The sequence below is a fragment of the Cibotium barometz genome, chromosome 11 (assembly GCF_041138505.1).
Source record: "Cibotium barometz isolate CiBa-2024 chromosome 11, ASM4113850v1, whole genome shotgun sequence".
Lineage (NCBI taxonomy): Eukaryota > Viridiplantae > Streptophyta > Polypodiopsida > Cyatheales > Cibotiaceae > Cibotium > Cibotium barometz.
This window is the reverse complement of record NC_141056.1, coordinates 14,687,637-14,759,725: the sequence shown is the minus strand read 5'-3', so window position 1 is coordinate 14,759,725 and position 72,089 is coordinate 14,687,637. Positions and strand designations below refer to the sequence as shown.

The window sequence follows — 72,089 nt, the reverse complement described above, 5'->3', positions numbered from 1 at the left end:
CTTGTACTGGGACTAGACATTGGCCGTGAATCATTATCATGTGCAAAGACCTTCCCAACCTTCACACTACAAATTTGTATGAGATTAGACACTGCTAATAAAGCAAAATAAAAGCTTGTTAGTAAGACCTTCTCAGTATGGAGGAGCGTGTTGAAGTTGTTTCAAGATTTAATGGTGGTGATGATTTTTTTCACATGGCAAAGCAAGACCATGTACTTGCTTATGGGTAAGGGGCTTTGGCACCTTATTGAGGATGAAGAAGTGGAGGTTGAGCCACTTCAGAACAATAAAGCATTGGGCCTCATCGCTCAAAATCTTGATGATGATGTGATTAGTCACATTGCTGGCATCAGGATGCCAAGTTGGCATGGTAGGAACTTAACAAGATTTTCGGCATGCACCGACTCAAAGAGCTCAAAGATCAACCTTCTCATGCAATTTTAAAAGCTCGACAAGAAGGAGATCGAGACCATGGCACAACACATCAGTAAATTCAAAGGTATCAACAAACAACAACTTAGTGCATTAAAGAAAGTCATTGAGGAAGATGAATCTATTACTGTATTGCTAAAAAGTGTTGACAAAGAAGGGTGGGAGATTTCAAAGGACAAATCAATCAACATCTCAACTTCCAAGATGCTATCATTGTGGAAAACTTGGTCATACCAAGAATGAATGTCACAATAAAGATAAACCAAAGCTTGTTTGTGACTATTTTGGAAAAATTGGTCACTTAGAAGAAGATTGCTATCAAAAAAAGAAGCAGGCAAACTACATGGAGGCCAAAGTTGTCCTCCCAGAGTTGAAGACGTGCTCTTCTAGAGAAAGAACCATTGTACTTTTCACCCCTCTTGTCTCTACAAAAAGTGTGATGTAATCAACCTCTGAGGCCATATGATGTACTCAAGCTGAAATTCATAGCCAAAGTAGCTATAATGCCAAAGTAGCATAAAGGCCAAAGTAGCCTAGCACAAGGGGAGTGAGAGGAAGAGTGAAAGCCCAAAAATTATACCCAATCTAGCATCAAGGGGGGGTGTTGAAACGAGTGATGCTAGAGTGCCAAGTCACCTAGCCAAGTTATCCCACATGAGCTATCATAGCTTTGTTGTACTCTCCTTGTATAAAAGGAGGACATTTTAAGCATTGGAATACAAGCACAACATCTCAAGTCTTTTTATGAGTACAAGTTTCCATCTTGTAACCTAACTGAACTTGAGTCTAAACTTAATTAGCACACACTCATCACCATGAGTATTGTTCATTTTTATCCACCTTATATTAGTGTTGTCATTATATTAGGATTAGGATCTACTTAGATAGTTGATTATCATTAGAGAGCTTGATCCATGAATTTCAACAATGTGAACTGTATACCTTTTCACGGTGTGAACTATTTTACACTTCACAACGTGAAACACCCCCTGTTTCACAGCATGAACCATTGCTTACTACTTCATGATGTGAACTGTTTTATGTGATTTCACCGTGTGGTGAACTATCAGTAATGGGTCTAGTTCGCAAACCAAGGATAGTCAAATTTGAGTTAGGAAAGTGCTTTAAAATTTCTAAGTTGAGCCCAACCAACTCAGATCAAGGCACGTGGACCCAAAATTCGCAGTAACCATTGAACACGTGAAAGTGCAGAAAGTAGTTCATGATGTGAACCATGGGTAGTGATTTAGCCTATCAAATCATATTCACATGCACTTGAGGTCTGACAAACTCATCCCAGAGATGACCTTACTCCTCCCAATGATAGTGCATCGAACCACCTGGGATCTTCTTATCAAAAGAGTGTTGGTTCAGGCCACTCTGCGAGCACTCAATTGAGTGTTTCAGCTCTCAGAGAAATCTAACCACCATTGATACAAGTAGTGAAGAGTCCATGGAATAAGGGCTATTATTCCTTGGGATTGGAGAGGAAGAAAAACCATCTTCCCCCACAAGATCCAGTGGTATCTTTAACATAGCCAGGGGATTTTTTGGTCTCCAAACCAGCACAGAAGACGAAGCGCAATCTTTGGGTGCAGGCCCGTCAACTAGCGCGCTGGACAAGGTGTAAGACTAGAAGTACCAACCTAGCCTTCGAGTTCTAGGTTGTCTAACAATGGAACTCCAAGGATGAGGAGGGACATGGAAAGTGCGGCCAGGAACGGTCAAGTCTTTTTTCCAACCTCAGCGGAATTAGAGTTAGACTTAAAGAGGGTTGAAGAAGAGTGACGACTGCGAGCATTGAGATTAAGGAAACAAGAGCTCGATAGTCAATGACAAAGGGAAATGGAAAAGGTAGATCCATTTCAGTCACGTGGAAAGGAACTAGAAATGTTTAAGAATGCCACCGATAGTGTAGAAATGGGTAGGGCTGAGGGAGCTATCCCAAATTTAGAACCCATTAATGAAGAGCCAAGAGCAGAAGAGGGATTTGATACCCAAAATAAGGGGACAACCTACCTAGGGAAACTGTTGAAGTCGAGGACTGCCTGTACACAAAGAAAGACATAGAGCAAATGATCAATCATCCCATGTTCTTGTAGGACATGGAGCTCTTAACTCTACAAAGAGGGATGGAGGCTGCTAATAATGAGCTAAGCCAAAATGAGGTGGCCGGCCCTACCCATAGACCCGAAATGCCTAGAAGAGCCAATGTAGGAAGAGAACGAGGTCTAGGTAAGGGGGGAATAGCTCCTCAAAGACCAATGGTGGATCCAAATGTAGATCTTAATGTGGCCACAAGGATAAATTTGCTAAGTATGGCTACAAAAATGGACCGAGGAATGGTTAGGGAGCTAAACACTGCTCTAGAATCTAGACCATCCCAAATGAAGCCACACATCATTTCCAAGCTGATACAAAAGTTCTTAGGGGATGGGGACCCGATCCAACATGTTGAGATCTTTGAGTCCACATGCAAAACCTGTGGGGGCTAGTGAGTGATGTAACCATGATTCATGCCTTCTTATCACACTGACCCTAGAAGGAAAGGCTCATCAATGGTTTAGAACCCTAAAGCTAGAAGATAAGATCAATTTCACTCAGCTCAAGGATGTGTTCGTGCCAATCTTTGCCCGAAGTGGTGACAGATGGAGCCCTGTGGCACAGCTACATAATATCAAACAAAAAGAAAATAAGTCTATGCGAGACTATGTATCTCGGCTCAAGCACTTGAATTCAAGATGTTACTATGGGAGATGCTAACTGATGGATCAGTTATTGCCTTGCTTCCGGAGAGGAGTCCGAGATCACAAAATGCATGATTATCTAGTATTAGCCCACCGACCGGCTTCTCTGGATGCATGCTGTTGTAAGTTGGCAATCGAATATGAAGACAATATGCTTGAATTGCAACAACTTAAAGATATCAAGGCAACTTTAGCAAAGCAACAACTTCGCGAATCTCAAGTCACCAAAACACAGGAACTCGGAGCAAGCAAGTTGGGAACATGACTCTGGACAAACTCAGTAATGCCATACTAGACAAGCGAAAGGTTAAGGATGGAAGAGAAGTATCAGGTCATGGGCATGCTCATCTCTACCCTCAAAGAGATCTAGTATGGTGTTGTATGTGCAGAATGAATCACACCACTACACTGAATGCCCTCAATTAAGAGTAAGGCTATTACTCTATTATGCTCATTGCGTGAAATGAGGGAACCATGACACTTCCATGTGCAAGTATCCAAGATTCCAAACCATAGCACAATTGCCAGAACCCAGAGTGCCATTGGCCTTGCCAGCACCACCAGTGCAAATTATTGCGGGTTGGAGGTCAGATGGAGGTCAGACGAACCCATCCTATTTACCAAGAGAGATGTTCCAGGTACAGGATGCGTCACCTCTACCACCACCTGTTCTACCACCATAGGCTAAAATCAACCAAGTGTTGATTGAGGAGCCATCGAATGAGGGTGAAATGGTGCGCAGAGTATGATGAGGAATCCACGGAGATTGCGCGAGAATTTTATCTTACAAAATAACACGCCAGTACTAGTGTTCCAAACCACGGTACAGTGGAAAGGTAAGGACATAAACTCAAATATGAATAGAGTGCCACTACAATATTTTGGTTGCGGTGGACCTCATCGAATAGCAAACTGTCCTAACAAGAATGTGGTTCATGCACACATCAAACTCAGCCAATGGCAACATCGCCTAATGACATGCTAGTGCTTACTTGTACTAAGTGTGGGATTGATGATTTGATCAAAGTTTGCCCATATCACACAAGTGGTTTTGCTTCTACTTCTAACTAGGCCACTATCAGGACCCTAAGTGTGCAGCCTAGAAATATCACGCCACTAAATGTCCTGACATGATCCCAAGCCCACCAACCAGGGGACAAAGGGAAGAACCCAGCACGTGCCACCACTTCTAGAACTTGCAGGAGAAAGAGAGTGAAAAAAGTGGGTAAAGGTGACACCAAGGTCACAATCCATGATGGATCTGAAGAAGATACTATTGACACACCGATTTCACCCAATCAAAGGAAGAGAGTGATCAAGCGCCAAATTCAGAGACGAGCTTTCCCAAGAGGCATAAAGAGAAAACCAGCAACCCCTAAGGGGATTGTTGAATATCTAAATGCTGAAGAAAAGATAAGAAAGCTTGAAAAAGCTAAGGCCCTAGTGGAATAGTGCCAACGACTTCATGAAGCCAAATTAAGGGGCTAACTAGGCCAAGGATACAATGTATCCAAGAAACAAGCCGATAAGGGAAAGAGAATTGGATGTGCCTACTCCAATTTTAGAAGAGTCTGAAGGAGGATCTCAAGGAGACCTTATGGCAAGAATGTTTGAGGAGGCTAAGCAAGATATGTCCATTCATTCATTCCCTAGGAGTGAATATGAGACACACATGTGAAAGGAGCAAGATATGTCCATTCATTCCCTAGGAGTGAATATGAGACACACGTGTGAAAGGAGCCCTCACTTGCCAGAGAACCGAGGGACGTAGGTAGTCTCGTTGTTGTACTATCCACTCCCATCCAAATGCCATTGGGAGAATTGTTACGTAGTTCACCAACATTGTGGGTAGACATAAAAGAATGGGTGGAGGGAGGATTAAACCCAATGACCACTATAGAGGAGACCCAATGATCACTACAGAGGAGACCCAAACACCTCTAGTAGAAAGAAACTTAAAACACGCAGGGGAAAGAATGCCTAGATTTGTCAAGATATCGGTCAATCAATTGGGACGGTATTATGAAAGTGACAACACTAATGCTACAATCCCAACTCATCATAACGGGTACTAAGCATTGGCTATCTTGGATGGAGGAGTGGGAGTCAGCATCATCACAAAATGATGTTGGGAGAATTGGGGAAAACTAGATCTGGAAAGAGTGGATCTTATCAGTTAAAATGGCAAATGGAACATTATCAAGACCCATGGGGCTTTTAAAGAATATATGACTTAAACTCTTTACGTTCTGCTACCATCATACATTTGTGGTAATGGACTTTCTGTGCTAATCGCACTCGTATGACAATCTTGGGGATACACTTCATTAGGGAATCCAAATTGGTGCATGATTGGGCATTAGACCACGTGTATGTTCGAAGGGACTGACAAATCCTAAAGATAGATCTACAAACGTGGAAAGCACACCCAATGGAAGAACAATTGTTTGGTAATGACTCCGTCATCACTGAGCAAACCACATCCATACAATTATGCCAACCAACTATGGAATTTTCAAAGGAGAAAGAAGAAGCTAAAATGTACGCATCGCTTCCCCCTCTAGATTTCAGTGAAAACTGGATGCATCTGCTGACCACCATAGATGTTATGCAGCCCGGAGGAACCTAATACATTAAATCTGGGAAGGTTCCTACCCCCTCTGTCTCTATGGTCAATGTACAGCCAAAAGTGAAGAGGAGTTGGAGGAGGAAGCCTCCAGCACAAAAGGGACTGGGCCACAAGGCCGCACAGTGCCCAACGCCTTAGAAGATGGCGGAAGCAAAAAAGGTATATTGCTTGACGAAATGCCCTGCTTACAAAGTAAACCCACGGACACCCAGTGGCTGAGATCTCTTGAAGCTACTAAGGTGCATGAGGAGTTTTCTAAGAATTGGAGTGAGGAGTTGAGCAAGATATCCTTAGAGGGGAAACATAAGGAGGAGGTCCTCAATAGCAAATAAAAAGAGAGGATGAAGATAAACCAAACCCACTCTCAATGCCGGACCATTTCAAGACATACACGATTGACAAACAAAAAGTGGTCCAATTGACGACCAAAAGAGTTAAGGAAGATGGCTTGTCCACATCATACGATGGTCCAGCGAAAGTCAAGGAAATTGATATTGCAAAGCTAGGAGAGAAAACCAAACCTATCTATATCACTAAGGACTTGACTCCAACGGAGGAAAGGGAACTTATTACTCTCCTCAAGGAATTTAAGGATTATTTTGCTTGGAAATACAAAGAGATAAAGGGTGTACCTTGTGAAGTGGTACAACACACAATCCCAATCATGGAAGGGTCAAGACCTACCATGCAAAAGCCTTACCAGATAAATCCAAAATATGCAGCAATTGTAAAAAGGGAAAAATTGACAAACTCATTGATGCGGAGTTCTTCTATGAAATTAAGCACCCAATCTCATTGATACACCAATCGTGATAGTGCCAAAGAAGAATGGAAAACTTAGGGTTTGTGTTGATCTCAAAAAGATCAATGTAGCCTACGAGGGAAGGACCATTACCCACTGCCTTATATTGAACACATATTGGAACGGGTAGCTGGTGAAGAAGCTTACAGCTTCTTAGATGGATTTTCAAGTTACAATCAGGTGTCTATATGGCACATGAAGACCAACATAAAATGGCCTTCAATACAATGTGGGGAACATACGCTTACAAGGTTATGCCTTTTGGCCTCACTAATGCCCCTGCAACTTTTCAACGGTTGATGTGTACAACCTTCAAAGACTACTTGCAAAAGTGGTTAAAGGTATTCATTGATGATCTATGTGCACACTCACAATGGTCGGAACATCTAGCTTGTTTGAGAAAGGTGTTTGAGAAAGGTGTTTGAGCGATGTCGATTGTATTATCAAATATCTTTAAACCCTTTGAAATGCCAATTTTGGGTCAAACATGGTGTGATCTTGGGACACATTATCTCTAAAAACGGAATTTCCATGGACAAAAGTAAGGTCAAACTGATCTTGGAATTGCCCCCACCCACCAATTACAAAGGTGTACAGAGGTTTATGGGCCACATTGGGTATTATCATCCCTTTATAGTATTTTATGCTGAAATTGGCACACCATTATATAGACTACTCATTGTCTTTAAATGGACTGAAGAATGCCAAGAAGCATATGATAAATTGAAGCAAGCACAAGCCAGTGCACCAATTCTAAGACCACACCCAACTAGGATCTTATATTCCATGTGCATAATATCGATGCATCAAAATTTGCAATAGGATGTGTATTGGCATAGCCTGGTGAGTTCAAATTGGACTACCCAATCTGCTTTGCTAGTCGCCAACAATTGAATGATGTAGAGGTAAATTACACCACCACATAACGAGAGGGTTTGGCCATGGTTTATGATGCTATTAAGAAGTATTGACATTACCTATTGGGCCAACAAATTTATATTCTTTGTGGACCATTCGGCTTTGTTATACTTGGTGAATAAGCCTTGCATCATAGGAAGAATCACACGTTGGTTGTTATTACTATTGGAATTCGATTTCACGGCGGTCATGGCAGTAAAAAAGGGAACATAACATGTGTTGGCCGATCATATGTCGAGAATTCTGAATGGGGAACCAGTAATTGGTGTTGATGATGACCTCCCAAATGCTTGTTTGTTCAAACTAGACATGGTGCTGAAATGGAGTGAAGAAATATCAGACTATCTAGCTTATGATTTTTTGCAAGAACGACCTTTGAATAAAGATAAAATGTGTCGCCTTATTAAGCTGGCTTCACCTTATCAATTAATTGTTGGAGAATTATACAAGCTAGGTAAGGACAATGTCTTAACAAGATGTGTGTGAGAAGACGAATTTGTCATTATATTAGATGAAGCACACTCAAGAATAGCCGGAGGACACTTTGCTGAAGAGATCACAGCACGCAAGGTGCTTCAAGCAGGGCTATGGTGGCCTACATTATTTGGGGATGCCATAGAGTTTGTAAAAAGGTGTGAAGAGTGTCAAAGATTTGCTATTCCACAGCAAACAGACAGAATGTTGCTTACCCGTGTGATTGTAAGAAAACCTTTTGAGAACTGGGGTATTGATTTTGTTGGACCCATTAGTCCAACTGTGTGCATCTATCACAAGTCTGATATATGATCGTGGCCACAAAGTATTTCATGAAATGGGCAACGGCAAGAGTATCTAAGCGAGCTAATGCATGAACAACTGTTAAGTTCTTATATGAACAAATCATTTGGAGATTTGGCTGCCCATTGGAATTAGTCAGTGATCGGGGTTCACATTTTATTAATGAGGTGATTGAACACTTACTTACTGGATTCCTTGTAGTCCACCAAGAGTCATCACCTTATTATCCACAAGCAAATGGTCAAGTGGAGAGTACAAATAAGATTTTGTGTACTATCTTGACAAAAACATTAGAAGCAAGTCGCACAGATTGGGAACATAAGCTGACTACAGCTTTATGGGCATATCGACATTGTATAAGGTAGCAACAGGATATACTCCCTTTCATCTAGCTTATGGCATTGAGGCGGTAATGCCTATGGAGTACTTAGTTCCAAGCCTGCGAATTGTGGTGCAAGAGAGATTAACTAAAAATGCATTAGCCCCAGAAGGTTGGTTGATTTAGAGAAACTTGATGAAACCCGGCTAATGGCATCACATGGGCTTATGGTTGAGAAATTGCATAGAAAGCATTGGTTTAACCATAACCTGAAACAAAAAGAACTAGAAATGGGGGACCTTGTCCTCATGTATGGTGTTGGAAGCATTCAAAAAAAGAAACTCAAGTACAGAGGATTAGGTCCATTTCAAGTGTTCGAAATCACACCTCAAGGGTCGGTTCGAATCGAAACTATTGAGGGTGTGAAAATGGAGGGTTACATCAATCAAAGGCAAGCTTAAAAAGTATTATGGACCACTGACCCAGGAGATGCTTATGCAAGAGCATCTATTAAAACAAAAGAAAGAGTTAGCTAAGAAAAAAATCAAGCAAGCTCAAGAAGAAGCCAAGGCAAGGGAAGCCAAGTCCAAATAGAGACTCCAGGAAAGAATATTGCATGTGAACATGGCTTCATTAACCCTCTTTGAGGAGGATGACCTGGACATTGAGCCAGCACATCTCAGTGTGAAAGTCTCTACGATTAAAAGTCATGCAACAAGCATTGCATTAATCAAATATGAGATCAATTCATAACCTGATCTCTTATGAAACATGGAAAGCTCTAGACCAAACCTCACCTTGAGGCCACCAATGCACAAGTACGAAGTGTGTATTTGTCAACTACCAAAGCTATGGGATTTTTACGTGTTAATATTTCCATCAGAAATAATCCCTTGTTTGGAAAGGTGTTTGTTATGCCTGCAGGATCTATGGAGGAAGAAATGATATTTGGAAGATCCTGGATTTGTGCGCCAGTAATTGTAATATCTAGTGGAAAAAGAGGGCTACACACCTCGATGAGGGCTATCATGCCATTACGGAGCCCATTAAATAAGGGAATGCAGGCTATGATAGATGACATAGAAATGCCAATGCCAAAGCAAGTAACTATCGTAACCAGAGAAGGCATCAACATCATAGTCCCCATGCAAAAAACAATCAAAGTCTCCAGTAATTCGATAGTGGGTTCCTAAGAACCAACTTCGAGCCTAGAAATACTATGATACAAAAGGAGTAACTAGGGGATCAGGGTAAAAAGTTCAAGGTATAGATAAGGGACAGAGATGGCCATCCAGTATTAGCTAGCAGTATTCCAAACGAGGCCACCATCCACAAAGCACTCAAAAGCAATGGGTTCGAAAGGATTTGCTAGCTGCACAAGGTTATTACCAGGTGAATACGACAATATGGGTGCCAAAGTCTTACCCAAGGTTTAGTATTGTAAATACTTTCAAAAAAATAGGAAAGGACAATAAAAGAAAACAAGACCATTTTCCAGCTAAAGCAAATGTTAAGAAGGTACAAATTTTGGTTTGGAGAAAGAAGCCCATTCAACACAGAGAAGTGAAGATAGCACTACCGCCAACTGCACCCGCCAAGATAAAAGAGCTGGACAAAGTTAAGGAGAAAAGAAGAGAAAGCATGCAGCCACATGTAAAAAAGACAGAACCCAATCAACAAGATTCAGTGGAGGCACTCTTCAATTGGATGGAGGGAAAGATCAAGCACTCCCACACTGAACTTAAAAGTTTGCAACAACAAATTCCCACAAGTGCCAAGGTATCACATTGGTTTTTGTGGTAATAAACAGAGTTGAAGAACAAAAGGTATATATTTCTCAATAATGGGTACAAGGTAAAAATGTTTGATCTTCATGCCATGAAACATGATCATTTGTTTCATGTGTATTCAACCATTTTCTAACTACATGATTGAGTGTTTGAATGTGTAAGAAGCATAGGGTATCAACCTTGCACGCACAAAATCATAAATAGTTCACGTCGTGAAATGCCTTAGTCCTTCATGTCGTGAACTGATCAGAAACGGTTCACTTCATGAGACCCTTAGTGCTTCACATCATGAATTGGTCCAAAATGTTTCACGTCGTGAACCTCCTTACTAGTTCACGGCATGAAACGATCACTTTCCCTCTGCTAATCATAGAATGCCACATGGCATACTTCATTAAGATAGCCACCAAGGCCGTCGGCCGCTCAATAAAATTAAAATTTTTCCTCTTTTGTGCATTCCGCTTGTGCGATTTCGTTAACGATTGCATCTCTCACGAATTGCTCCTCATCATCACCTTCGGATTTCCAAGTGCTCTTCCGCCCACATTGTTTGCAACTTTGGTTTGAGGTGGGAGCTGCTTTACCCTTGTTTACTTTCTTTTATTTTTCTTCTTTCGTTCTTTTGTGAATTGTTAGCACACAAATCACATGTCATGTTAAATCTTGCGAGCGGTGAAACCGTGTTGCAAGTGGTCTATTTTGCATTGTTGTTGCATGTGTACATGTTCATTCATCGTACCTATGAAATGTGCATAAAATGATCATTCATAATGATTGATTTTCATGTAAATTAGCCACTGATATTTCACGGCACCTACCTTGCTCCTTAGAAAGTGGCCACACAATCTGACTCTCAAAATGTTTACAACTCAAAGCTTTTAAAGTCAAAAACCCTTAGATTTGGACCCTGCTAACTCACGGGTCAAAGAACCTGCTAACTCATGGGTCAGGAACCTATTATCTCACGGGTCAGAACCTGCTATCTCACACAAGCTGACCACCTCACATGTTAAGGCATCTCACGGGTCAGAACCTATTATCTCACGGGTCAGAACCTGCTATCTCACACAAGCTGACCACCTCACATGTTAAGGCATCTCACGTCTTTACCGTCTCTTGGGCTAAGCTATCTCACGGCTTAACCCTCTCACGCACTGAGCTGTTTCATGAGCTAAGCCACCTGCTAACTCGTGGGTCAGGAACCTGCTATCTCATGACTCAGAACCTTTTATCTCACCGGCACGGCTCAAGCCACTTCACGTCTTATCCATCTCATGTCTTAACCATCTCACGTCTTAACTGTCTCACGGTTTAAGCCACTTCACGACTTAACCATCTCACGTCTTAAGTGTCTCACGAGTTAAAACTCTACTATCTCATGGGTAAAGACCCTTCACTCTCATGGTTTATGCCTTCCCACTTACATCTTCACGTATTATATAGTTGTTTATTGCTCACCCCACTAGCACCCTTCTCTTTAATATAACACACACACACACACACACACACATACACAATATAAAAAAGAAGAAGAAGAAAGAAAGAAAGAAAAAAGAGAAAAGATAACATGCTCTCACCAGTCATTGTGACTGACTCTCTAATCAATGTTACAGATGTCGACATCCAAAACCCCTAAACCGGAAGCCTCAAGGTCACCAATGGAAAAAATAAAGAGACCATCACGTGGTCCAAAGCTTAGCTACATGGGATAGTATGCGCAAATGCTCCATAGATCCATAATTACCAAGGATGTCCAAATTATACATGGGAAGATAGCCATGTAATACCATAGCCTAGAATGCTTACAGATTCTAGAAGACGAGGAAGTTAAGGCAACGCTAGAGAAGGTAGGGCTCGGACCTGCACAATGAACACAGAGTTGTGTGCTGAATACTTAAAGACTAATGACAGAGCCACTAAGCGAGGATAGGTCACCAAGGTAGATGGTACAACTTCGAAGATTTGATCCATGAGGCCTTGCAGCTGCCACTGCCAAATGAAGATCCACTCTCACAACTTCGAGAAAATACCCTTGGATAAAATGCTCAAGAAAAGCTATACAATTCAAATGGGGCTGAATACAATAATATACGGGATGAGGTGACCGAGCAAGGTAAAACCCATGGATAGATACAATAGGGTCCCTCTTAACAGGATTACTAAGGTGCATGAGGAGAAAGAGGAAGACTGGGCATGGTACATCCACAGGGAAATGGAGAACTACCTGAAGGCCCACCAGTCCAAAGTTTGCAACCCCTACTTGCTTACAAAGGTGCTAAGTCACATGGCAGAGCTTCCTATTCTAGAATTAATGCCAGAGGAACAGGTACAACAAGCAACACAAGTAGAGCAGTCAATACTTCCCTCTGGTTGAGCTACAAGAAGGGCAAGCACTGCTAAAGGACACAAAAGGGATAATGAAGGAACTAAAGAAGAATAGAAGAAAGAAGACTAACAAGAAAATGAGGGGTATCATACTCGGAGTCACTAAGGAGTCAACACGCTTAGAGGCAGAACTGGCCAAGGAAATAGCTTCTTATCAGGAAGTGGTGGAGCAAAAGGAAGCCATGGGAATAAGTTTATCAGAAATTCCAATAAGAACAATAGCTGAATACCTCAACAAACACCTCCTCCTAGCCCAACTCAAATCATTTTCAAAAACCTCTCACCACTTCGTAATTCCATTATATCATATTAGAATACATCAGCAGAGAGATTGGTGCAGAGAAGGCCCCGAGAAAAGAGATGTTGCAAGAGGAGGAGCACCAAAAACATGAAGATGCAACTTCAGCACCTATGAAGGTCCCTAATGAAAGACAGGAAGTAGACAAAAGAAAGAGGCAACCAGCCCAAGCAAACGACATGGATGATGCAAACAGAATCCTAACCACTTATTTCTTCCATAATCTAGATTACGAGCACTTATTTCTTCCATAATCTAGATTACAAGCACTTCCTTAAAGAGACTATGGAGGGCCTGGACAGTTTGTTACAATTACCACACCATGAATTAGAAGGAGCGGCTGCAACAACAAGTGCCTCCATTTGGGAATAGGAACAGAAAGTGTGGTGCTGCCACCTATTAACCACTTACATGCTTAGTGACAAAAATGCTACATTGTGGAGGCAAGTCCAAGAGGCAAACTGACCAGGTGTAAATGCTCCAAGAACAAATGGCGGTAGCTGCATCGACACACAAAGATGTCATCCTCAAAGGGTTAAAGGTTGCAAAAGAGCAAGAAGCAAGGTACCAGGTCTTAGAGAGCAACAATCAAGTTCTCAGCCAAACAATTGTATAAAGGATTAAGGAAAATACAAAACTAAAGGCGCAAGTAGAGCAAGCCAAAGAACAAATTCAAAAAGAAGTTGCACACACAAAGGAACAAGCACAGCAACATGCCCAACAGCTTCAAGACGCTAACAAAAAGGCATAGGAGTTCACCAAGACCATAGCTACACTAAATGAATCCCTCGCATCTGCTGACCAAAAGATACTTCATCTTCAGGCTGAAAGGGAATAGGCAAACAAAGCACATGCAGAAAAAGTAAGAACATTAAATGAGATGCTCAATGCCAATTCCCTAGAAATGGAACAGATGTCCAAGAGCCATAAACATGAAATGGACCAACTCACTCAGCATCTTAAGGAAAACCCAGTATTGTTTTTAACAGAAAGGCTTAAGAGGATTGAAGAGGCTTAAGGGTTGGAAGCATCCGCAAGAAGAGCATAGGAAGTAGCCACACGCAGGTTTGAGGACTTGGATGCGGCTAGAATGGTTCGAGAAATGGAAATATCCAATCTTCTCTCAACCAAAGATGCAAGGATATAAGAACTAGAGCACCAGCAGAGTTAGAAAAAGAAATGAAAGACAAGAGCCAACAAATGAATTGCGACTGCTTCTTGAGCGAGCCTCGGAGATAGGTTCGTTGTTGGTGACTCCCTCGAGCCACTCCTCAAACTCTAACTTTGTTTTTATCTAAACTAACCCTCTCATTACTTCAATATGAAATCAACTTGTCTGAAGACTTAAGCCTAGGAGATTTAACACTAATTAGGCAAAATACAGAAAGAGATGCTGACCCAACCATTATTATGGGTATTTTTCGAGGGACATAATACTAACTGACCCCAAAGATATCTTCTTCTACCCATTGCATCACATTGTGCTCAACCTATCACACGTAGGCTGTAATGCCTGTGTGACCGACGACGGCAGACCGGATGGCCAGATGGGGCTTTAGCATTAACGCCTCGGTCGAAGCGTCGAGGACGTGGCCATCCGGCCGGGGTTCAGTGGGAGAGGACGCCTATGCGGAGTCATGGGCGGCCAGGCTAGTGTGGACGGTGGGCCACATACTATATAGCCTGGGGGATGAGGGGCAATCCTCATTCTTCCTCTATGGCTGGGTGGTGAGCCAGAGGCCGTCCCCTCTTGTGGTAACGCCCGTAGTGGTGTTACGGTAATCTAACATTGGTATCAGAGCGTCAGTTTCGATTTGTTCAAGGTCTGTGCGTGATCGGGGACCGAAGCCCACTCAATGGTTTTCAACCATTCAAAAAAAAATTTATCCTTATCTCTCTACAGGGCACAATCGACTGTGTGGAGGGAGGCGACCATAGCTGGAAGGAAGAATTTTATTTTCTCTCTCTCTCTCTCTCTCTCTCTCTCTCTCTCTCTCTCTCTCTCTCTCTCTCTCTCTCTCTCTCTCTCTCTCTCTCTCTCTCTCTCTCTCTCCGTTGCACACACGTAAGCACTCCATTGCAGGTAAGCATTTTTTTTTTTGCTTTGGAGCTTGTCTGGGAAAGAAGAGTTTTTCATCTGGTGTAGAGAGAGAGGTCGGCTGTGAAGAGAGAGAGGCGGCTGGAGCTTTTCGTCTGGTGTAGAGAGAGAGAAGTCGGCTGTGAAGAGAGAGAGGCGGCTGGAGCTTTTTGTCTAGAGCTATGGGGAGCTGAAGGTCATCTGGAGTTGAGGGTCGTGGAGCTATCTGTAGCTGTGGGGAGCTGAAAGCGACTGTGTGTCTGGAGCTATCTGTAGCTATGGGAAGCTAGAAGCGACTGTGTGTCTGGAGCTGTGGAAGGCCGAGGCCACAACCGACGGCCGGCTAGCCAGGCCAGCGTCGGCGGCCAGCCCACAAGCTGTTGAAAATACAAGTGAATAGGGTGTGTGCGGGAGCAAGTTCTTGGTTAGAGGCTGTAAAAGAGAAGATGTAATTGTGAAAGAACCTGTGAGAGAACCTATGAAAGAACCTGTGAAAAGGTGAGAAGAATCTACTGGGAGAGAATAAAGGGTAGCATGAGAGAATTTAGGAGTGTGGAGTTATTCTGGGAGATATTCATGGAGAGAATCAAACAAAAGGTAGAGATATTCTGGGAGTGAATCATGGAGAAATCAATGGGATTTGATGCTTGATGTAAACTCTATAAATTGAGGCATAGCCCTAATGAGAATTTGTTGGTTTTTGAGTATCCATGCCTACATTAATCTATTTGTCACTAATTACGTCTTAATTATTTGCTAATCACTTTGTTAATGATGTTGATTCTAGTGTTTGATCCACCATAGCTCATCATTATGCTCAAATTTCAACATGGTATCAGAGCCATGCTAATCTGTGAGCCAATTATCTTGCTAATTATTTTGCTAATTAGGATTAGTAGAAAATTATAATTTTCCCTCTTTTTTCAATTAGCCTCTGTACCCCTAGCCAGTGGAGGAGCTCCCTCTCCTTGCACACTCAACCATTGCCCAAACCCTTCTAGCCCAAGATAGCTAACCCATAGGAGCTCCAGCCCATCAAATCAGAACTGCAAACCGCCCATGCAAGCTCTCGATTTTCGCTGATTGAAAAGCTACGTTTTTCTGCAGTAAATCAATGATTTCTACTTCATCAAATCAAATGGGTCTATTCCTCTTAGCCCCGGGGGTTTTCAAGCATGCTCTACAAGCTGGTGAAGAAAGAATTCAGTTTCATCAAGTCTATAGTGAGATCCAAGCTCTTCATCAAATCTGCAGGTGACTTTGGTAAAACAGAGATTAAGCTTTCAATATTTGGTCAAATCTTGTGTTTCTTGGCTTAATCCTCTACTAGACTCATTGCTATTGATGCCTTTGAAAGCATTTGAGCTCATTTGAAGTGTAAGGCACCAGATCTGGACTCCCCGCATACTCTGTTTTTTGCACACAAAACAGAGCATTAATTTGCTAATCAGTGATTAATCAGTGCTAATCACTGTATTTTGGTGCAATTGAGGGTTCAAATTAACCTTAGGTATCTGATACAGATCCCTATAACTTCAGATTGCAAATCGGAGTTGGTTTGATACTCCAACCATCCCGTACAAATTGGTTACCCTTGATTTAATGTAATTTCTGGTAAAATTGTGCTGATAAATTTGTGAAAATCATCATTTTGCATTTAACCTTTGGTTAATGCCTGTAAATCTCACTCAAACACAAGATTATTCACAGCCGGATTTGCATTTGGAATGTGCATGAGAATGAATGCTTTACGCATTATGTATTGGGCACATTGCATCAGTGTAAAAATGGGAACAGACACTGCCCTTGTCCAGAATAAGGCAAGAGGTAAGACCTCCCGCATAATTTTGGGTTTGCATTGCATAATGACAAAAGATAAACATAAAAAGCCCAAAGGAACTGTTAGCAAAACATTGAAACATGTTGCTCACATGGAGCAAAAAGACCTGACGGACAAGCTCATGGCCCCAGCCATGAAAGAAGAAGAATATCTCCTTCCAAGAGGAAGATCCACACCAAGAAGATCTAAAGGAAGAATTGAAGGAAGACATGGACATGAGAAGAGAAGCTGCCACAAGAAGAGAAGCTTCCCCAAGAAGACTGAAAGAAGACATGGACGTGTGGAGAGAAGCTACCACGACAAGAAGACTGAAGACAAGAGAAGATGTGAGGCTCCAAAGAGTGAGGAGCCATGTGAAAATCTCTGAGAGAGAGAGACAGAGACAAAGACAGAGAACCCACAACCCAATGTAACCTGCCCCAACAAAGTAAAACCACCTTTGAGCCACACCGATGATGTAGGCCACGTGGTAGATGTATGTGTGAGCACTTTAGTCAAGGTCGCGGGCACTTATAGTAGCCTTGGACAAATAGAGAGAGAGAGAGAGTGTCAAGGACTATGGAGTTTAGGGACTTGAGGCAATGGTCGCGAACTGTCAAGTAAGAAAGAAACTTGATACAGGGTCCAGGTGTGCTGAGATAACTTGAGGGGAGGAGTAGACACTGGTCGCGGACTACGAAGTAAGGGGAGGCAAACTTGGTATAGGGTCTAGGTGTACTAGGAGTATTCACTCGAGGGGAGGTAAACTTGGTATAGGGTCTAGGTGTAAGGCACCAGATCTAGACTCCCCGCATACTCTGTTTTTTGCACACAAAACAGAGCATTAATTTGCTAATCAGTGATTAATCAATGCTAATCATTGTATTTTGGTGCAATTGAGGGTTCAAATTAACCATTAGGTATCTGATACAGATCCCTATAACTTCAGATTGCAAATCGGAGTTGGTTTGATACTCCAACCATCCCGTACAAATTGGTTACCCTTGATTTAATGTAATTTCTGGTAAAATTGTGCTGATAAATTTGTGAAAATTATCATTTTGCATTTAACCTTTGGTTAATGCCTGTAAATCTCACTCAAACACAAGATTATTCACAGCCAGATTTGCATTTGGAATGTGCATGAGAATGAATGCTTTACGCATTATGTATTGGGCACATTGCATCAATGTAAAAATGGGAACAAACACTGCCCTTGTCCAGAATAAGGCAAGAGGTAAGACCTCCCGCATAACTTTGGGTTTGCATTGCATAATGACAAAAGATAAACATAAAAAGCCCAAAGGAACTGTCAGCAAAACATTGAAACATGTTGCTCACATGGAGCAAAAAGACCTGACGGACAAGCTCATGGCCCCAGCCATGAAAGAAGAAGAATATCTCCTTCCAAGAGGAAGATCCACACCAAGAAGATCTAAAGGAAGAATTGAAGGAAGACATGGACATCAGAAGAGAAGCTTCCACAAGAAGAGAAGCTTCCCCAAGAAGAGAAGCTTCCCCAAGAAGACTGAAAGAAGACATGGACGTGTGGAGGGAAGCTGCCACGACAAGAAGACTGAAGACAAGAGAAGATGTGAGGCTCCAAAGAGTGAGGAGCCATGTGAAAATCTCTGAGAGAGAGAGAGAGAGAGAGAGACCCCACAACCCAATGTAATTTGTCCCAACAAAGTAAAACCACCTTTGAGCCACATCGATGATGTAGGCCACGTGGTAGATGTATGTGTGAGCACTTTAGTCAAGGTCGCGGGCACTTACAGTAGCCTTGGACACATAGAGAGAGAGAGAGTGTCAAGGACTATGGAGTTTAGGGACTTGAGGCACTGGTCGCGAACTGTCAAGTAAGAAAGAAACTTGATACAGGGTCCAAGTGTGCTGAGATAACTTGAGGGGAGGAGTAGACACTGGTCGCGGACTACCAAGTAAGGGGAGGCAAACTTGGTATAGGGTCTAGGTGTACTAGGAGTATTCACTTGAGGGGAGGTGTTGAAAATACAAGTGAATAGGGTGTGTGCGGGAGCAAGCTCTTGGTTAGAGGCTGTAAAAGAGAAGATGTAATTGTGAAAGAACCTGTGAAAAGGTGAGAAGAATCTACTGGGAGAGAATAAAGGGTAGCATGAGAGAATTTAGGAGTGTGGAGTTATTCTGGGAGATATTCAGGGAAAAGAGAAGAGGTGGAGAGAATCAGGCAAAAGGTGGAGATATTCTGGGGGATTTGATGCTTGATGTAAACTCTATAAATTGAGGCATAGCCCTAATGAGAATTTGTTGGTTTTTGAGTATCCATGCCTACATTAATCTATTTGCTAATTATTCACTAATTACATCTTAATCATTTGCTAATCACTTTATTAATGATGTTGATTCTAGTGTTTGATCCACCATAGCTCATCATTATGCTCAAATTTCAACATGGTATCAGAGCCATGCTAATCTGTGAGCCAATTATCTTGCTAATTATTTTGCTAATTAGGATTAGTAGAAAATTATAATTTTCCCTCTTTTTTCAATTAGCCTCTGTACCCCAGCCAGTGGAGGAGCTCCCTCTCCTTGCACACTCAACCATTGCCCAAACCCTTCTAGCCCAAGATAGCTAACCCATAGGAGATCCAGCCCATCAAATCAGAAGTGCAAACCGCCCATGCAAGCTCCTGATTTTCGCTGATTAAAAAGCTACGTTTTTCTGCAGTAAATCAATGATTTCTACTTCATCAAATCAAATGGGTCTATTCCTCTTAGCCCCGGGGGTTTTCAAGCATGCTCTACAAGCTGGTGAAGAAAGAATTCAGTTTCATCAAGTCTATAGTGAGATCCAAGCTCTTCATCAAATCTGCAGGTGACTTTGGTAAAACAGAGATTAAGCTTTCAATATTTGGTCAAATCTTGTGTTTCTTGGCTTAATCCTCTACTAGACTCATTGCTATTAATGCCTTTGAAAGCATTTGAGCTCATTTGAAGTGTAAGGCACCAGATCTAGACTCCCCGCATACTCTGTTTTCTGCACACAAAACAGAGCATTAATTTGCTAATCAGTGATTAATCAATGCTAATCACTGTATTTTGGTGCAATTGAGGGTTCAAATTAACCATTAGGTATCTGATACAGATCCCTATAACTTCAGATTGCAAATCGGAGTTGGTTTGATACTCCAACCATCCCGTACAAATTGGTTACCCTTGATTTAATGTAATTTCTGGTAAAATTGTGCTGATAAATTTGTGAAAATCATCATTTTGCATTTAACCTTTGGTTAATGCCTGTAAATCTCACTCAAACACAAGATTATTCACAGCCGGATTTGTATTTGGAATGTGCATGAGAATGAATGCTTTACGCATTATGTATTGGGCACATTGCATCAGTGTAAAAATGGGAACAGACACTGCCCTTGTCCAGAATAAGGCAAGAGGTAAGACCTCCCGCATAATTTTGGGTTTGCATTGCATAATGACAAAAGATAAACATAAAAAGCCCAAAGGAACTGTCAGCAAAACATTGAAACATGTTGCTCACATGGAGCAAAAAGACCTGACGGACAAGCTCATGGCCCCAGCCATGAAAGAAGAAGAATATCTCCTTCCAAGAGGAAGATCCACACCAAGAAGATCTAAAGGAAGAATTGAAGGAAGACATGGACATGAGAAGAGAAGCTGCCACAAGAAGAGAAGCTTCCCCAAGAAGACTGAAAGAAGACATGGACGTGTGGAGAGAAGCTACCACGACAAGAAGACTGAAGACAAGAGAAGATGTGAGGCTCCAAAGAGTGAGGAGCCATGTGAAAATCTCTGAGAGAGAGAGAGAGAGAGAGAGAGAGAGAGAGAGAGCCCACAACCCAATGTAACCTGCCCCAACAAAGTAAAACCACCTTTGAGCCACACCGATGATGTAGGCCACGTGGTAGATGTATGTGTGAGCACTTTAGTCAAGGTCGCGGGCACTTATAGTAGCCTTGGACACATAGAGAGAGAGAGAGTGTCAAGGACTATGGAGTTTAGGGACTTGAGGCACTGGTCGCGAACTGTCAAGTAAGAAAGAAACTTGATACAGGGTCCAGGTGTGCTGAGATAACTTGAGGGGAGGAGTAGACACTGGTCGCGGACTACCAAGTAAGGGGAGGCAAACTTGGTATAGGGTCTAGGTGTACTAGGAGTATTCACTCGAGGGGAGGTGTTGAAAATACAAGTGAATAGGGTGTGTGCGGGAGCAAGCTCTTGGTTAGAGGCTGTAAAAGAGAAGATGTAATTGTGAAAGAACCTGTGAAAAGGTGAGAAGAATCTACTGGGAGAGAATAAAGGGTAGCATGAGAGAATTTAGGAGTGTGGAGTTATTCTGGGAGATATTCAGGGAAAAGAGAAGAGGTGGAGAGAATCAGGCAAAAGGTGGAGATATTCTGGGGGATTTGATGCTTGATGTAAACTCTATAAATTGAGGCATAGCCCTAATGAGAATTTGTTGGTTTTTGAGTATCCATGCCTACATTAATCTATTTGCTAATTATTCACTAATTACGTCTTAATCATTTGCTAATCACTTTGTTAATGATGTTGATTCTAGTGTTCGATCCACCATAGCTTATCATTATGCTCAAATTTTAACACTACGAGGTTGTAGCAAGAAGTTATCAATGGATAATTAGTCATGTATGGCTAGAAGTTTATAACACACACCAACACTTAAATATTAGTGAATCTACCCTCTATCATCCTTATGGCATTCTCAAACTTTATCGTTATATATATAAACATCTAGAAGCCATGATGACTACAGTAATCTATAACTTTGATAAAGTGCACATCGAATATCTTGATATAACTAATGAAGATATCATAGAACTCTAGGAGTTCATGAAAGTTAACAAGTCCTCCCACCCACCCCTAGCTCCGGAGAGGGTCAAGAGGAAACACCAGGTTCTTCAAACCTCACCACTTACCCTATGTTTTCCTCTATAGTAGCTAGTAAACTACTACATCCATCCCCTAGAGTTACTCCTACTAACAAGTCCGAGGCAGATTATATATTCTCTCGTCTTCCTTCTATCCCTTTAGAATTTCCCACTGACACTCTTGCCCCTGAGGAGTTGTCGCGCCGGCACCTAACCCATCTCCACCACGGCCAACTCAAGAGGTACGACACATTCAACCACAAGATAACATTCAACCTTTTACTAATGACAGTGTGCTTGAGTCTTTGTCTAGTGTAGAATATGAAGGATTATTCAGAGCAGGCAATCCCTTGTTAAAGCCAAAGTTGATGTTCAAGGTGCTGATGCAAATCACACCATTTGAACCAACCAGACGAATACTGCCAAAAGCCTACTCCGAAGTCATGTCTACAAAGCAGCCGTATGTACCATATCCTCTCTATGCACCAATGCCACAACTGGAGGAATTATTGCCAATAGCGAGAGAAGGAACTTTATGGGCAAATGTGGCAAAGCATACCAAACTGGCCAACCCTCATTTGCCAGATCTACTTGAGATCCGAATTGTTACTTTTATGATCAGCTATTGTTTCTGCCAATGGTGAAAAGCGCATCCTGTCCATACAAGAGGGGGCTACACCACAATATTCACAGATGATGCAAGTCCCAAAATAGAAGATTTTGGTATACAGCCAGCATGGCGAAAGGAATACTTAACCATTCTAAAGTATAGTCAACAATACTAGTGTGCCCCTCCCACATAAAGAGTGGACCCACTATACATGCCAATAAAAAGAAGGATGACGCCCTTGGAATTCCATTAAGCAAAGTAGCGCGATCACATCTATGCTACAACTTTTCATTGTTTGTCCCATCATCTTTTGCGACAATAGCGCAACAACGAACAACAAATGTTGACATGGATACGTCGGCGTCGTATTCCAAATCCAGCAATTGTGGCAAGTGTTCGATTCTTAAAGCTGATCGTGGTGCTTATTGACCAACCTAAAGAAAGATATAATGGCTTTGAGGCAGATCAGTTACTCTTGGACATGAACCATGACCCCAATGAGTGCAGCATGATGTTGTACTACCACCACCTCAGATGTCTACCAGCTTACCTGCATGTTACCTTTGAAGACATGGTAGACACCGAGTTCTGGACTTCACATTCTACATTCAGAAGAACCCTAAAAAAGCTTTAGTCCCACCAAAACTTTATCATCTCATGGGTTTGGTCGACGAGGTCTTTCGACCTCGGTGATAGGTTCTGAGGACAGAACCTACATCAGGTAGTAGGGGGGATGTTAATCCCATCTTGGATTAACAAGTATGCTCCTCCATTTGAGGACATTAATAAGTGTCATGCAAAGGCACTATAAAGGTTGTAACATTATGAGACACTGGCCACCCAAGGCCTTAGTTTAGTAAGTTTTGGGCACCCAAGTATGAATAAGGGCCAATTGTATATAAGTTAGTTTCTCATAATGAATGGATACAATCCCCCTTTGTGCTATGAGAGCTCTTGCCTTGTCTTGAGAGAGAGTGTACTCTAGTACATGTGCCTTCTCTATGCTTGTATGCTTGTGTAGAGGAGTGAGAGAAAGAGAGATTTCCTTGTATGGTGGTGCAAGCGACTCTATGGTGATAGCATGGAGGTGGAGCTTGGAGGATTGGAGCTTCTCCAAGTGACCTTAGAGATCTCAAGAAGGGACACGAGCTTGAAGCATTGGTAAGTTCTACGACGATTGTGATCTATTGCTTCTCTTACAATGATGAATGCTTAGAGTTCCTTCTTGGGAGATGTGGTAGCCCATAACAGATGGGATCATATTTGGAGCATTAGATGACAGACTGGAACTTTACCCTAAAGTGGCTAAAATTGGCCTCTATAGCCAAATAAGTGACCTATCTATTACCCAATCAATAAACTGCTTGACCCATGGTTAGTACACATAATTTCAACGTTGTATGCAAGATTTTGATTAGTTTTGAGCTTATCTTGCTCCTAATATGACCAAGTGTGAACAACTTTTGGTTGTTTACGAGACGACGACTAGACCAAAAATAGACTTTTTCTGCCCGAAACTTGACATCCTTTGTTTTGTGTGCTTATTATGTGATAAAGAATGCCTGTATCAAATCTTAACTCCATCTAAGCATGGGACCATCTAAAAATAGTAGACTGCCAAAATAGAGTAATTTCATTGTATTTTGTTGTCAGCCTTGCCTACCAAGGGTAGCCCCCCAGCTAGAGTTGTCTAAATGTCAGGAGACTTGGTATGCATGAACTCCTTGATGAGATAAACTACCATACTAGATCTTGTTTCATTTTGAAATGATTTGGTTCACTTTTTGTCCAGGTATAAACAAATTTTTATCCTCTATGCCGATCTACCAAATCTTTGTCGGGTGGTCTTTTGAAGTGCTTCAAAAATATAGAAAACGTATCCGAAATGAGCCAAGGTTTGGTATGCATCAAGCTTAGACATTGTTCTTTCCACATGTAACTCCTTAATTGCATCTGACATTGCTAGACCTCTTTTTGAACCAGGCATGGACATCTATTTGATCCCAGACACCTGATTGCTCCAGAAATACCCCCAACTTGTCAAGATCATAACTTGAGTTGTACAGCTTTGATCGAGGTGTTCTTGTAGTCTAAATTTATCTATACTGATTCCAAGCTTTCCATTGATGTAATCAGTTTGTAAAACTGGGCACTTTTGAAAAATTTATTGTTGTTCAGGGAAATTTATCCAAGAATTTATGCTCAGAGGGCCCAATATGCAACATTTGTCACGATGGGTTTTGGAGTGCTTCAAAAATACAGCAAACATATCCGAAATGAGCCAAGGTTTGGTATGCATCAAGCTTAGAAATTTTTCTTTCCACATGTAACTCCTTGACAACATCTAACATTACTAGGCCCCTTTTTGAACTAGGCGTGGACATCTGTTTGGTCCTAGACACCTGATTGCTCCAGAAACAAGCCGAACTTGTTGAGATCATAACTTAAGTTGTACAGCTCTGATTGGGGTGTTCTTGTAATCTTAATTTATTTAATAATTCCAAGATTTCCATTGATGTTTATAAAAGTGGGAATTTTGCAAAATTTATTGCTGTTCAAGGGAATTTATCCAAGAATTTATGCTTAGAGGGCCCAGTATGCAACATTTGTCAGGAGGGCATTTGGAGGGCTTCAAAAATATAGCAAACATATTCGAAATGAGGGTATTTGGAGGGCTTCAAAAATATAGCAAACATATTCGAAATGAGCCAAGGTTTGGTATGCATTAGGCTTAGACATTATTCTTTCCACATGTAACTCCTTGACTACATTTGACATTGCTAGACCCCTTTTTGATCCAAGCACGAACATCTATCTGGTCCCAGTCACCTGATTGCTCTAGAAATAGTCCCAACTTGCCGAGATCATAACTTGAGTTATACAGCTTCGATTGGGGTGTTCTTGTAGTCTAAATTTATCTACTAATTCCAAATTTGTAAAACTAGGAACTTTTGCAAAAGTTGTTACTGTTCAAGGAAATTTATCCCCAAGAATTTGTGCTCAAAGAGCCCACAGTATGCAACATTTGTCAGGAGGGTATTTGGAGGGCTTGGAAAATATAGTTCCCAGTGTCTGATGACCATAAGGTTTGGTATGATTGAAGTACATTCTATTGATAACACACATTCTTAGCCTCATATGATACTGATCTCATCTAGCTATTTAAACATCCAGGTGTGGATGTCAGTTTGGCCCTAATTGTAGTTTGTGAGAAAACTCGGCCAGGATAGCCCTAACTTGCCCAAATCATAACTTTTGACTCACAACTCCGATTGTCCATTTCTGTAATCAGTTTGCAAAACTGGGTTTTCTATCAAAAGTTATAGCTTAGTTTTGTCTATATATCCAGTTAATTACAAGTACATTTTTTATTGTTTCTCTGATTTTAAGCATTGTATCTGCATTTTGTGGTGCTTGGGCTGCTGGTATTACACCTATTAGACTCATAAGATAGTTGGTTATACCAGAAGCTAATGTAGAGCTTGAGGGTAAGGCTTTTATCAGCTCTTAAATGACCTGTAAATCTACCAACGAAAGTTTTGCATCCAAAGCTCTTTTGCCTTTGTCTTTTTAAACCGTGGCTATAGTTTTGTCTTTGTCAACTAAAAGCCATGTGGGTTCACACGTCCTCGTAGTGGATATCCATTACAAGATCAGGTAATCTTCTCCCGACCGGCCTGTAGCCTTTTTTGCAACTACTTCCTTTCTCACTTCTGGCGTGATTCCATTTTCGCTGACTGCATATAAGTTTGCATCTATGGGTTTCCATGTAACTGTAGCTAACTTCCCAGTAGGCATCCACTTTAACACTGTCTTCCAATAGCTCTTGCTATTATTAGTGACATGTGTATTTTTACTATAACGAAGAGCATAGTTATTTTGCTGCCTCTTTTGATTTCTTTGAGATTTCACTGCTAGAGGGTTCCATTCATCCTTTGCTGATAGGTGATGTGCCTTCTTTTTGGGAATCCAAAAACAAGTTTTATACTTATACGAAGCTGGATTCACTAAATGTTTTTGTGCCACCATCAGTATCCATTTACCACTACATTGGGCATATCTACATTTAGAAGAACTGAGATTGCAGGAGACTTGGTCAGATTCCAAAAAGGTTTCAACTTCAGGGGGCAACAATGTCATCAAATCTGGGTTTGGTTCTGCTATACTTATTATAATCTTCCCTTCTATATCTAACATGTAGTGCTTAGGTTCCCTTACTGAGCTGGACCATACTATTGATATATTATTACTTAGATATATAGTGTTTACTCCAGAGGGGAGCATCATGCTCATGGTATGATCTTTCCAGTTAGGGTTGTATCTAAACTTGGCCATCGAGTTCCAGCTCAGTATGATCTCTTCAAACATTTCACTTACGTTCATATAACATAAAAACTACCTTCCAAAAGATCATTTGCAACATGGTAGAAAGTGGTTAATACGGCGAGGCATTTGGAATCATAACCATTAAATGAACTCAGAATAAGATTTGTTTCTCTGAGTTTTGGTTTTCCCATTCTTTTCCATGTTTCGTAGGACAGAAGGTTTTTATGAGTTCCTAAATCTAAAAGACTCAAGGCTAGGAAAAACTTACTTTGCGTTGGAAAACCCAACCAAAGGCAGCCAAGAGCAACATACTCCTCATCATCATCGAGATTGTGCGTCAAGCACTCGGCTTTATTTATATATGTTCTGTTTCTTAATTGTTTAGCTTTTTTGACTCGAGCCTTGCCTTCCAGTTGGGCTGCATACATAAGTATAAGAGCCTTAAATTCATGTTTAACAGGCTGTTTGTCAAACCAAGTCCTACAACGTAGTTTCTCCACATAGAGGCCATGTGCTGCTCTCACCTGGTTTCATCTAGCTGCTCTAATTGGAACAACCTATTTTGTAATTCACGCCCTTCAGCTTTCCAGCAAGTGCTACCCTTAAAGATGGAATTATGAAGTCCATAGGTATGATTGCTTCCAAACCATATACCAAGTGAAATGGTGTCATGCCAATAGCTTTTTTGTAAGCTATTTGATAAGCCCAAAGTGTAGCCGGAAGTTTCTTTCCCAATCGTTTCGCTTTTCATTGACTATTTTAGTCATAATGGTACATTTAATTTTTTTTGTGCTCTCAACCTGTCCATTACCTTGAGGATAATGTGGATAAGATTTTCGATGCACAATCATGAACTCCCCCAAAAGGAAATTTACAACTTCATTTATGAAATGTATTCCCTTATCACTCACTATTTCCAACGGGCAGCCATAGCGGGTAATAATATACTCATAGATAAACTTTGTTGTACTACGAGCATCAGCTTTTGACCTTGTAGATTTTGCTACTGGACTTATAGGACCAACAAAGTCCAAACCCCATTTTTGGAATCAACCAAGAGACATAATAGTAGTCAATGGCATTCTATCTTTGTTATAAGTGATCTCAAGCCATTGGCATTCATCACATCTTTTAACAAATTCTACAGCATCTCCAAATAGTGTAGGCCACCATAACCCAGCCTGAAGGACTTTCTTAGAGCTATGACTTCACCTTTGAAATGCCCCCCAGCTAAGCTACGATGAGCTTCCTCTAAAATGGAAACATATTCAGCCTCTGGTACACATCGCTAAAGAATATCATCTTTGCCCAGCCGATAAAGTTGTCCAGAGATAAGTTGGAAAGGTGCTGCTAATTGTATCAATTTCCTGACTCTATCTTTGGGCATAGCCTTGGCTACAGGTAATTTGTTGGTCAAGAAGTTTATTATATCAATGCTCCACTGAGGAATTATATCCACTTGGAACAAGAGAGCATCAAGGAGATCATCATCTACCCTCATAGGAGGTTCTCCATTTATAATTCCCTTACGTACTATAACCGTAAATTCAAACTCCATCAGGATAAGTAACCATCTTGTTATGCGTACAATGGTTTATTTACCAAGTAAAGAAGAACTTGTTTGTCAACAAAGAACACAAATTTGTTTGCCAACAAATAGTGTTGTAACTTTTTTACTACATAGAGCATGCATGGCCAGTCCTTCCCTCTCAGTAGTTGTGTAATTTTGCTTAGCATCATTGAGCTGTCTACTAGCAAAACTAATAGGAAAATCCATATTATGTTCTTCGGGTTGAGCTAGTATACATCCAATAGCGAATGCAAAGGCATTGATGTGCACATGGAAGATGACATCCCATTTTGGTGCTCTTAGTATGGAGCTAATGCCAATGCCTATTTGAGTTTATCATAAGATTCTTGACATTCCTCTGTCCATACAAATATAATCAAAAGTTTATACAAAGGTCTTGTAATTTCCACATACATGAAGATAAATCTCCTATAATAGCCAACATGACCCATAAACCTTTGCACTCTTTAGGATTTGTTGGTGATATAATTCGAGGATCACTCTGATTTTACCATCATCCATGGTGGAAATACCATTTTTAGAGACTATGGGTCCCAAGATTACTCCATGCTTTACCATGAATTAGCATTTCTATGGATTCATAGAGATTCTATAGAGTCTACATCTAAGAAACACCTTCCTTAAGCAGCTTAAGTGTTCATTCTAAAGTGATGCTATAGCTAGATCATCCATAAAGATTTCAAGAAATTCTCTTAGATAGTTTTGGAGAGCTGTACACATTAGCCTTTAGAAGGTTGCTGGAGCATTGGTCAGCAGAAGTGCCCCATTCAGTAATGAAAGCCATCTTATGTTGATCAGCAGGATCAATTTGAACTTGATTGTAGCCTGAGAAACCGTCCAAAAAGCTATAAGTCTCCTTTCTAGCTACCCTTTATAATACATATTCAGTGAATGGCAAAAGGATAATGGTCCTTAACTGTGGTGGCATTGACTTTCTTTAGGTCAACACACACTCTGAGTTTTCCATTATTCTTTGGCACAACCACTATTGGTGAAACCCATTCAATGTGTTCAATTTCCAGAAACCGTCCCAGAAAGCTATAAGTCTCCTTTCTAGCTACCCTTTATAATACATGTTCAGTGAATGGCAAAGGATAATGGTCCTTAATTGTGGCGGCATTCACTTTCTTTAGGTCAACACACACTCTGAGTTTTCCATTATTCTTTGGCACAACCACTATTGGTGAAACCCATTCAATGTGTTCAATTTCATATATGAACTCAGCCTTGATGAGTTTGTCGAGTTCTTCTCGAATTAATTTTACATAATTTGGATTCATAGAGCGAGACCGTTGCCTTACTGGAATCCATAATAGGAATAGTGTGCTTACAAACTTCAGGTAACATCCCTTTCATATATGTGTATTTCTAGGCAAACACATCTTTGAATTCCTTCAAAAGATCAATAAGATCCTTCTCCTCTACTCTTGCTCCTGTTAAGTCTGTAGTAGTAATGTAAACCAGTTTAGGCTCTTCACCAAGTTCAGCATGATTAACTTGTATAACCTCAGCAGGTCCTTCATATGAGGGTCCCGCACTTTCTTCCTTGGTTCTCATAGCCTTTTCACCGTCGTAAACAATGCATTCCCCTATGTTATAATTTTTGAAATACTCAGGGATTTTGGACACCTCTTCTTCAAGCTTTTCCTCTTCCTGAGTTTTCCATTTTATTTCTTTTTCAAATTCTTTCAGAAGCTTATTCTTCTTCTTTTTGGCACTTAGAGTCATTTTTTCAGAGGAGATCTCTTCTGAAGATGTTTCAAGGGTTTGAATAAGAGTGATCTGATTCAAATCCTCTCCTAGATTTTGAATTAACTTATCATAGGATTTCACAACACCCACATATTATAAGAAATGATTCTCACTTTCAAGATGAAGGTGAGGGCTTGGCCTAATCCTCAAAGGTTTGTTCCTAATTTTTCCCTGTTTCTTTTTTGCTTTTCTTACGTTCTTATAAAGGATATCTTCACAATCACTCCTATTGGAAGCTTCATTACTGGATATTTCCTTTATTGATACGGGATTCATCATAAGCAAATTAGCTTCCATGTTTTCATCTTTCCAAAATTTGGTTTTTGGGGTACTACATCCATAGTTGCCAATAATTGCATCCAATTTTCATAGTATGTTGGATCTGGAATAGAGGCTATCTCATGATTATGATTATTGATCTCCATTGCAATTTGGTTTAGATTAATGTCTAGGCATCCATTTATAACATGTGTTTTTTTAGCAAAAAATTTCTTCTCGAGGCAATTAATCTTTCCCTTGCACATAAGACATACACTACAATGGATTTCTTTAAATGAGAAGTAGTATCAGAATCCAGATCTATTGGAGACCTAGTGACTGGGTGAGCATTGTGATTAGCCAAATTGACTTTGATTAATTGCTCTTCTTTTCAAAGATAAATGTTATTAGTTCCCTAGTCTCATGAATAATCAATAACTATCTCGTGAATGGCCTTCCTGAATTAACATCATAGTTAGTTGGTCTTGGGAAATCCATGATAACAAAGGTATGCTCAAAAGTTATGCCACATGTTCCCATGTGCATCCGACTTACCTTGCCAAATGGTCATTCGAGAGAACCAGCCGCCATTTTAACTAACACTCTAGTGGGCTCAAGTTTTGGCTTTCCCCAGTTTTCCCAACATGTCTTAATGTCTATGCTCACTCCTGCTCCGCCAAGTATGGTTGGAATTTCGTATCCCTTTTATGAAATCGGGAGTGTGGCATTCATGTCTTCGCTTTCATAATATTGGTATTCTCCTAATTTATTAATAGGAACTTCTGGAAGACTTCCTTCTCAATCTGAATCAGAATTTTCATCGTCCTTGTCATCAGTCTTGTCTATCTTTGCCCTTAGGCATCCACTTAGCCATTTTTGTACACCATTCCACATGGTAGGCTCACCTTTTAAAAGTTGGCCTAAAGGAATAATGACTCGAGTAGACAAGATTGTCTACAACAATTCCACATTCCTTGGGTGATGATTTTGTTTTTGGATAAAGTTGCCTTTAGAAAAATGTATAGACCTTGCGGTATTAGACTTTCTTTCTATTTCCTGACCTTCACTTTCAAGATACTCAGGAAGAGTTCCCAAAGATCCCACAAGGAAATCAAGGTCTATTCCATATTTCCAAGATTCTGGAAGAGAGCTTGCATCAATTATTGAAGGCACCTTAGATCTTTGAGGAGATCTAAGAGTTGTATGTTGCCAAAGATCCTTGAGATCTTGGTCAGTTTGTTGTTCAAGGAAATCAAGGTCTATTCCATATTTCCAAGGAAATCAAGGTCTATTCCATATTTCCAAGATTCTGGAAGAGAGTTTGCATCAATTATTGAAGGCACCTTAGATCTTTGAGGAGATCTAAGAGTTGTATGCTGCCAAAGATCCTTGAGATCTTGGTCAGTTTGTTGTTCAAGGAAATCTGAAGGGAGAGATTCTCACTCCTCTTAAAGAGTTAGATTTCTAGGTTTACAGGGAAGATTCCCTTGCACCTCATTATCCTTTCTTAGATGTTCATTCATCATTCTCTTTCCTTTCTCAATCTTGGTCTTGATTGATCCAGACTCGAAGTCTAGCACCATCTAGACTTCATCATCCATCTCTAGTATTACCGAGAGTGGTACGGGAGGACAAGATTGTAGCTGCCTTAAGATGTTGCTTTTCTTCCACTGGGTTGGGATAGTGCATCAATTGTCTAGGTGGTTTTTTACAAATTTTGTTCCAAACTACCATCAATGGTCTTTTTGGTATAGTTTAAGGTTTCATCGGTGGGGTTAGAAGAAGACGATTTTGAAGAAGATGATTGGGAGACATGGATTTCAACCTTATCCTTGTCCAACCAATATACTCTTCTTCTTGTTGTGTTTCCTTCTCTTTTTTTCATTTTTATTGGAAGTTATATCAATCTCAGTTGCTCCCTTTTCTAGGGCTTGCTTGGCTTGAGCTCTTGTCAGTACTACATTGACCGGAGTCAAGATTGGGTTTTCTTTCTTTCCCCAAAGAACTCCCAGCATGTTTAAGGCTGTTGTCGGTCCAGGAGGAAAGGTTGGGTGGTATGGTGAGGACAATCTTTGAGTAGATGCTCTATCTCCCAACCACTGCACCATCTATCCAAGGGAACATGATTTGTTAGCTGAGCTATCCTTGTAGACTTTATTTGGACACTCACCTTTTATGTGAGGTCCACCACATGCATAACAAGATATCGGGGCTCATCTAGTCACAGTATTTATGTCTCTTCCTCGTGCTGATGCTGCTATATTCATCAAATGCTACCATAGTGAAGCCCGGGGGGTTTACAAAATACTCAAGAGTCTCTGCATATTCCCCAAATAATTCATAAGCAACTTCAGGTACTAAAGTCTCAAAGATCAACTCAGCTTCTGCCCCCACTTGGTGAATAGGAGTTACCCTTGGTGGAGTTGGTTGAGGAGGCAACACAGGTGGATGCATTTCTACAGGTCTAATATTACTCCCCACCGTGACATTTGTGTTAAGGTTACCAACTAGTGGTGCTGGTAAAGTTAGTGGCCCGTGAGGAGCTGGCAATGCCAGAGTTCTTGTTGTCGGGTTGGCTTTGAGTGTAGGATTAAATCTATAGCATTGGGGCTAGGATCATGATTACCCATACGAGCACAGTGGCCACACCATAGATTCAGCCTTGGTTTTAAGTGAGGACATTATGTTGTCGTATGATTGGATTTGCAATATGCACACCAAGCCATGTCCCTCTTAGGATATAGATGGGGATTGCTCGCCTCTTTTGGAATGATCTTAAATTTGTCTTTTAACTACTTAGCAGTTTCCCAACTAGACAGGGTCCTCTTTTCTTTCATCATTCTTGCGTATGCCTGATCTATCATTTCCCAATCCCATTGTGAATGATGCTTCAAATCCATGAATTTCTTTGGGTGGTCCCATAAAGTTATCATTGTAATTAATGGCATCCAATGCACACATTGAAGGTTTTGTAAGCCTTCCAAGAAGAGTGAGATCAATTGTGTCTCGCTGGGTTTCTCTTCAAGTTCACACCTGTTATAAAGATACTTAGATCTGTTGATATATTCTTGAATCGCCTCTTCTTGTTTTTGTTTAAGAGTATTGAGTTGGTTTACCGAGCTCCGCTTGGAACCAGTCTTGGTATAAGAAAACAAAAAGGATTGCTTCAAATCTTCATAAGTTGCTTTTCCCTCTGTTCTAAAGTTCTGAACCATTTGGCAACCTCATGCTCTAGGGTGAATCCAAATGCTCTAATCCTTGTGGGATCATCATTAACATCTAGAGCTTCACAGACTTGCTCAAAGGTTTCTAAATGGCCATTGCCGTCTCTAGTCCCAATGAATTTGTGCATAGCCTCGAATACACTCCAGACTCTAGAGTTTTGTCTATCACGTTCCCTTTCTCGAGGTCCATGTGGAAAAGCTACCATAAGAGTTGGAGGTTCCCTGGCAACTACTCTTGCAATAGTTTTTGCCATCCTTATGGCATCATCAGTCCGATACCATTCTTGGAGGTGGTGCAATATTAACTGGAGGTTCTACTAGAACTGGTATATCTAGTGGTGGAGGAACATGAGTCCTCACTGCTACACCTCTCTCGGTTGGCACTATGTACACTCTTGGGTGAGTGTAGGTGGGAACAAGATGACACAATCCTACGTTTGGATTTGGACCTACTGTTGCATTTATTGGTCCGATCGAGGCTGTAGCCATAGTTGTAAGCATAGGAAAACTTCTTACTAATGAATGAGCAAACGAGTGTTCACCCAAAGAAACAGGTGGAACCACAGTATTGATATAATCATATGGCATAGGGCCTATAGGTTTCTCCCTATAAGTTTCTGCTAAAGAATCAGGAAGAACTACAAAGTCATAGGGTGATTGAGGGATAGTGGGTGGGATTCTTTCATCATGGGTGTTATGGAAAGTGAATTCTGGGAATCACTTAAAGCTCCAATTTCCTAGGCTCCTCTCGAGAGCACTTCCTCTTCCCCTATCTTTGCATTTGCCTCATTTTGGAAGTTGAGTCTACACCTGATGGGTGTGGCTCAAGATGAGGAACAAGAGAAGGTTCTTTCTCCCCCTGCCTAAGCTCTTCCATGAGTACTTCCGCCTTTGGCTCATTACAAAGAATGCACTTATTACGCCACACATCTTTATAGAAGCAGAATCACCAATCAGATCTATCAATTCTAAATGCATTAGGGTTCTCGGGACATGGACTAGAACTTGTTCCGTCAATAGGGATGATATTGAAAACTCTATTTTCAGAGTCCATGTATATGTACTTTGCTAGAGATAATATAAAGAATCTTTTCAAATTTGAACCTCCTAGAGATATCTTCTCTCAATCTCTAGGAGATGGTTCACTTAGCGTTTTTCCGACAGGTTCTTTGCCTAAGGATGCTCTAAGGAAAGGATTTGTATGGCTACTTGACATGGCTCTTTCCTTTTTTGCTTCAAGGGGAACTTCTTGAAACCAAGAGTCTCCACACTCAATTAATACGTGGTCTAACTTACTACTTGATTCCTCAAGCAATCTTGTTCTCAATCCAAATTCCTTAGATCTAAGAGTCTCAGTTTCATTGCCTGCAGTCTTCAATTCCTCTCTCTATTTGGTTGATTAAATTTAGGAAGGGTCTAAAATCCTGAAAAGGTGTTATCCTCAATTCCCCATAATAATCTGCAGTATACTAATCCCGAGAATATCCAAAAGTGGATGTAACAAATTCCACACGTTCAACAAACTCCAATATACAACACAATTGAATGTACACGAGGTTGTCTTCCCAACCTTGATCTCAAGTGGTTTGTTGATAGCAATCTATGATCAAAGTAGTGCCTCTTAGCTCTACTCTTAGCTCTACTGCGTATGATCCTAAAATGGATTGGTGCAAGCAATGAATCTGCTATCACATTGTTCATGAGTGCAAGCAATTCACTAATGCGTGCAAGCAATGAATCTGCTATCACATTGTTCATGAGTTAAAGCTTAAGGCTTAAAGTTTTCAATGAAACTATCACATAAGTTCCTTTCTCAGCCAATTTCTTTCCCAATTTTTCAATTTTTACGTATTGTAAACTGTACTGACTAAAAAGATCAGGTTTTTCAAAGTAGTCAGAATAAACTTAGACCTGGTGTGTGGATGCTCCTTAAGGTCAAGACGTGAGCCATATGTTTGGTTCTCAAAACAGATCCCTGAGGACTGCCCAACTACCAGTTTTAGGAAACTTACATCTATTTGACAGGTCCGTACAGGCTCTTCTTAAGATGGTGAGTTGATAAGCCCAAACTCCAATGGACGGAGTATCATCATATCAGACTGTGTCTAAAACTGATCTTTGAGAGAAAAGATACAGCCTTGTCAAGATTGCTTTTCTAGTCCCAAATCCATTTCTCAAAGTTAGGCAAATTTTAAGCTTTTCTTTCTTAAAAAAGCTGAAAATGGGATCCAATTGGTCAAAAACTAATCTAAACTAAGACAAACTTTATAGAATGAATATTTAGATTACAAGGCCCGATGTGGATACTTCAAATCTAGTCCCTATTCAATTCCTGCTAATTTTAGCATGAACTGCTAAAAATAGGCAATAATCTTACCATGTCAGAACTGAACCAAATTTGACGTGAGGGTAGTCCATAACACCATCTATGACTGTGTGTATTCAGTTTTTGAGAACTCTACCCAAGCAAGCAATTAGAGCCAAGCATGGACAAGTAGGAAGAATCTCGCTTTGTTTACACACGGGCTGCTGTCTTCACATAAGTGGTTAGAATAGAATTCTGTTTTTGGACAGGGCTGTAGACCTCGACAAGGACCACCTCCATACACATGCTTGCTTGGAATAGGTATATAGATTGCTAATTATAGCCAATTGTGGATAAGAGACTTGCATAAAGTATGGGGTCCACAGAACTACTAAAAATAGCCAGTTCACTGCCCAGTCAAGTTTGGTGTAAGTTTTAGTAGGGTTCCTCGCACATACAAAGTTTCAAGTGATTCGGACTCTCCCTTTGGAAGTTAGGGCTAGCCGTAGACAACTTATGCAAATCAACCCGGAAATGCTTAATTTTCAGCCATGTACCCTTGCTTAAGTTCGTTTTTGGAGTGGTCTGCATATGGGTCTAAACTTGTTGAAATGAAACTAGATTTGATACATGGTATGTCCAACTACTAATCTTCAGTCTTACCACCTTAGGTCTTATTTTTCAATGTCCACCTGCTATTTTTAGCCAGGCATAAACGAGAGAAAGAGCAATATTGCCAATTTTGGCCAATTTCTAAATTTAGCAGTTTGAGGTCATATCTAACACATGCCTAGTACTAGGTCTCTATAACATGCCTAGTACTAGGTCTCTATAACATCAACCAAAAGTTAGAACTCAAAAAGATTCACTAAGCTGAGAGAAAATGCCACGCGTGGACAACTTTTGGCTAGGCAAGGACAACTCTTCCACAACGGTCAACTTGTATAGCTCATAACTTTTGACTCGTAAGTTCGGTTGAGATGTTTAGGTAGTCAAAAGTTATCTACTCGAGAGACGAGCTTTCCATTGATGCAAACAGTCTTCCACTTGTCCTAATTCGTATCCCTTCCTACACACTCAAAATCGGATGCTAAAATGTAACACGATAGTCTACTCAAGCATACAACCAATAGAGTTTAGGAATTACTTGAGGATGTAGCCATAGATTACTTGAGGATGTAGCCATAGATTAGGTGGTCGTAATGGAGTCTGCAAGTCCGTGACCAAGGTCTCCAATCTCCTTATAAGCGTTAGTTTATCCACACCATCCTTGATCCCTAGACTTGATTACTATGTGTTGTAAATCAACCAAATAAGTGAAATTAGTCCCACGAAGATAGGTGTAGCATATATAGTCGTGTAAGTGCTCATGGACTCTGTGAGGACTCACAACAGGCATCTCAAAGGGTATGTTGTAATATATAGTGCATGTGACTTGTAAGGAGTCTAGAGCTTGGAAGTCTTACCAATTACCCACCAAACACTCACCTTCTTCGTGTTGAAATTGGGAATGCTAGCATGCAACTATATGATTTAATCTTTGTGCCGTAAACATCGAAGAATTCCAAGCTACCATATGAGGTCGAATTTGCCGTGCTCCCCACCTCCTCTTTCCTCTTGTTCTTCATAGCCAAATAAATACCTCCAAAGATGTGCTCAATGGAGCCTAATTGCACCTGAGCACCACTAAGATACCAAATACATTAAGCATATAAGGTAGAAGACAAATCCATCTCACTCACCATAAAGACATGCATGCATACATGGAACGGGAAAGACAAAGCTCTCTTGGCTTTGGGAGCTTAAGTTATGACCAATTTAGTGCCTACTGGAAAATAGCTAAAAAAATGATGATTTGATTAGTGCTTAATTAATTCTTATCTCAGTTAACAAAATGCATCTAAATGCTTCTATTAATGCTAGGAATGCCATGCCTATGATTAATTTTTTTACTTTTTTTATTAATAGAGAAATTAGGGATTAATTAGATCTAGTTTACTTCACTGTATAAAACTTTTAGAGAGCCAAAACAGACATTTCAACTCCTTTTAGAGAGCCAGAACAGACATTTCAACTCCTTTTAGAGAGCCAGAACAGACATTTCAACTCCTTTTTTTCAAAATTCAATGAAAAAGCATCAAATAAACCCATATCTACTCCATGCATTATCATCAAGAACCTCAAATCAAATGAGAAACACAAAATCTAACAACAAAAATATAAAATAACCCACTCAAATCTTTGAGTGAACCAACCTTATCCTTTTTTTTCTCTCTTCTCCCACTCATTGTATTTTCACACAGTGAGCTCACAGAATGGAAAAATATTTGGAAAACTATCAAAAAAACTACCACCATGCAGACTAGGATAACAAGCATAAATCCCTGGCACAACAGTGCCAATGTTAATCCCAAATGCTAAATGCCAAAGCAATCAAATAGAAATGCATTATACCCACACACTCCCATAGATCAAGCTTTAGGTTTAGACTAACCAATTAGTATGTCATTGGGCTTAAGGTTGTACCCGTATTCAGCTTCCCAAGGGAGGCCTTCCAACCACCACTATGTGTAGTAGCTAGCTCGAATGGTAGCTTCCATTGCTCGTCACCGAACAATGTTAATAGATAGACCAAGCACAACTCCCACTCACAGGCAAGAAGCTATGGAGATGGAGAAGAAAGCCCTCAAGCTCACACTCACTCTCTCACTCAGACATAAGAGATAGACGAAAGAAGAAGAAGCAAGAGCTCTATTTTCTCACACAAGGGAAGTGTCTATTCTCATTAGATGAGTTATCCTTTATACAAACTTATTAAGTGGCCGGGCACCCAAGCACGGGCGTCCATTGAGTAAATCGATTATCTAGTGTGTGTTAGACTACTAGTATACATGTGAACTTGATGTCGGCATTACACTTAGCTCGATCATCCCTTGTTTACATCATGTGTAGCTCATTAGAGCATAAAATTTTATAAGTTATGCATTAAGTGCAAAAAAAACGCTCAGGCGGAAAAAATTGTAAAGTGATCCAAACTAATAAAATCTTTGATGCCAATCACTTGTAATGACTTTGAATGCCTCAAAGAAAATCCGGTTGAAGCCGTCCACCCAGTTAACCGCCAGAAATGGAGTTAACAATCATAGGTATATTACTTAGAAAGGATGTGGCAAGGAGATCATTTTCGTTTGTTTATGGTGATGGACAAGATATTGAAGGTATTTTTCTTGATGGTTGCTATGATATAGGCATCATTGTTCTCCACAATCTATTTAATATTCATGGCTCAATTATAGACCCTCCATTTTGGGACGGACAAGCAACATCATTTCTAATTATCGAACTATTAGAGAGCACCAGTGTTTTACTGTATATATAAAAACTTGCTTTTTATGTAGCTTTTGCGTTTTATTTAAAAAATTTAAATTATTATTGATACATTCTTTTTGCAATAAGGAATATCTTTATTTCTTAGAACCTAGATTATTGCTAGGTTTGTATGGTCGAGACACTTACGAACGAGGGCTTTAGGCTCCTTGGAATTTACAATCTAAGTTTGCAAAAGATTGTAGATCAGCTTCATGTACATGTAATGTTTATAGACTATGAAAAGCCTAATAAGTTAGATTTTCGGTGCATAGGCATTGGACATTACAGAATTTTTCCATTTGTTGTCTACAAGCCTGTTTGAGGCTGCTAACAATGAGCCCGACAATGAGGAATTACCTGGACCCAGTCATAGACCCAAACTGAATAGAAGAACCTATCCAGAAAGAGGACATAGTCTAGGTAGGGGGGAGTAGCTCCTCGAAGGCCAATTGTAGATCTCAATGCAGATGTAAATGCAATTATGAGGGCGGATCTGCTGAACATGGCCGCGAAAATGGGCCGAGGAATGGTTAGGGAACTAGGCACTGCCCTAGAATCCAAACCACCCAGATGAAGCCACATATTATTGCAAAGCTTGTGCAAAAATTCTCAGGAGATGGGGACCCGATCCAACATGTAGAAATCTTTGAGTCTACTTGTGAGACATGTGGGCCAGTGAGCGACGTAACCATGATACATGTGGGCCAGTGAGCGACGTAACCATGATACATGCTTTTTTCTTGACCCTAGAAGGGAAGGCTTACCAATGGTATCGAACACTAGAACCTGAGGATAAAGTCGATTTCACTCGACTTAAAAATGTGTTCATACTAAGTTTTTCTCGAAGTAGTGACAAATCGAGTCCTGTGGCTTAGCTCCATAATATCAAGCAAAAGGAAAATGAGTTCATGTGAGATTATGTTTCTCGGCTCAAACACTTGAATTCAAGATGCATGCCATAATCACAATATCACCAACTCCCCACTAGTGGTATTCTTCCACCTCATGAGAACATGATCAAAGCAAAGGTCTAACAAGCCCTTGCAATAGTTGGTTCAAATGCCACCACCACCACATTGTTTGATTACTAGAGATATTTTTTCAAAATGCCATTTGCCTCAAATATTGATCCACCGAATGAGTTTTATAAGGTTTTATCTTTTTTTCCTTTTTTTTTAAAGTTTAAAAATTTTATCTTGCAATATCTAATGTTTTTATCTTAGGAGTATAGGCTTCCAAGAAGAGATAATCTAGTTGCCCGAAGATTGTTTTAATGCTTTATTCATGTGTGTTAAGATTGCCACCACTATATTGAGTTGGAATGCTTTATTCATGTGTGTTAAGATTGCCACCACTATATTGAGTTGGAATGCTAGATGTATATATGCCAAGTATGGTGCTTTATTCAAAGAAATGTAAGTGCTTTAGGAGCTCCTACATGGATATATATGGCAAGCATGGTGTATTCATATATAGGTTGGCAAGTTGAGGACCATGAGGTGTAAAATGGGCTTCAAATATAAGGCTTATCTCTACTCACCCCTTGAGGATGAGCCTTTTGTTTTTATGCATGCAAGAATACTCTTGCCCGTCATGCCACTAGTACCTAATGACATGTAGATGTATAATTTGTACCCTAGCATCTACATGTATATAAAAAGAAATATAAAGCAAACCGTCCGCTCTTTATGAAAAGACATTGGACAATATAACTCACCAGATGTCTGCACTTTGTTCTTCAAAATAGCTTGCTTTATTGGGCGCGCAAGCATCTACTTCAAAAATAGATGTGAATCTAAAACCATATAAATGTGTACATATCTTGTAAAACCAAATATGCACTCACATGTCCCAAATACATCGTCCATAAACATGGATGGTGTCCAAAATGAATTAATGGCGCTTGCTATCACAAAATCAAATAATATTTATCGACACTCAAAATCGATCATCTCAAAATATTATTGACCACCACCAGCTCGCCATCATCTAATCCAATGATCTACACTTATGCCAATCAGCTAATAAATTAATTGATTAAAAATACAAATAATCATGTGAAACTCATAATATCAAGACGATGCAACCAATACTTCCACGTATATACAGATTCACCTGTGTATGCATACAAATAAGCTATGATCGCCTAGATTTAGAAAGGCATCCCAATCTAAACTCGTTTAGGAGAATTCACAAAAATGAGAAATGTGAGAATATATATTCCATGAATTAACTCTAATTCATAAATAATGAGAAATGTGGGAATATATATTCCATGAATTAACTCCTTATAATAATATTCATCTAAGGCTTTGTCTAACAATGATACATATTCACCCGAAATGCTGCTATTTAACAAGCATTAATAAATGCTCCAGATAGTGAATATATGTACCCAAGTTGTTAACCTGATGAATATGTGTTGCTGCTTAGCAAGCATTAATTAGTGCCCCGGATAGTCATTTGGGTGAAAATATGTACCCAAGTTGTTAATCTGATTTAGAAAGCGCTCACAACTGGCATTTTTAAGTGGCCCAGTGACATGATATTATAAATATAATATATGCGTGTTTTTATTTATTCTCAAACGAAAATAGGAAAACTCATAGTAGATTCTCGGAGAAGCAAAATTACCAATAGGACCTTAGACATGGAATCTATAAAGAGAGAGAGCGCGCGCGCATTAATTAATAAATAAATTAACAATTTAAGTAAACAAACGCTACGACGACAAAAACGCCATCGGGAAGTTCGAGCAGCTCACCCCACACACAGGTTCGTTTTGCTAATTCAAATTGTCAGAATGCTTTTAATTGCTTAATTTTAATTATTTTCTTGTTAGTCTCCCCCAATGTGGAGGATAGATTGTTTAGCTTCATATACATATCCCGTAGATAGTTAGAATCATCTCTCTAGCCTGTTGGGTGATCCCATGTAAGTGCTTAAGGATCCCTAAGCCTCTGATTCGAAGGTTTTTGTGATGCCAGAGTTTTGGATCATACATCAGTGCTCACTTCTTCTTGCTTTTAATTTTGGGCAGAATGTCTTGGCTTGTTGATGGGCAGACATTTGCAAGGAAAGTCAAAAACCCAACACATGGTGTCTGCAGACATGGCTCAAGAGGAAAACACATAGAATGCCCTTCTTGTGGGCATGAGTTTCATCAGAGTGAGGTAGACACCGAATCGATCGCTTTTGCAGCTACATCTCTTACATCCAGATGAAAAATGGTGATCATTTGAATGCTCTTTAATTTGCAAGTGAGCATCATCATGCTTTCTGATAGGTAATTTTTCTTTTGTGACCACAAAAACCCTTCAGTGACATGTGGGGAGTTCATGAGGGGCTAGACAAGAGGCGGCCAAGATGTTATCAAGCTTATATTGTTAGCTCTAGACACAATAGTAGCAGCAACTGTGCCTAGTGCTGGAGCCCATGCACACACTTCCCAACCACCCACTAAATTTCTTGTTTCTTGTCTAGACAAGAGACAACATTGAGGTTATCAAGCTTATATTGTTAGCCCTAGACACAATAGTAGCAGCAACTGTGCCTAGTGCTGGAACCCATGCACACACTTCCCAACCACCCACTAAATTTCTTGTTTGAAACAACTATGTAAGCAGCATCGATCTCATGGAATCCTGGTTAGTCAGCCATTAAATTAGGCAAATGCACGTTTGAACCCTGCTAGCTTCATCTGCTGGATGTGCAGTAGTCTGTCGCTAATAGTACCTTCTCTTTCTCTCAAAAAGAAAGGCAAATCAAAGGGATTTGACCTTTGGTGTTTAGGTCTGTCTACGTTCCCCAAAAAAATTGATTTCTTGCCACTTCTCCTTCTTGTCTATGCTTTTGCCTTAGCCCTTGCTGCTTTAGAGACTTTGGGCAAGCTTCTGGATTATTATATTGAAGCAGTAAAGTGCAAAAGAAAAATGGTTTCTCTGTGGATGATGTTGCCTTTCATGGGTTACCCACCTGTATAGAGACGTGAGTTTGGCCACTCAAGCTGGTCAGGCATGAGTAGGAACTTTACTAGATGAAAATGTTTATCGTTTCAGAAAGCTCAGCATGGTTGTAATCATGCTTACAAGGCTGACCATGCTTTGGAAACTATCAATCTGATGTGTGTACAGTGCTGCAAAGCATGGAAACTATGTATGAGCCTGCTTCTTGATGTCAATCTGATGTGTGTACAGTGCTGCATGGACATTGTTTTCTGGACTTTAGGAACACCTTGATCATGCCATGCCCATGGCTGTTGGGGTTGTTATACCATAGATTGTGGAAGAAGAAACCAATATAGTATTATCTTCATGGATAACGAGGGCATGCATTGCTTTCCCCAAAAACTAGGTTTTGGTTTAATGGCATGTGTGGTGGTAGTTGGGCTGGCAATGAAGAGAAACGAAGCACGACAAAATATGCCTTTTCAGTGGGCAATGGGTAATGCAGCTGTCTGTGAGCTACTTGTTCACTTCTTGAGTACTTGTGCCAGCAGTTTTGCATAGAATTTTGAATACCCAATGGCAGTCTTTGTGTTTTGTTCTATTTTCTTGTTCTTTTCTGATGGTCATTTAATGCTGCAGGTAATGCCAGAGTGGCCTGGACTTCCTGCTGGAGTTAAGTTTGACCCTTCTGACCAGGAAATTCTAGAGCATTTAGCAGCTCAAGTGGGACTTGATGCTGCCAAAGCCCATCCTTTCATCAACGAGTTTATTCCTACTCTGGGCGCTGAGGATGGCATCTGCTATACACACCCTGAAAAGCTGCCAGGTACTTCAAGTAGTACTTTTTGTTTTGAGAGAGAAGAAAGAAAGATATATAAACAGTGTGTTTGCTGGAAGAGCTGGAGCTCCCTCCCTGCGTGCACCTGCCCTCCTGACCTGCCTCCTCCCCCATCGCGCTATCCTCCCTAACCGTCTCCTAGCCCTGGTCTCCTGCTGCTGCCCCCTGCCCTGTGCTCCGTGCCTTCTCCCGCTGCTGCCCCCTCACCTTCTGCTGCTGCCCTCTGCCTTTGCACTGCCCCTGCTCTTCACCCATCAGGAGGACTCCATGGCAGCTGCTTTGTCATCCTTGACCGACGATGCCGCCCCTTGTCTTTTCTCCAAAGCGGACCTCCAACTCCTAGCATCACCAATAACCTCCCTTAAAGCCTCAACACTTGTATGCAAGATCATTGTATAGCCGCCCAACACACAGCCAACTTCAAGACTTGCTCTAGGCCAGCCACCTTGGCGAGGTGGGCAAGATTATAGATATCCATACCCTCGGGTGCGGCTACTACTAGGTGGAGTTCGACACCCTAGCAGCTTCGGATTGTGTGCTTCAGCTGAGCCCCATTGCATTGTGCATGGCCCAGGCACCTCTCACACGCTCACAGCACGGCTTTGAACCTGCCTCCGACCCTCTCGCTGGAGTATTCGGATTTTCGGTCACAGTCTGTTTTCCAGGCCTCAGGAAGGAGTACCATCCGCTTTTGCCTGTCATAGGGAGAACAATAGGGAAAGTGCTGGAATCCCTGGCAACAACCGCCTTGATGTTGGCGCATGTGGCTTGGATCCCTTCACTTTGCATTAGCATTTCCTCATTGGAGACAATACTGCACGTCATCTCTCTTTGATGTCTCCGGGGGGAGTACTCGGGCCTTCCTAGCCATTGCTTCATTTGTTGTCAGATGGGTCACCTCGCCAGAGCTTGCCCTCCTCACCAGTCTAGGCAAACTCCACACACCGGTCTAGCCCCTTCCCCCCCCATAGAGTGGAGAGAGCGGACCAAGCGCCCCAGTGCCACCTCCCCCCTCCAGCGAAATAGAGCCCCGGCACCCTAGCCCCGAGGATGATGACGTGGGTAGGTGGCAGAGACTGGGCAGAGATAGCACTAACACCCTGCCAGGGCAGCATGCCGCTAGGCGAGACAATCCAACGGGACCTAGGTGGTAACGGTCGTGTTAGAGAACTGTTTCGAGCATTTATCTCAGGATCACCCATCTAGGGTGGAGGCCCCACCTGCCCCCCAGAGGGTACCAATGTTAACTTTAACATGGGGACCGATCTCACGGAGTGGTTTGGTACCAGTCTTCCTGATTTTCTGGAACCCCTTTACACACAGCACCCCCCCCCCCCCCCCCCCCCCCCCCGCGCCCGGGAGGATCTGATCCCCCAGTGGTAGCAGGTGCCCTCTTAGGATTAGGAGCAGATGCCCTCTCCCCAGGAGCCTCTCCTCCCCCCGCCCTCCCCCCCAGCCGCTCCTCCCCTGGTGCTTCCCTCCTTTGAGCCCCCCCTCCCCCCCTCCCCCCCTCCCCCCCGGCCTCCGCCCCCATTCTCCATTTCAGAGCCTCTTGGGCTCCCCCTCCCCTCTCCAAAGCACTCCTGCCAAAACGCCATCAGTCCTTGACCTTGGGAGGAGCTGCCATTCAGGTTCCATCTGTAGATAGATCCATCACTTGTCAGAGCTTGTTGCGATGACGGTTGTTGCTTCCCTGGTGAGAGACTTGCCCCCTGGAGTCTCCAGGTGATCCATCACTTCTCGGACCATGTCGCAATGACGGTTGCTGCTTCCCGAGTGAGAGCCCTGCCCCTAGAGTCTCCAGGTGGTCCCCCCCCCCCCCCCCTCCCCCCTCCCCCCTCTTCGAGTCATGGGACAGCGTGTGGACTATAGATTCTTCAGATGCCTACCAATGGATGTGGGTGCCTTTGAAGAGACTTCAGCCCCTCCGAGTCTTTGTCATCTTTCATCGATCTAGACCGGCCACCACTAATGAGAGTGGAGCAGTGATTCCCCCTAAGTGTAGCAGCAGAGCGAGAGTAGAGTTTGGAGTTAATCTTCTCCACCATTCATGGACAGGTGATAGAGCTCCCTCATCACATATGGGACCTACACCTCACCGACATTGTCACTCACTTTTGGTCCTTGTCCGCATGGTGCTTGGAGGATTAGGCCACGGAACCAAGATAGCAAGCTCTAGTTTGGAGGGTGATCCTCTTCATCTACCTCCATGTGTGTTGGTGGTCCCCCTCACCCCCCCTATACAGATACTTCTACTATGAATGCTGGAGCCCAATATATGCATATGCAATCGGGCCAGTGTAACTATTTGGCCCTCCTAGCTCTATTTCACATGATGAAACCCATGCCCGGACACCTGACAGGTGGAAGAAGACATGGGGATAGGGTCCATAAGGTTTGATTAAGAAAAAGCACCATTCTTGGTCAAAAAGTAGGAAAAAGCAAAAAGTCAAATAGGGTTGACCGTGAGCCAAGGGCACCATTGGAAAGAGGAGACTGAGCCGGACCAAAAAGCTAAAAGCAACTCTAGGGCCAAAATGCAAGACCTTGAAGCTAGAAAAGAAAAACAAGAACTTTTGACTAAAGTTGAGCAATATTTTACTATTAAAAAGACCAAAAGCAAAGTAAAAGGCAAAAGCATCACTTTTTGGAAAAAAGCAAGGCTTTTCCCCAAGTATAAAAGAAGCATAAGACTCTCTTGAGCATCGAATTGAAGAAGAACCTCTTCATCACGTTGCCATCTTCGTTGAAGCGTGGGGATCATCTTCTCCATCATCATCTATGAACCAAATCATGGAGTTTTTCAGCGTTGCTCGTTGATTCAGAGTGCCTCCATCAACTGTAGTGCCACGTCATTATCTGTCCGTACAACTGTATGGATTCGTACAGCCATACGGAACTGTACGGACATGTATGGAACCGTACGGACCAAAAATTTCAGAAACCCTTTAAAAAAAAATCAAAAACCCTAAAATTTTCAAAAACCCTTAAATTGCTCCAAAAACCCTAAAAACTGCTTTTTGGAGGTGTTTATCATCGGAAAACCATTAAAACAGGTTTTATATCAGTTTTTCTTGCTAGAAAGAGCTTTTCCATGGTTTTCTTCATCGACAAGGTTGTAGGAGTTGTGGGGATTACTCATGGGATGAGCGAGTGATTCTTGGACTGAACTTGGACTTGGACTTGGACTTGGACTAGGACTTGAATTTGGAATTGGATTTGGATTCATTGGATTTGGATATTGGATTTGGTATTAGTTCAGTGAGACGTGGTGTGCTCGGCATCAGAGATCTTGTGCCTCGACATCGACATCGACTTGGATATCCTACATCGGCATATCTGTTTGTTTTGTATTCATTGGTTGTATTGACCCTGGCCAACGTGCCCATGGATTGTGTTTGAGTAAATTCCTGAAAGGGGGCGGTTCCCTGCTCAATCTCTCTCTCCCCTCTCTCTCTATATCTTTATCTCTTGGACACATGGTTGAGTGTGTCACTCACGCCCGCTGGGCTTACAGCGAGAGCAGAGAGGGTCCACATGGAGTGTAGAATTGGGGAACACCTTGGACGTCTATGCACCAAGGCATACTGTCACTGTCACTGTCACTGTCACTGTCACTTGCACTGTGCACTGGGGTACACAGTGACACACTGGCATCATCATTAGTGCAGCATTGTACAATAATAGTACCTTTTTTAGGAACATTTTTCATACAATGTGACCCCATTGTGAGCCCTCAGTTCAGGGATAGTCAGGCACGAGCTACGTAGGTCAGTCTCCAAGCCATAGATGTCAGTTTGGAGTCAATCCTCTTAACCCACTTGGAGAACCCCATCAGATAAGTGCATGTAGTAGTCAACCATAGCTTAGGTCTTGTATTTGAAGCATCATTAGCATGTAGGCAGACATGGGCATGAGTACAAATGAGTACTTGCAGCCCTACACTATGCCATGGGCAGCCCATGCCTCATGGGCACTCTTGGGCAGCCCATACAACAGCCAATGCAGGCTGTAAAGCATAGTCGGCAGCCCTAGTAGGCATGAAGGACAAGTTGATAGCAGCTATGGGCAAGCATTGGCCGATAGTAGCATATGGGGCAGCAACCTTTTGCGCAAGCATTAAATGCTAGTTTTAGCACTTTTTGTCCCATATGAGCTTGCCGATAGCTTCTCTACTGGCTGACCAGCAGCCCCAAGCCCTATTAAAGGAGTTGCGTAGTATTCATAATCAATCATCAAGTAGAATCAAGCAATCCCATTAGAATTCAGTTCATCCTCTCTAGGCAAACCCTGAAGCTCCTCTTTAGCATTCGGCCAACGTATGTGCAGTCCTATAGCTATCCTGGACTTGCATAAGTGGCCTAGAAAAGTCTTCTACAGTGCCCTTGGATTGGTGGATTCTCAGCTGACCCACGGTCTTCCTCATCCTTGCGTTGGGTAGTCATAACTCTTGTTCTTAAGCATTGTACAATAGTTCTCCAAAGATGTAATATAAGCAAATACTTTTGCTTGTGGGGGGGGGGGGCTTTGATCATAAAGCAGGTGCACGTCTGCACTAGATCCAGGCTCCTGACCATAGAGCTCTCACAAAGACACGCGAGACTCTATGAACTATTGACTAACCTTGGCCACCCTTTTATAGGCTCTTGGCCAGTCAGTGGGGACGTCCACACTTGGGCGCCCGCCCATCCATACTTGGGTGCCCGCCCGTCCATACTTGGGTGCCCGCGCGTTAGTCTATCCCTAGCCCAGCTTGCCAATCAGCTTGCCTAGCTCCAAGCTTCCCCAAGCCTCGAAGCTAGTCTTGTGTGCGTGTAGCACACGGTAGATACATACTGTGCACACGACAGGGAGGCTCTATCACCATTCTCTTTCTTCTGGGGCATTACTTGTCAGCTGGTTGTACCCGCACAAGCGGGAAGATTTTGCAGGCAGGAGCCACACTTGTTGGTCTCCCGCCTTCGGCCCGTCTGGGATCTAGGGTGAAGTATGTATCTCAGTTAGTGAGTAGCTCCTGTTGGGGGTGGTGGACTCCGGCACCGTAGTCCTCGGGAGGCCACAATGGGTGATAATCAGGCTTGGGGAGGACCGGGTGTGCCTCCTTAACATTTATGCATCTTGATTCGACAGGGCCTCTGAAACCGATCCCGTCAAGTGGGAAAGACTCCGTTGGACACCCACACGCTTAATAGCACAACTTTAAAACCACAAATTTGAAATGGACAACTTAATACAACTTGAAATTGAAATGAAATGAAATGGAAAGATGGACACCAGCACTGGGGCCGGAACGGGCCGACCCCCCCCTCAATATATGATATATTTATTGGGAGTATTTAATGAATACAATGCTCCATGGGTTCCAAGAACCAGATAATGTCCATGCACATATGAAAACAGTACCAAACAAATAGGCTCGAAGTTGAATTTCGATGTAGAAGCTCGAAGCAGTACGACCACTAGTGTGGTCCAATCTCTATGGTCCTGTGCTTTCACTGGACTCCGCGGAGAGCGCCTCACTGGTGTTCCGAGACCACGCACAGACAGGCGCTCTCGTACTAACGCCTGGCTCTCCCGATCTCAGCACCTTTGGACCGAGGTTCGCCGATATAGCTTGGACAACCCGGCACCGAACGGGTGTTGGCCGAGCAGGATGAATCCCTTATCAGATTTAAACATAAAATACTTTATTGAAATCTGAAATTCACTTACTTGTAGATGGTTGATGGAAAACCAATACTTGTGGTGTTTGTGTAGAATATGAAGCCAGCCTTGTTGAAGAAATAGTTGCCTCGTGTAGAACTATCAAGACAAGCACCACCACAAAGGGTACAGCCGCCTGCTGTGAGAGAAGAAGCATCCACTTGCAAGAGAGGAGATGCCTGGCCGCAGTGTGGAGGAGCCCAAACAGAGTTGCCTGAGCGCAGTGTTCTACTGGCCGGAACACAATCGCATAGCCATAGCCGCCGGTAGGGGCATGCGCAGCTTGGAGAGGTGCAGCCGGTAGAGAAGAGGTAGCCTGCAGGTACTGTCACCAGGGGGAGTAGCTGCCTGTAGGAAAGGAGATGAAAAGGGATATTTTGCTGGTGAAGACGTACAGCCTGCAGGAGAGCTCACGCAGAGGAGAGGTGACCCACGATGGCCTGCAAAAAGGAACAAGCAGCGCAGCCAGCAGTGATTCTGTCGCCTGTAGGAGCAGAGGCAGCACGCTGAGTAGAAACAGTCGCCTCTGTGCTACTGTAATGGCCTGGTTGCAGTATACAGTCGCCTGTGGGAGCAGCTGCAGCACTTCAGTGTCGCCTGGAAGGGCTAGGCGCAGCAGTGCATCAGCCGCCTGGTAGGAGAGGGGGAAGCAATCGCTTGTGTGGGTGGTGAAGCAGCCGCCTGGCGATGCAGATGATAGAACAGCCAGCCAAGGTGATCACCGGGTGATGAACAAACGCCAGGTAGAAGCGATGGATCCCCACGCTTGAAGAGGGAGTCTTTTTTAATAAAATTTAAGTGAAGTTACAAGTAGAGATTTCCACGCATGCATGTGGGGGAAACTAGTGTGGGTAGGTGACCATGCCCACCCCCACACTCACTTAAAAGTGGGGCTCCCCACCTTGGCCCCTAAGTGGGTGCCCAAAGGGGGTGCCCACATTTAAGTGAATGTGAACACCTAACCTTATAAAATAAAAGGTTAGAATAAAATATTAAAAACTACATGTGCAACATACTTACCACCTGTTCACATGCACTAAAACTCGTCAGAATACAGAGCAAACTTCACGACTCACTGGCAGGCTTCCCCGCTCAGTAAGTAACATGTCAAGCAGGCAAACACACAAATACATGTCATGCGAAAACAGTTTCAAACATGCAAAATATGTGTGCATGTGCAAATAGTAACATGGGCATATCTCCCGTTCATGGAACAAGTACAAAATATCTGTCGGCACAAAACTGGCACGACATAAAAACATAAAAACCCGGTCTTCCTATGGAGTGACAGTCCCATAGGTAAGACACAGTTCCAGGCACGAGTCTCCCTATGGTGTGACAGTCCCATAGGCAAAACACGGCACGAATACTGGCTCTTCCATGGCGTGACAATCCCATGGGTCGAACACAGTCCAGGTCATACACGGGTGGCACTGGTCTAGCTCCCGTCCATACGACACCATCCTGCTAACACACGGGTGCCGTCCATGTCAGCAAAATACTGGCCTCTTCACACGAGACACCGGCCTGGCCTCAAGTGAACGAGACACAAAAACTGGAGATGGACCAAATGGTCGGCCAATTGGTGACATCCCCCCGGGCTTCTAAAGAGTTGACCTCAACTGAAAAGCCTCAAGATATGCCTGCAACAGCTGTGGGTAATCTGCAAAATAATCCTCATTTACCCACTTGGCATCAATAGGCAAATAATTCTTAAACTTCACAAGATATCTCCTGGAAAGCTTTCTTGCAGGTAGCTTTCTCTCCTTGTGAAAAACAATCTGTTCTGGCTGGAGGATCTCCTCAAGCTCTTTAATTTCTGGCGGATCTTTTGTGACAGGCTCATCAGGATCTGGCCCCACATATTTCCGAAATAGACTCACATGAAAAGCATTGTGAATCTTCCAATGACTAGGTAAAGCAAGCTTGTAGGACACTTCATTGATCTTCTGAATCACCTTGAAGGGTCCATAATAGCGAGGAGAAAGCTTAGGATATGATCCTTCTCGTCCTGGCCTCTTCCGAAGCCTAGCCTTCTCAAATTTCAGCAATACCCAATCACCTTCTTTGACTTCCATGTCCCTTCTATGCTTGTCAGCAGCCATTTTATGCTTATCCTGAGATCTTGCAATGGCTGTGCGCACCTGACCAAAGGCAACATCCAAGTCACGAACATATTCATCAGCTGCAAAAATCTCATCCTTTGTACGAAGGATGGGTGGCAAGACCACTTTGCCATAAATAATCTCAAACTGAGCCTTTCCTGTGGAAGCATGGATCGTATTGTTGTGGGCAAACTCAACAAGTGGAAGATACTTCTCCCATGCAGTCTTTTGATCTGCCACATAACATTTCAATAAATCCAACACAGCTGAATTTGCAGCTTCACTTTGGCCATCCGTTTGGGGATGATAAGCTGATGAAAACTCAAGTTTAGTTCCCATATTATCAAATAAAGCCCTCCAAAATAGGCTTGTAGTCCTGGGATCTCTATCCCCAACAATGGATTTAGGCATACCATGATGCTTGAAAATATTAGCAAGAAAAAGCTTTACCATATGATCAGCTTTAATGGTTTTCTTGACAGGCAAGAAATGAGCTTGCTTGCTAAACCTGTCCACAATAGTCCAAATAGCATCATTCCCATGCTGGGATCTAGGCAAATCCATAATAAAATCCATCGTGATACTTTCCCAAGGTTGCGAGGGAATAGGCAATGGCTGAAGCAAACCTGGAGGCTTTTGCCCGTCAAATTTCACCTTTTGGCAAGTAATACATGCACGCACATAAGCCTCAATGTCTTTACGCATGCTTGGCCAAAAGAAATACCTCTGAATCATGCGAGTAGTAGGCATAATACCTCTATGACCAGCATATGGTGGAGCGTGACATTCGTCCATAACCTTTGGACGCAAATCCTTCACCACACATAGGCAATTATCCTTCATGAGATAACCCTCGTTGATAACATAAGAGGCATGTGAATGACCAGCCATCAAATCAGTCCATATATGGCAAAAATCAGCATCCAAATGATACAAATCTCTCATAGCAGATAGATCTCCATGAGAGGCCACTGAGACTGCAGCAACATAAGGCCTCCTAGATAGTGCATCGGCTACGACATTTTTCTTTCCTGGAGTATGCACAATCTGAAAATGAAACATGGAAAGAAAATTTGCCATTCTCATCTGCTTCTCTGAAAGCTTGGTTTGAGATAGAAAGTATCTCAAGCTTTGATGATCTGTCTTGACTACAAATTCAGCCCCAAGAAGGTAATGTTTCCAAATCTTTAAGGCGTGAATTACAGCCAAGAGCTCTTTCTCATAGATATCCATATGAAGCTCAGCATCATGCAAACGACGGCTCTCGTATGCAACTGCATGCCCTTCTTGATTTAGGACAGCTCCTATGCAATCACCACAAGCATCACATTCAACCACGAACACATATGATCGCATGCTTGAGCTGCAAGAAAGCATCCTGTTCCTTTGAAGTCCATTTGAAAGCAGTTTTCTTCTTCGTGAGATCATGTAGAGGAGTGGCAATCATAGCAAAATGCCTTATGAAACGCCTGTAATACGAGCATAATCCCAGAAAACTACGTACTTGATGTACGTTTTGCAATTCGGGCCAATTCCGAATAGTCTCTATCTTTGCAGGATCCATTGTAACTCCATCCTTGGATACAATATGTCCCAGATAATGAATCTCTGAAAGGAAAAACTCACTTTTCTTGGCATTGACGAAAAGTTTATGCTTCCGCAACTCTTCGAACACTGTGACCAAATGAGTTCTGTGTTCCTGCTCATTCTTGGAGAAAACCAAGATATCATCAAAGAAGACTCCTGTAAACTTGCGATGGGGTCGGAATATCCTATCCATCATACGATTAAAAGTAGCAAGAGCATTGGTGAGACCAAAAGGCATTACCAAGAATTCATATAATCCGAAGGCTGTCCTGAATGCAGTTTTATGGACATCTTGTGGCACCACGCGTATCTGGTGATAACCACTCTTCAAATCAAGTCTGCTAAAGCAAGCCGAACCATCAAGCTTATCCAAGATATCATCAATACGTGGAATTGGAAATCTGTTCTTGATGGTAAGCTTGTTCAAAGCTCTATAGTCCACACACATACGGAATGATCCGTCCTTCTTTTGAACAAGAAGCACAGGAGAGCAGTAAGGTGAGGAACTGGGCTGAACCAAACCTTTCTCTAAAAGCTCGTTTACCTGCTTCATGATTTCTTCTTGTTGTGCAGCACTCACTCGGTATGCGGGTTTGTTAGGTGGAGAACTACCTGGCACAAGATCTATGCGGTGATCTTCGGGCCTTTGGGGAGGTAATTCACCTGGCAACGAGTCAGCAAAACAGTCGTTGAATGCATTAAGAAAATTCAGCCTATCATTAGACATAGCATCCACATTTTGATGATTTGGCACAAGACTATCACGCACAAAAACCAAGTACGCTGAAAGACTCTTTTTCATTGCTTTATTAATTTGGATGTGTGATACAACTGGGATGGAATCCCCTTCTTTGCCAGCATCAATAAAATGCATGCGGCCTTTATGCATAAAAGAAATCATATTGGACTTGTAGTCTTTGCGGGGCTCAAGCCTATGGTGCCACGGCTTGCCCAACAATACATCACATCCATTCAGAGAAGCAACTAGGAAATGCTCATTATCAAGGTAGCCCTGGATATGGATACGCAACTTCCCAATCAAAGGGGTAACCTGCACCTCTTTACCAATAAATGTAGCTTCGGCTTCAATCTAAGGTCCCATGTTTTCAACCTCAATTCCCAATGCAGGTGCCATTTGCATAGAGATGAAATTGTCAGTTGCACAGTCATCAAACATGAAGAGTGCGGGCTGATCCTTGATTTGCCCCCAAGCCTTGCAAACCATTCGCTCTTTTGCATCATGACCTGTATTTCCTTGCACATCAGGAACTGCATGTACATTAGCTTTGGTGTGCTTGTCCTCGTGCTTTGATTTGCGATCTGGGCATTGCCGAAACATGTGGTCTTTGCTACCACAAGAAAAGCATTTTCCATCCTTGGCATATTGCTCTCTTTGCTCCGGGGTTAATCCAAATTTGTTCTTCCTTGGGCCCTGTTCTTTAGATGTGTTATTTTCAGCTTTACCACCCTTGTAGGGCTCCCGGAAGTTCTTTTTAGGTGGCTGTCCACCCTTTTGCTGATTTGGGACAGCCTTGTCCTTCCCCTTGGAACCTCCTTGATCCTGCTTAATCTTGAGCACCAATTGCTCCGTAGCAAGAGGAGAAGTTGTGAGCTGTTGCAACGTATGTTTCGGGTGCAATTCAATACCCGATCTATATGCTGGTTGCAGTCCAGAACGAAACTTCCTCTTTCTTTCATCTTCAGTGATTTGCATGAAGGGAGTCACTTCCAGCAACACTTTCCAGAATTTGTTAACATACTGTTGCACACTTTCATTATCCCTTTGTTCCAGCCTGTCCCACTTTTGAGTGAGAGTTTGCTCTGCATTGGGTGGCAAGAACTGAGCATAAAATCTATCCTTGAATTTTTTCCAAGTAGAAATGGGATCCTTGGTGATCTTTTCAGTGATCCACCAATGAGCAGCAGTCCCTTTCAAAAACATGCTAGCATGGCGCACCTTTGACTTTTCTGTGAAGTCCTCATCGCTAAAAGCAATGTCGAACTGTGCCACAAACGCTAACACCTTAGAAGCATCATGTTCACCATGAAAGACATCAAATTTGACAGATTTGTCACCTGCTTTGAATTCCTTGAGCTTCTTGCCATGAGGCTCATGGTCTTCTCTTTTTCTTTTCCCCTTATCCAACGGGGTAGCCCTATCTGCATGGGCTCCATGGGCCGTCATAGAAGCTTCATGGGGCACGGTGGCATGTGCTCCACGAACTCGAAACTCAGATGCATGTGACTTACCTGCATATGGCAATGTCTCTCCATGAGACAACTCAGAAGGCAAAATTTTTCTGGAAGTAGACCTGTCACCATGAGATACATGTCTTGCATGCATGTGACTTTCATGCCCTCCATGAGCATTGGCATACATATGTCTGTCAGGCTTAGTGCCTTGGGGAGAGGATGCATGACGAGAGGTGACAGTCACCTCTTCCTTTTGCATAAAAGATTTCAGCCTCTGGGATGCGGGATCTCCATGCTTCAAACGAGGTGGATTTCTGAATTTCAGCTCTCCGTCATCCCCCTCTTTGATATCACCTTTGCGAAGGAGATAGGCAAGTGCCAATTCCCTTGGTTTCTTGCCCACTTCACGAGCCATTGATTCAAAAGTTACATCTACCATAGCATCAGCCTTCCTGGCTTCAATAGCATTTTGCAAATGGGGATCTTCATGCAAAAACTTTAACTCTTGCTCTTGAGCCTGCAAAAGTTTTCTCATATGTTCCATTTCAGCCCTCATAGCATCAGGCTTTTGTTCAAGCATAACTGTCTTTCCTGGAGACAGTTGACCCTTGGATTCACTATCCATAACCCTTTCAAGGGGCTTGTGTCTTCCTCGCAGGGCATCAGACCCACGAGAGGCACTAGATGGACCCCTCAAATTTGGTACTTCCAAAGGGTTACCTTGGCTGTCCATTGTGTTCAAAGTTTGCTAAAAGCGGGATGTCCAGTACACAGGTTCGTTTCCCCACTAGGAAGAGGGAAACAACCGTGCTTTGATACCAATGAAACCGATCCCGTCAAGTGGGAAAGACTCCGTTGGACACCCACACGCTTAATAGCACAACTTTAAAACCACAAATTTGAAATGGACAACTTAATACAACTTGAAATTGAAATGAAATGAAATGGAAAGATGGACACCAGCACTGGGGCCGGAACGGGCCGACCCCCCCCTCAATATATGATATATTTATTGGGAGTATTTAATGAATACAATGCTCCATGGGTTCCAAGAACCAGATAATGTCCATGTACATATGAAAACAGTACCAAACAAATAGGCTCGAAGTCGAATTTCGATGTAGAAGCTCGAAGCAGTACGACCACTAGTGTGGTCCAATCTCTACGGTCCTGTGCTTTCACTGGACTCCGCGGAGAGCGCCTCACTGGTGTTCCGAGACCACGCACAGACAGGCGCTCTCGTACTAACGCCTGGCTCTCCCGATCTTAGCACCTTTGGACCGAGGTTCGCCAATATAGCTTGGACAACCCGGCACCGAACGGGTGTTGGCCGAGCGGGATGAATCCCTTATCAGATTTAAATATAAAATACTTTATGGAAATCTGAAATTCACTTACTTGTAGATGGTTGATGGAAAACCAATACTTGTGGTGTTTGTGTAGAATATGAAGCCAGCCTTGTTGAAGAAATAGTTGGCTCGTGTAGAACTATCAAGACAAGCACCACCACAAAGGGTACAGCCGCCTGCTGTGAGAGAAGAAGCATCCACTTGCAAGAGAGGAGATGCCTGGCCGCAGGTTGCCTGAGCGCAGTGTTCTACTGGCCGGAACACAATCGCATAGCCATAGCCGCCGGTAGGGGCATGCGCAGCTTGGAGAGGTGCAGCCGGTAGAGAAGAGGTAGCCTGCAGGTACTGTCGCCAGGGGGAGTAGCTGCCTGTAGGAAAGGAGATGAAAAGGGACATTTTGCTGGTGAAGACGTACAGCCTGCAGGAGAGCTCACGCAGAGGAGAGGTGACCCACGATGGCCTGCAAAAAGGAACAAGCAGCGCAGCCAGCAGTGATTCTGTCGCCTGTAGGAGCAAAGGCAGCACGCTGAGTAGAAACAGTCGCCTCTGTGCTACTGTAATGGCCTGGCTGCAGTATACAGTCGCCTGTGGGAGCAGCTGCAGCACTTCAGTGTCGCCTGGAAGGGCTAGGCGCAGCAGTGCATCAGCCGCCTGGTAGGAGAGGGAGAAGCAATCGCTTGTGTGGGTGGTGAAGCAGCTGCCTGGCGATGCAGCTGATAGAACAGCCAGCCAAGGTGATCACCGGGTGATGAACAAACGCCAGGTAGAAGCGATGGATCCCCACGCTTGAAGAGGGAGTCTTTTTTAATAAAATTTAAGTGAAGTTACAACTAGAGATTTCCACACATGCATGTGGGGGAAACTAGTGTGGGTAGGTGACCATGCCCACCCCCACACTCACTTAAAAGTGGGGCTCCCCACCTTGGCCCCTAAGTGGGTGCCCAAAGGGGGTGCCCACATTTAAGTGAATGTGAACACCTAACCTTATAAAATAAAAGGTTAGAATAAAATATTAAAAACTACATGTGCAACATACTTACCACCTGTTCACATGCACTAAAACTCGTCAGAATACAGAGCAAACTTCACGACTCACTGGCAGGCGTCCCCGCTCAGTAAGTAACATGTCAAGCAGGCAAACACACAAATACATGTCATGCGAAAACAGTTTCAAACATGCAAAATATGTGTGCATGTGCAAATAGTAACATGGACATATCTCCTGTTCATGGAACAAGTACAAAATATCTGTCGGCACAAAACTGGCACGACATAAAAACATAAAAACCTGGTCTTCCTATGGAGTGACAGTCCCATAGGTAAGACACAGTTCCAGGCACGAGTCTCCCTATGGTGTGACAGTCCCATAGGCAAAACACGGCACGAATACTAGCTCTTCCATGGCGTGACAATCCCATGGGTCGAACACAGTCCGGGTCATACACGGGTGGCACTGGTCTGGCTCCCGTCCATACAACACCATCCTGCTAACACACGGGTGGCACCAGTCTGGCTCCCGTCCATGTCAACAAAATACTGGCCTCTTCACACGAGACACCGGCCTGGCCTCAAGTGAACGAGACACAAAAACTGGAGATGGACCAAATGGTCGGCCAATTGGTGACATCCTCCCTCAGGCTGATTTTTGGTGTATGGGGGGTGACTTTTGTTAGATATCATCCCCTGCTTGCTGGCTTCCTATTTGGTGTCCTATTTTAGCCTCTAGGGCTGACCATGTTAGTCTGAGGGGCTGGTCACCCCTCACATGTATTTTACCCATATTTATTCTCCATTTATGGTCCTGGGTATTTTTCCCAGTCGTGGAGATATTTATCACCAGTCGGCTGCCTTCATGTAGAGGTATATATAGCCGGCATGCCTCCCTCATATTTCATTGCTTGCCTAGCTTGTCTAGCTGCAGTCCCTCACTTACGAGGTTCTCCCCTCTTGCTCAGGACATGTATTCCTTTCGGTGATGATATTGAGAGCAGGTTCTCACCTGTGTTTCCTCTCTCTCTCTCTCTCTCTCTCTCTCTCTCTCTCTCTCTCTCTCTCCCTTCTTCCGCTGCACATTCTATCATGGTATCAAAGCGCCGGTGATTTCAGCGTTGGATGCTCCCTCCTCTACCTCTTCATATCTGCGTTTTTCCGCCCATGGACAGATCTGCGTTTTTGTGTTCATGCATTGAAGCTTGCATTTCTTCAAGCGCTGATTGATACCCATTCAATGGGCTGCAGTTTCCTCTCTTCAGGGCGTCAGTTTGCAACTTCTTGGCAGCTTGACAAGGGTTTTTTTTCTGGACAGCATACCTGTCCTTCTTGGCGGCACCTTCTAGGGTTTCTCAGGCGTTTTTTTCAGGACTGGACAGCAACATAGCTGTCCCAAACAAGCTGCATTTTTTGGCCTGTTTTGGCTTGCTTTCCCAGCCCTGATCTTGGAGCTCTCTAGGCTCCCTTTTGCCTATCCTTTCTGGTTATCTTGTGCCATCCCTCCCACCCCCTGATTGTTCTCTGCAGCAGTTCTTGATCTGAGGCTTCAGTGTTTCCATATTCAGCCCCTTATACCTCTGTGTTTTCAGATTTGTAGCCATGGTTGCTGCATTTTTCTAAACCGATTTTGCTGGTAGCTCTACCTTCACTTGGGCTTCATCTGTTGGTACCGAAGGTACCTTCTCTTCAGCGTTTTTCCTCATAGGAGGTGTGGACACTGGTTGGCTTGAATTTTCAGGTTTGTAGCCCTTGTTTGGCTGTGTTTTCTTCTCCAGTGGACACAGATCACTTGCAGAGGGGGTTTCTTGATTGGATTGTGGCTTTGGAGGCAGTTTGGTACTTGAGGAAGATTCTGAATTTCAGATTTCAGTCAGCGTTTTGCTGATTTTGGAGCATCTATACCTGTGTTTTGTTCCTGGCCTACACGGTTTCCCGGTTTCTACATGTTCCTTGCCTTCTGTTGGCGGTGGAGTGCTATTTTTGCTGGATAGCAGTGTTTTGGCTGCGTTTTGCTTCCCACAAGAGTTTTCTACACTCAGAGGGGGCCTTTCTCCAGCTACTTCATTTGAGGATCAGTTTCGGGAGTTGTGTTGTATCTGTGGAGACTTTCTTCTTTGACAGGAGTTTACAGTTATTTGGAGAAGAGCAGTGATCTTTTCAGAGATCCTGAGCAGAGTTTATTTTGTCCGAGCTTGTGTTCTTTGCAGTATTTGCAGAACAAGGAGGGTGTTTTGCCCTTTGCGGTGTGATCCTTTCACATGGACCTTTTATCTGTTGCTGATTCTTGGGATCTGGTTCTACTTCTGGAACAGTCTTCTGCTATCTGCGATGCTTTTGAGGACTTTGTTACCACTGCAGTTTATATTCCTGCTTCCCTTCCTCACTGTGAGGAGTCTATCTCTTCATCTCTTTGTGATGCTTCTGAGGATGCCCCTCCCCCTGCCAGTTCTGCTGGCTTGTTGTTTTGGAGGATGGGATTTTTGGACCCGGTGGGATGCTTTGGATCTGTGGTTGCTAACTGTGCCTCGAGCACAGTGGTACTTCAAAGTTTTTGGGATCTGGATCAGAATCAGGTTGGACTTATATCAGTCCGACGATATCTTTTTTCAGAGGGGGATGTGGAGTCCTTTCATCTTGCGATGCCCACCGCAGTGGTGTGTACTTATGTACAGCATTGGGCAACTCATGTTATGGAGTTTGAGCAGATGGACCCCATCTTTTCTACAGAGTCTTTCCATCTTGCGATGCCGACCTTTTCAGAGGATACTTTTATACAGCATTTGGCTACTTTTGGTACAGAGTTGGAGCAGATTGACTGTATTTCTTTTGAGGGTTCCAGTGAGGAGCAGTTTGCTTCTCCTAGGATTGATTATCTACAGGATCTGATCTTGGTTGGTTATGAGGTTTTTCATACCTTCTCCAGGCTGGATACACGACATTCGACTTCGGGGAGTGTTCTTACACTTGGGTTTGGAACCATTATTTGGAGCAGCACGTTGCAGTCTATATGGTTGTTTTCTTCCAGAGGAGCGGTGTACGTGGCAGCTTGTTCTGTTGCTTTTGTAGCCGAGTTGCTAAGGAGATTGCTTGTGGAGCTATCTTGGTACATGTTTCTGCAGTCTTTCATCTTTGATCGAGGACGGCGTCTCTGGCTTCTTGGAGTTTGCTTAGCATCCGGTGCTGAGAGGGGGTGTTAGATATCATCCCCTACTTGTTGGCTTCCTATTTGGTTTCCTATTTTAGCCTCTAGGGCTGACCATGTTAGTCTGAGGGGCTGGTCACCCCTCACATGTATTTTACCCATATTTATTCCCCATTTATGGTCATGGGCATTTTTCCCAATTGTGGAGATATTTATCACCAGTTGGCTGCCTTCATGTAGAGGTATATATAGCCGGCATGCCTCCCTCATATTTCATTGCTTGCCTAGCTTGTCTAGCTGCAGTCCCTCACTTATGAGGTTCTCCCCTCTTGCTCGGGACATGTATTCCTTTTGGTGATGATATTGAGAGCAGGTTCTCACCTGTGTTTTCTCTCCATCTCTCTTTTTTTTTTCGTGAAATGGTGTTTTATATTATATGTAAAAATGTATATCAGCCACATGGCTCACACAGAACCTATGGCCCCAAAAAAACCCCCACAAAAGATCCTCTAAAGGATCATGACCATGCAAACCTGTACACTAATAAGAAAGCCTCCTAGCCAAATAAGCATCCTAGATAAAAGCATCAAAGATGAGCCAGCCGAGCCGCCGTAGACCATAACGAAATAACATCTGCATCCAGTAGAGCTGAGCTGAGAGAAGAGAAGAAAACTGCCAAAGCAGCAAACCGCGGATACGTAGAATGTGCCCATGTATTCCAGACAAGGAATCAAAGATGAACCCATTCCGTGTAGTCCAAATATGCCAAAGTCCTGTCCATCTAAGGAAATGGAATATCACAAGGTGACTGTCCGAAGTAATGACTTGAGGACAAATCCCAAATATCCACTGATGAGCCGAAACAGTAGACCTCTCTACTGCCTCCCAAACGCGAGAGGCAAAAGACCAAATCTGACGGGCCACTGGACAACTCATGAACAGATGCATAACTGTTTCAGTGCATGTCGTGCAGAAGAAGCAAGAGGCCAATGTAATTTTACGACGGCTGAGCTGATCCCGTGTAGGTAACCCTCCCACCAACATCCTCCAAATGAAAACCTTACCCTGGTAAGGGAGTTTAGACTGCCAACCACGCATGAGTTTTCTGCCACCATGATTTAGACTTGTGCAATCCCTACACCTTATTGGCCTTGGCTGAAACCCAATCTTTCTCTGATACGAGCTTATGATAGACCTAGTTAGCTGAAAGTAATATCAAGTCACCAGATTTACATAGTGCCCAATCAAGCCAAGGCTGATTTGTAGATGGCAGAGGCAATGGAGTAAAAGGCTCAACTGCATGCATGATGTCAACCCATAGTAGCTGAAATGTTCGAGGAACCCTAAAGTGCTGCCGAATACGACGAAACGAATATGGCCTGTCACGACCAGGTATCACAGCATCTTGGATTCTAACCAAGCCTAGCCTGACCATGCGGTTGAGTCGTATGCGTGAAGCATCTCTGTCTGGCCAAACAATGACAACAAATGTTTCAAACTGCAAAGAGTTCAAAAGTAGTCTTTCATGACCAGGATCCCACCCAGCCAATAGTAGAACTTCATGCCAAGAAAGGAGAATATGCGATAAAATGTGAGATGAGCGAATACGGACAGGATGAGCCGCATTCACAATGTCCCACCATGAAGCTTGCACACGTGTCCGCCCATGTGACAATCCCTCCAACTCAATCAAGTCACGAGCCATGAATACCCAAGGCTGCTCCTGCAAACACATATCCTGAAAAAGTGCCTACCTACGCGCCCCTTCCTCTGCTTCCGGCCGTGGAACCCCGATAACGATGAAATCAGCAAGGTCATATGACTCCAGCACAGACTCCATCATAACCTTCCAGATGCCGTAATTGTTCCCGTCCAACTGATGGTCCACTGGGAACGTGGGGAGAGTTGGGATCTTCACATGCTTCTCAGCCATCTCTAACAAATCTGCCATCGCGGGGATGTAACTGAAAAGGGTGGGTGCGTGGGAAAAAAAAACTCTAAACCTGCAAGTGGCTGTCCAGCTACTTAGCCCGCCTTCCTCTTGCTACTTCTCTTCCCGAACTGTCCAAAACAGTCCACCAATCAGCAACGCAACAATCCCCCTCTTGCTCAGAAAACTCCCAAGATCTTTCAAGAGCCTAGGGCTCTGATACCATGTCAAAATACACAGCGGAGATGATAACAAAATTTGAGATCACAAGAGCAAGTAGAGTGCAAAAAATAGACAGCACAAGAGAAGGAGAGAGATAGGCGTGTAACTCTTCTCTATACACAAGATCCCGCAATGAAAACTGAATGAATACAATGTGGGGGCAATGGGGCCTATTTATATGGCCCCATACTGCAGTCGGCCAGCGCTAGGATGCGCCGCCAGCCCACACGACTGGGCACTTCCAGTCGGCTAGCAGAAAAAACCTCCACGACCCCTACTGAGCAGGTCGGCCAGCTCCATGTTCAACAGAGTGCAGTCGGCCAGCTACATATGTTCCTGCCAGCCCTGTGGTGGCAGCCACCCACACCATGGAAAAAATGGGGAAAAAATACGGGGAGTGAGGGAAAATGAGAAAACACCTATACAGGGCGGGCACACCCACAACAGAGGCCCTAGTGTCTGATAAAGACAGGAGATGACTTCTAACATGTGCATCTCTTTGTATTGTTTGAAGTTTCAGAAGTTCATTGTGCAATTTGGATCTATTTCTATTTTTCTTGAGTACTCTCATGATCAATGGCTATGTATAATGTATCATGTTTGTCATGTTTTAAATGAAAGATGAATAGCTTTCAATATTGTGTGTGTGTCTGTGTGTGTGTGTGTGGGGGTATGTTCCCGTTCCTGTTCCCTATATGCCATTCATGTTCTGGACGGCATGGGCCGTTCCCGTTCCCGTTGCTAGAGAGAGCTACTCAGATCCGGAGATCCGGACGGCTAGCTCCAGCTTGGAGAGATCCTTAAGCGATATTGGTACAGATACGGAGCCTATTGCCCTGTAAGACCACCCCCGACACTCGACCTTGTCACAAACTTATTGCCTCCGTGGATTGTATCTCTATTATGAGGATGTATTACACTTTTACAGTTGAGCTTAGGTGTAGCACATAGGGATTTCTTTGACAATTTTGACAGTGATAGCTCAGTTTTAGTTTAGTTTTTGTTTCCTTTTCAGTTTGTTATTCCATGATTTTGTTATTCATGGATTCATTGTAACTTTTGGTTTATAGACCCTTGCGGTCTTTTGCAGACAATAATCTCTCTCTCTCTCTCTCTCTCTCTCTCTCTCTCTCATCGAAGCACATCCTCAGATGGCTCTCTTTGGTGCCTTGGTGGGGGTGGGTGCAAAGAAGCTTGTGATGGGTAACTGGTTACTGGGACGTGTATATGGGCTGCCTTTGTCTCATGTGAAGTAAATGGTCTTTGTGCCGCCTGATCTCTAGTTGGTAAAGCCCCAAGCATCTTTGATCTGGATAGTCTAGAACTCTCGTGAGAGGCCCAAACCCCTCCCAGAAAAGAGAGTGGAATCTCCCTCTGATCTCATAATACACTGAGCATCTGCATTATGTAATGCTCCTCCGTCTCCACCTCTAGTGTGCATAGCAAGCAGATCCTTTCCTCCCTGGGGATATCTGCTGCTCTCCTTGTCTCCACCTGGTGAGATGAAACTCTGATTTGGCCAATAGCAATCCTCATGGCATGTGACGTGCTTGAGCATGTAACGGGGCTCCCGAATGAAACCACCTCGTCTGAACTGTAGGCAGCTGTCATGATAGAACTGCATCTTAGTGCCAAGCTGTTGTGGTGCTACCCATGTGATGTGTGTCTCTAGTCTAGATAGATCTGTATGGGTGAAGTGATTAATACCTTGGTGGGTGAGCTGTAGGAGAGAGCCCTTTGGATATTGCCACGTTATGTATTTGTTTGTCTTATTGATGATGTAACAGGAATTCGTCGTGATGGTAGCAGCACACATTTTTTCCACAGACCAGCAAGGGCTTACACAACTGGCACACGGAAGCGCCGGAAAGTCCAGTCAAATGAGGAAGGAGTTGAAGGCGAAGTGCGTTGGCACAAGACCGGCAAGACACGTCCAGTAGTAGAGAATGGAAGGCAATTAGGGTGCAAAAAGATTATGGTGCTCTATGTTTGCTTTGGAAAGAAAGCAAAGCCAGAGAAAACCAATTGGGTGATGCATCAGTACCACCTGGGTGTACATGAAGAGGAAAGGGAAGGGGAGATTGTGGTATCCAAGGTGTTTTACCAGACTCAACCAAGGCAATCAATGATAACAAGCAAAGAAAATGTTGATGAACTCGAACAGGTGGTGTTGGAGCTGACAGGAGAGCCAAGTAATGACTCATTGGGAGTACCTTCAATGCCTAAAACCCCAGTTCCCATCAACGCACAAGCTGTTTTGCATCACAAAGGACTCTTAGAGACCATATCTGAAGATGTCAATCGTCTCCAGGCATCACTTTCATTCGAACAGGCATCTGCTTGAAACCTGTCAAGATCATTAAAACATGCATATATAAGGAACCTAATGCAAGTTGATGTTGTGTATTTTTGATAGCAGGTAGCTGCAATGCACCCTGAATCAGCTCAAGTAAGCGGAGTGCTTGGAGAGAGAGTCATAGAGAGAGATCACGTGCAAATTGAGAGTGAAGATCAGGCCATTAATGCCAGTGGTGCCCAATCACCACAAGAAGACCATCTATCAGAGCTACCGAGTTTGGGGGGGTCTCAGCCATTCTCAGGCTCCCTTGATGCTGACCTGCTGAAACTCCTCTGCAATGAGAACCTGAAAGCTTTGAATGATGATGCTGTGAGTAATAATTTTAAGAGCATAGCTGCCGAAGCATGCTCCCAGGAAGGATTCTCCCTTGAAAAGATTGTTCTTGGCACACCACCAGACCTGTTGGTGAGATTTGCAACTCAATGTCATCATGGGCATGAATTGCAACAGATTATTCTTATGTGTCTATGCCTTCAATGTCATTGCATTGACATGAAAATTGGATTGCGTTCTTGTCAATGCAGGAATCTCTGATAAATTCTCAAGGCTCTTCAGCAGACTGGCTTGAAAAGTTTAAGTTTTGGAGCGACTCTCAAAAAACAGATGACTTCAATCTCTCGGAGTTTTTACAAAACAGCCAATCCCTGCAGTGAATGCAAGTTAATGAGAAGTAAAATTTTTGATTGTCAAGGTAAAATGGAAGTGTGAATTTTTACACATCCAAATCTTTCATGTGGTTGGCTTTCAAACATTGAGATCATCTACCTTGTACAGGATTACTTTCTCTCTTTCATTTATACCATGTTTCGTCAGTGTAGCTTCCAGTAGCCAGCTCCTTGGCGTGTGGTATTTCTGCTCATCATAGCCCCCCTTACCATACCAATACTCATTTAAATTAATCACATACTCTTATGTAGAGTGTAGCTTTTCTTCTTTCTTAAGGTGGCGCCTTTTCGAAATCTACTTGCGCAAGGTAGAGCTCTGCATACAGTGGAAGCATTTAGTAACAAGAGGACCTAAATGAAAGTGAGTACTTGACCAAGAAGGGGATGCTATATAACTTTTGAGTTCTCTATGATTGACCTCAAAAAACTGATAAATCCAAAATTTGAGAATGCGTAGTGAGCATTTCAAGATTTGTGGACGTCATCTTTCCCTTCTTGGTGCAACATAACATCAAATTTTGCTTAGTGCAACCCTTCTGCTGGGGGGGGGGGGGGGGTGGGGGGGGAATTTTATAACGTTGATGCATGTCCAAGACCAGTGATCTTTCAAGTCTACGAATAGTTCAACACCTAACATCATGAGTTACAAGCATATTCCTTGATTTTTCAAGGAGAGTGTCTATGCTGTACCACTTTTCGTAGACTTGATCGGTCTATTGAAGACGTTGAATTTACTTCTCTCTCTCTCTCTCTCTCTCTCTCTCTCTCTCACACACACACACACACACCCACCCACTCTATGACGTGTGCATTCTCACACTTTTTTCAAAAAAAAAAACTGGCTGTTTATATTAAGAAGTTAGAAAGAGACAGGTTACAACATGTTGAGAACTCTAATGAGACCACTGACTATGCACATGACATACAGTTCCGCAAGCCCTGAGCTTGCCTTTGACTTAATGCAGTTTCTCTAGCTGTGAAACCATCTTTTCATGAGTGTGCCTTTCAAAAGGCATAGAGTGCTTTGATGAGCAACACATCCTTGGAGATGACGGCCTCTCTCATCTTCCACAATTCCTGAATTTGTTGTGTTATCTGATCCACTTGTTTTCCTTTAGCTTTTTCCTGTAGCCGATGAAGCTTGGAGTCCATGTCTTTTAACCTTCTTTGTATGCATCTTTCACCTACATGAATCAAGTTCTCTTTTGGCCTGAAGTTGTTAGTATGCATACTATTAAAAATGGAATCAAGTCTTTAACCATAAGCACCATAACATTTCGGTTCTCAGGATAGCCCATAGTTCCAAGGTGCACCCGATGCCTTCTCCAAGTAAAAAGTTTTTCTAGCCAAGGGTGTAGCCATTCCATAGCTGAATGCATTTGGCCAATGACTCGAAACATTCCTTTGCAATAGGGCAATGCATGATGTGCAGGTCATCCTCCACCTCCTTGCATCTGTGGCACTTCCCATCCCCTATGTTAAGTCTGAAGGCTTTTAGCTGGGTCCAAATAGCTTTGCACATGACCAACCAAGCTAGGCATGCTTTTTTTGGTTCCACATACTTATTCCATAGCTTGTCAAACAGAAAATACCATTGCACTCTGTCCAGAAGGATTCCCCATCTCTTGTTTAGTGTACAATGGATAGGATCCGTCCTCTGTTTGGGGGGAATAGGGAGAAGTCCTTTTTGATTCTTCCATTGGAAAGCTTTGTGCACTGGCATGTCTTTAATCGAAAGCAGCCAAGTGTTCGATTGGTGCCATAATCTGATTCTTATCCCAATAAGGTCTAATTCTGCATATAAGACATTATAATCTCTGATCAGATCAACTCTCGACATCCAAGCATTGATGTCTCTGCCCACCAACAGCATATTCCTTTCCTGTGCAATCTCAAAGCCGCTTCAGCTTGGGCATTATCAATTGGGGGGAGGGGAATGCTTGGCCACCAGATAGTCTCTCCCGTGTACCTCCCATGTGTAGCTAGGCTTCTTAGATAGGATAAGGTCAGTCTTGATAGCATTCCAGGCGGACCAAAGCGAATGGACCAATTGGCTGCCAGCCGGTTTCACCAAGTATTTGCTCGCCATAATTGTGAGCGAGGGGAGCTTCTTCCACTTGGGAAATTGTTTAAGTTGGAATTGTTCCAGCTTCCTAGTGATCAACTAGGCCCAATCTTCAGAGGGGTAGAGAAAGCTTCTCAGCACCCACTTGGCAGCCATTCTATTAGCTAGATTGAACACGTCTTTGATTCCAAGGCCCCCTTTACCTGTATCCAAACAGCACCATTCCCACCTGACTTTAGGGATTTTCCTAATCCAGGGGTCCCCCCCCATAGATAGTTCCTGCAAAGCCTTATGAACTGCAATAGATTAGAGTCTGGCGGTCTCCAACAGCTAAGAAAGTAGATGATAGATGGGATAATGAAGTGGTTAATTACCATCTTTCTACCCCCCAAGTTTAGATGCATTTTCTGCCATCTGGTAAGTTTTTCTTCCACCTTGTTTAGCACCCACATCCATCTTTGCTTCAGGGTGACCTTGAATCCCATGGGAATGCCCAATAATCTGAAAATTACTCCCTCTTCCAGGACTTTGCAGCCAGCTTGAATCAGCCAATCAGGCGGCTTGTCAATAAGGGACCTAATACATGTTTTTTTATGGTTAATGACTGATCCAGAAGCCCTGCAGTAAATGTCCAAGCACTCCCAAAAGCACTTTATGCTTATCTCAGTATTGGCAACCATGGCATTAGTATCATCAGCAAACATTTGGGTGCATAGCTGTTTATTGTTGGGCAGAGAGATACCAATCATTTCCCCTTTGTCCATCCTATCTTTAATCAGCTAGTTCAGACCATCTGCAGCAATAGCATAGAGGAGGGGTGCTAGTGGGCAGCCTTGTCTGATAGATTTGGTCAGGTAGAACGCATCAGAGAGCACACCATTGACGTTCACCCTAGCCGTAGCATTCCCAAAAAGAGTACTCACCATCTGGATGAAGTGCTGACCTGCACCCATGTGTTTAAGGGATTCTAGAACATAATGCCAATTGAGCCTATCATAGGCATTGTCAAAGTCAATTTTGAAGAAGATGTAGTCCTGTTCACATTCTTCTGCATACTCCATACCCTCCCACAAAGTGATAATGGCATCCAGAATGTACCTTCCTTTGATGAATCCCTTCTGCTCCTGTCTGATCCAATTCTTTAGATGGCTAGACAGTCTCAGCGCAAGGGCCTTGGCAAATATTTTGTAGGCACAGTTTAACATGGTAATCGGTCTCCAATTGCTCAAGTCATTCTTCTCCCCTTTCTTATGGATAAGTTTTATCCACCCTTCATTGATCGGGCGAGGCAACGCCCCAAAAGAGACAGCCTCCTGCCACACCGCCATTAAGGGAGACAGCAAGAGATCCTTGAACCTCTTGTAGAATTCAGCGGGCATGCTTCTGGGTTACCTCCTCTTCTCTCCTAATTTCAGCCCTTGTGCCAAGAACGGCTTCTTGAATAGCCGCATCTTCCTTATTGGCTGTAGTTTCCAGTTCTTTTAGTTTCAGATATAGCAGATCTCTTCTGTTTTTCCTGATTCTGGTTACCTCTTTCCTAATGCAGATCAAAAGAGCTTGGGTAGATTTGATGGCCAGACTCCAAGCCCTCGCCGGGGTAATGCCACAGCTGAAGAATTCAGTCCAGATTCTTTTGACTTCATCCTGAACAATAGGCATTTTGAACAGGGCAGGATCCGTGTGGAACCATTGATTAGAGACCTTTTTGTCATGGTTGTCCAACACTAATATCACGGGGTAATGATCAGAGAGGCAAGTAGAAATGTCAGTTCTACATTCACATCTGATGTAGGAGTTCCCGAGGGTTTTGCTAATGTATCCTCTATCCAATCTTGCTTTCCTGGTCAATTCCCCATGGGCATAGTTCTGCCACGTGAAGTCTCCGTCTCCCCTATTCCCACGTCACATAGCTCAAAGTGATCCGCAGTGCGCTACCAAGCTAGGAGCTCTGCCCCTTTAATGACTTGTCTCAGCCCTCTTAATCTGTCATTTTTGGATTCTACCATATTGAAGTCTCCCATTAGAATGATAGGATTCGGGACGCTTCTCAGAGTGCCCCAAGTTCTGATTCTGCTCACCTGAGGACCTCCAGCATAAATCCCAATGAAGGAGAAGGTTGTCATTTCAAATGCAGCCCATTGATCAAACGTATCAATCCTCACGTCTTTCAGATCATTCTGATGGTCCACATGCATCCCCACCGCCACCACTCCAGATCCCTGACAGTGTGCTGTGTAGATCCAGATGTGCTCTTTAGAGATGTTGAGCAGCCTTTTTTCAAGCTCATCTCCGCTAACTTTGACTTCCGTTAGAGCTATAAAGTCAAATCTTCCTTGTTTCCTTAGCCATTGTTTCACAAGTTGGACTTTTGACAGGTCAATCAACCCCTTGACATTCAAAGTGGTGCATCTCATTTGCTCTTTTTATGGGAGTTGACCTTTTTAGGTCCCACTTTGGAAGCAGCTTGAGGTGTGGTGGAACCCACCCGAGCATGCATTCTTTTCAATTCCTTGACTATCTCCATTTCTTTGGGCAAGCCATTTTCTGTATCAGACAGAGACTGCTCAACCCTATCTTGCTCATCTCCCAACGGGCCAGCTGTCATAGTGCGGGACAGGAGCACTTGGTCATGGTCCATTTGATTAGTTTCGGCCAGATTTCTAGATCTATCCAACGGCGTGGATTGACTGATCTCTTGGGAGCCAACCGAATCATCCAGGTCAGATATGCTATCTAATAAGGCAAAGGAGTTGGCAAATGCCCTCTGGTTTCCCGCCCTATTCTGTCTAAAGGTCTTCTTCCTATTGGGCACAGTAAACTTTTCTCCCTTTTCTTTCGATGTAGAGGGAACAAGGGGAGAAGGCACCGTAGTATTTTTATTCATTCCAGTATGCTGAGCTTGGTTGATGGCTAGGGGAAGATTAGGGGCACTAGTGGCATTCAAATTGGGGTATTTTGAAGGACACTCTGTGATAACATGTCCTTGCTTTCCACAATGAAAGCATGCGTTGGGTAGGTGTTTGTATAGAATGCTTTGCTGGATGTTGTACTCACCACAATTGATTTCAATCTCATCAATAAGAGGCCTATCTAGATCCACTTCCACAAGGACCTGAGGATGCCAAGCCGGGTTGTAATCATTCTTGGGTCTCATGCCTAGCACTTTTCCTATAGGGGAGACAATTTTTTTTAGCCACGGGTACAAGTAGAAGGGCAGGTTAGGAAGCTCCACCCATTCCGGGCAAGCGGAGGGTTTAGGACCTTGAGGGTTAAAGTTCTTTGACCAACTGAAAAAACAGAATGGGATGTTTCTGTACATCCATTGCCTTGAACCTAGGACCTTAAGGGCCATATTTGGGTCCTTGAATAGAAAGAGGTAGTATCCATTTGGGAGGGCTTGGATGATCTCAATCTCGATACCAATGGAAATCCAGTTATCTTTGACCCACCCCCTAAGGAAATCTACTGGTGGTCTTGGCCCAAACATTAACCCAACTAAACAACGGGCTGTGTAATCAGTTTCCAACGAATGGACCAGCTCACGAGAAAGACAAACCACAAGATTAGTGAAAGGGGGTTTACCTGATGTGTCCAATACCTTAGCTGGAGCTTGCTTGTTGATTTGAGCCTCTTCTTCGACTTGTTTTTGCAGCAACATCAGATTT

At 42.9% G+C, this 72,089-nt stretch overlaps 1 protein-coding gene across 4 annotated transcripts; it reads left to right on the top strand.

The window, feature by feature from the left end:
- Positions 1–41,973: 41,973 nt before the first annotated feature.
- Positions 41,974–66,830, top strand: LOC147633805 (uncharacterized). Of its 4 annotated transcripts, none has more exons than XM_086804859.1 (6): positions 41,974–42,104; positions 42,370–42,502; positions 43,916–44,102; positions 65,123–65,667; positions 65,755–66,099; positions 66,219–66,830. In XM_086804859.1, exons 2-6 carry the CDS (start codon positions 42,371–42,373, stop codon positions 66,345–66,347), a joined length of 1,338 nt encoding a protein of 445 aa, XP_086660985.1. In that variant the 5' UTR covers positions 41,974–42,104; position 42,370; the 3' UTR covers positions 66,348–66,830. The 4 variants fall into 4 exon arrangements, with proteins under 4 accessions (XP_086660985.1, XP_086660987.1, XP_086660986.1 ...); XM_086804861.1 differs by having other exon boundaries at positions 42,023–42,104; positions 42,395–42,502; XM_086804860.1 differs by having other exon boundaries at positions 42,023–42,104; positions 42,395–42,559.
- The last annotated feature ends 5,259 nt before the right edge of the window (positions 66,831–72,089 follow it).

Excerpts from the sequence above, each read along its gene's own strand:
- LOC147633805 (XM_086804859.1), top strand. The coding sequence starts at position 42,371 with ATGTCTTGGCTTGTTGATGGGCAGACATTTGCAAGGAAAGTCAAAAAC. Across the intron at positions 65,668-65,754 it reads CATCACTTTCATTCGAACAG|GTAGCTGCAATGCACCCTGA; the intron begins GCATCTGCTTGA and ends TTTTGATAGCAG. Across the intron at positions 66,100-66,218 it reads GCACACCACCAGACCTGTTG|GAATCTCTGATAAATTCTCA; the intron begins GTGAGATTTGCA and ends TTGTCAATGCAG.